The sequence below is a fragment of the Triticum aestivum genome, chromosome 1A (genome assembly GCF_018294505.1).
Source record: "Triticum aestivum cultivar Chinese Spring chromosome 1A, IWGSC CS RefSeq v2.1, whole genome shotgun sequence".
Taxonomy (NCBI): Eukaryota; Viridiplantae; Streptophyta; class Magnoliopsida; order Poales; family Poaceae; genus Triticum; species Triticum aestivum.
The window spans coordinates 195126937-195199025 of record NC_057794.1 but is presented as its reverse complement, the minus strand read 5'-3'; the positions used below and the strand labels follow the sequence as shown (position 1 = coordinate 195199025).

Sequence of the window (72089 nt, the reverse complement as noted above, 5' to 3'; positions counted from 1 at the left end):
TTAGCTTCCTCACTTACTGGTGTAGGAACTGTAACTGATTTCAGTGATGAACTACTTTCCAATAAGGGAGCAGGTACAATTACCTCATCAAGTTCTACTTTCCTCCCACTCACTTCTTTCGAGAGAAACTCCTTCTCTAGAAAGGATCCGTTCTTAGCAACGAATATCTTGCCTTCGGATCTATGATAGAAGGTGTACCCAACAGTCTCCTTTGGGTATCCTATGAAGACACATTTCTCCGATTTGGGTTCGAGCTTATCAGGTTGAAGCTTTTTCACATAAGCGTCATAGCCCCAAACTTTAAGAAACAACAACTTGGGTTTCTTGACAAACCACAGTTCATATGGTGTCATCTCAACGGATTTTGATGGTGCCCTATTTAACGTGAATGCAGCTGTCTCTAAAGCATAACCCCAAAACGATAGCGGTAAATCAGTGAGAGACATCATAGATCGCACCATATCTAGTAAAGTACGATTACAACATTCGTACACACCATTACGATATGGTGTTCCAGATGTCGTGAGTTGCGAAACTATTCCGCATTGTTTCAAATGAAGACCAAACTCGTAACTCAAATATTCTCCTCGACGATCAGATCGTAGAAATTTTATTTTATTGTTACGATGATTTTTCACTTCACTCTGAAATTCTTTGAACTTTTCAAATGTTTCAGACTTATGTTTCATCAAGTAGATATACCCATATCTGCTCAAATCATCTATAAAGGTAAGAAAATAACGATACCGTTCGCGAGCATAAACACTCATCGGACCACATACATCAGTATGTATTATTTCCAACAAGTCTGTTGCCCTCTCCATTGTTCCGGAGAATGGAGTCTTAGTCATCTTGCCCATGAGGCATGGTTCGCAAGCATCAAGTTATTCAGAATCAAGTGATTCCAATAGCCCATCAGCATGGAGTTTCTTCATGCGCTTTACACCAATATGACCTAAACGGCAGTGCCACAAATAAGTCACACTATCATTATTAAATGTATATCTTTTGGCTTCAATACTATGAACATGTGTATCACTACTATGAAGATTTAGTAAAAATAGACCACCCGTCAAGGGTGCATGACCATAAAAGATATTACTCATATAAATAGAACAACCATTATTCTCTGATTTAAATGAATAATTGCCTCGCATCAAACAAGATCCAGACATAATGTTCATTCTCAACGCTGGCACCAAATAACAATTATTTAAATCTAAAACTAATCCCAAAGGTAGATGTAGAGGTAGTGTGACGACGGTGATCACATCGACTTTGGAACCATTTCCCACATGCATCGTCACCTCGTCCTTAGCCAATCTTCTCTAAATCCATAGCCCCTGTTTCAAGTTGCAAATATTAGCAACAAAACCAGTATCAAATACCTAGGTGCTACTGCGAGCATTACTAAGGTACACATAAATAACATGTATATCAAATATACCTTTCACTTTGCCATCCTTCTTCTCTGCCAAATACTTGGGGCAATTCCGCTTCCAGTGACCAGTCCCTTTGTAGTAGAAGCACTCAGTCTCAGGCTTTGGTTCAGACTTGGGCTTCTTCACTTGAGCAGCAACTTGTTTCCTGTTCTTCTTGAAGTTCCCCTTCTTCCCTTTGCCCTTTTTAATGAAACTGGTGATTTGTTGACCATCAACACTTGATGCTCCTTCTTGATTTCTACCTCCACAGCCTTTAGCATTGTGAAGAGCTCGAGAATCGTCTTATCCATCCCTTGCATATTATAGTTCACCATGAAGCTCTTGTAGCTTGGTGGCAGTGATTGAAGAACTCTGTCAATGACACTATCATCAGGAAAATTAACTCCCAGCTGAGTCAAGTGGTTGTGGTACCTAGACATTACAACTATATGTTCACTGACAGAACTATTCTCCTCCATTTTGCAGCTGTAGAACTTATTGGAGACTCCATATCTCTCAATCCGGCATTTTCTTGAAATATTAACTTCAACTCCTCGAACATCTCATATGCTCCATGACGTTCATGTTGGGGAACGTAGTAATTTCAAAATTTTCCTACGCACACGCAAGATCATGGTGATGCATAGCAATGAGAGGGGAGAGTGTTGTCCATGTACCCTCGTAGACCGAAAGCGGAAGCGTTAGCACAACACGGTTGACGTAGTCGTACGTCTTCATGATGCGACCGATCAAGTACCGAGCGTATGGCACCTCTGAGTTTAGCACACGTTCAACCCGATGACGTCCCTCGAACTCCGATCCAGCCGAGTGTTGAGGGAGAGTTTCATCAGCACGACGGCGTGGTGATGATGTTGATGTTCTACCGACGCAAGGCTTCGCCTAAGCACCGCTACAGTAATATTGAGGTGGACTATGGTGGAGGGGGGCACCGCACACGGCTAAAAGATCAAATGATCGATTGTTGTCTCTATGGGGTGCCCCTACCCCCACATATAAAGGATCAAGGGGGGGTGCGGCCGCCAGGGAGGAGGCGCTCCAGGAGGAGTCCTACTCCCACCGGGAGTAGGACTCCCCCCTTTCCTAGTTGGATTAGGACTTGGGAGGGGGAAAGAGTGGAGGAGAAGAAGGAAGGGGGGGGGGGGGGCGTCGCCCCCTTCTCCTTGTCCTATTCGGACTGGGGGGAGGGGCACACGACCAAGCCCTAGCCGCCTCTCCTCTCTTCCACCTAGGTCCACTAAGGCCCATTAAGTCCCCGGGGGGTTCCGGTAACCTCCCGGTACTCCGGTAAAATCCTGATTTCACCCGGAACACTTCCGATATCCAAACATAGGCTTCCAATATATCAATATTCATGTCTCGACCATTTTGAGACTCCTCGTCATGTCCGTGATCACATCCGAGACTCCGAAAAACCTTCGGTACATCAAAACATATAAATTGATAATATAACTGTCATAGAAATGTTAAGCGTGCGGACCCTACGGGTTTGAGAACTATGTAGACATGACCGAGACACGTCTCCGATCAATAACCAATAGCGGAACCTGGATGCTCATATTGGCTCCCACATATTCTACGAAGATCTTTTATCGGTCAGACCACATAACAACATACATTGTTCCCTTTGTCATCGGTATGTTACTTGCCCGAGATTCGATCGTCGGTATCTCAATACCTAGTTCAATCTCATTACATGAAAGTCTCTTTACATGTTCTGTAATACATCATCCCGCAACTAACTCAGTAGCAATGCTTGCAAGGCTTAAGTGATGTGCATTACCGAGAGGGCCTAGAGATACCTCTCCGATATTCGAAGTGACAAATCCTAATCTCGAAATATGCCAACACAACAAGTACCTTCGGAGACACCTGTATAGCACCTTTATAATCACCTAGTTATGTTGTGACGTTTGGTAGCACACAAAGTGTTCCTCTGGTAAACGGAAGTTGCATAATCTCATAGTCATAGGAACATGTATAAGTCATGAAGAAAGCAATAGCAGAATACTAAACGATCGTGCGCTAAGCTAACGGAATGGCTCAAGTCAATCCCATCATTCTCCTAATGATGTGACCCCGTTAATTGTAACATCCCAAATTTTCAATTTGGAATGTTATACATTAGGTCATCATGCATATCATATTTTATTTTGCTTTTGGTTTTGATCCTAGAAAATCCTAAGCAACTCAAGGACCCACGGAGAGAGTTGGGGATTTCGTTATTTACATATTTGAGTTTCCTCAAATTTTGTAAACAAGATCATTTGATTTTATTTATTTTATCATCAATTATTTCTATTACAAAAATATGAGAGAGGGAATAAAATGACTTTCCCAAAATATTGAAATATTTAGGATTTAATAAAAAAATCAAATAAGATTTATTTCGGAGTTTTTCGGTATTTTATTTGAATTTAGGAAAAATGCGCGTTTTTCAAAATTGCATTTAGGGCCCAAATAAATGTTCACTTTTTCGGGCTTGATTCTAGAAGCCCGGGAAAATTTATTTCGGGATTTTTGGAGTCCGTTTAGTATTTCTTTTTATTTTTCTTCCGAGCGGAATTATTAAAAAAAACGCGAAACCGACTATGGGCCGTACTCGGCCAGGACACCGCTGGCCGAGGCCTTTATAAGGCGCGCCCGAGGCCCGAGCCGAGCCAGCCCGCCACCACCGCCCTAACCCTAGCGCGCCCCAGCCCCAGCCCCAGCCGCCGCCGCCGCTGGAGCTGCTCGTCGCCCGAGGTTCGCCGCCGCCTCGACTTCCGTGCCGTTTAAAAAAAATTATGTTCGTCATTTTTCTTTTTTCGTCGGATTTTCCGCGGTTATTTTCTGATCGCGATTTCTGATCCGATTTTCGTTTTAGTATAACTTTTCGCTCGTTTATCGGAATCAGGCGATTCAAGCGCCTGGAGTTTCGTCTCGAAACCCTCTTTCCGAATAATCAACTTAAACATGTTTTTGCTACTGTAAAATTTGACTTAGATCCAGATTACTAGAACGAAGTTGTTTTCTTTCGCCGTTTGACTTCTTTTGCTTCGTTCGATTTGATTCTTTTTGCAAACCAGGGTTCTTAAATTGAACTTTCTGGTTAGATCTTCTATTTGAGTTTTACCCGTGCATTAGATGAGTACTTATTGTATGCTTGTTTGTTTTTCTGCGATAGAATACCCGGAGTGCGCCGCATGTTACTTCGAATCTCTAGGTTTCGCAGATCATCAGCGAGGCAAGTAACACTTTGATCATACCTTTTCTACAACCCAGTTTTATTGCATTAGATCAACCCTCACACATTGCATGATTAGGATCTAAATAAATTGTGGGATGGGAAGTAGATGAGGTAGTACCTATTACCTGTTTATTTTCAAACCTTTGGGAGTTACTTCTACGTTTGCTTATTATGCCATGCTATGCTAGTAGACGTGGATTGGGTGAGTGATATCCATGATAGATGTGAGATTGTTAATTAATGGTTTATCTAAGGTGGCAACCTAAACACACATCTGGGTGGATTGAGGCACCTGGGGATTTCAGGACTTGCCTGTTTTTCTTTTGGACCGCCACCCAGGCTCAAAGGGATCATGAGATTATTCATACTAGAAACTTCCGTGTGCAGCCACATGCCATTATGGGCTCTGGCATAGTTGACTAGGTTGTGCGAACTCTTACAGTGGTAGACTAGCAGATGTAGGGGATGTAGGTGGTACGGTCTACCCGATCATAAGGTGCTAGCACTTCTGAAAGACTATGTCTCGGTCATCCGTTTCTCAAACACCATGTAGTGCGAGAAATCCAACGGAGGCGATCGAGTCTTGTGGGGAAAAGTGCACAAACCTCTGCAGAGTGTAACAAACTAATCATGGTTAGCCGTGTCCCTGGTTATGGACATCTTGAGTATCTAGTACTTGGATTATCTTGTGAATCTCAACATGTTACTCTAAAATTAATTTTGTTGGGTTAATGATGTTACTTAATTGGGATTGAGGATGCTGTCAACCATTCTCAATGTTTAACAACCACCATGATAGTAATTAAATTTATTCCTTTGAAGTAGGGAAAAATTGGCTTTACGCAAAAACAGTAACCATAGAGCTTTCCACCAGCCAAATATGCATATAGTATAGCTGTTGCATTCCATTACTCTCTATGTGTTACCTTGCCAGCATATTTCATGTGCTGACCCGTTTCCGGGCTGCAACGTTAATGTTGCAGACTTTTCAGATGACAATTAAGGAGTTTTAGGTCGTGGTTCTATACTCAGTGATGCCGTTGGAGTTGATGGACTCACTTATCTTCCAAGCCTTCCGTTGTTATCGTTATTAGATGGCCTTAAGCCATATTTATTGTAATAAGTTCTCTTTTGAGACACTCGATGTAATAAGTGTGTGATTGCTACTCTGCTATAAATCCTCCGAGTACTGTGTGGTGTCAGCATTACTGATCCAGGGATGACACCGGAGCATAGAGATCAGACTATTTGAGGTCTGGTCGCTACATTAATCAAATGACAACTCATGTCTACGGTTAGGAAACATAACCATCTTTGATCACCGAGCTAGTCAAGTAGAGGCATACTAGTGACAATATGTTTGTCTATGTACTCACACATGTATTATGTTTCCAGTTAATACAATTCTAGCATGAATAATAAACATTTATCATGATATAAGTAAATAAATAATAACTTTATTATTGCCTCTAGGGCATATTCCACTTGCACTAGAGTCAATAATCTAGATTACACAGTAATGATTCTAACACCCATGGAGCCTTGGTGCTGATCATGTTTTGCTCGTGGAAGAGGCTTAGTCAACGGGTCTGCAACATTCAGATCCGTATGTATCTTGCAAATTGCTATGTCTCCCACCTGGACTAAATCCCGGATGGAATTGAAGCATCTCTTGATGTGCTTGGTTCCCTTGTGAATCTGGATTCCTTCGCCAAGGCAATTGCACCAGTATTGTCACAAAAGATTTTCATTGCACCCGATGCACTAGGTATGACACCTATATCGGATATGAACTTCATCCAGACTCCTTCATTTGCTGCTTCTGAAGCAGCTATGTAATCCGCTTCACACATTGATCCCGCCACGATGCTTTGTTTGGAACTGCACCAACTGACAGCTCCACCGTTCAATGTAAATACTTATCCGGTTTGCGATTTAGAATCGTCCAGATCAGTGTCAAAGCTTGCATCAATGTAACCATTTACGATGAGCTCTTTGTCACCTCCATAAACGAGAACATATCCTTAGTCCTTTTCAGGTACTTCAGGATGTTCTTGACTGCTGTCCAGTGATCCACTCCTGGATTACTTTGGTACCTCCCTGCTAGACTTATAGCAAGGCACACATCAGGTCTGGTACACAGCATTGCATACATGATAGAGCCTATGGCTGAAGCATAGGGAACATCTTTCATTTTCTCTGTATCTTCTACAGTGGTCGGGCATTGAGTCTTACTCAACTTCACACCTTGTAACATAGGAAAGAACCCTTTCTTTGCTTGATCCATTTTGAACTTCTTCAAAACTTTGTCAAGGTATGTGCTTTGTGAAAGTCCAATTAAGCATCTTGATCTATCTCTATAGATCTTGATGCCCAATATATAAGCAGCTTCACCGAGGTCTTTCATTGAAAAACTCTTATTCAAGTATCCCTTTATGCTATCCAGAAATTCTATATCATTTCCAATCAACAATATGTCATCCAGATATAATATTCGAAATGCTACAGAGCTCCCACTCACCTTTTTGTAAATACAGGCTTCTCCAAAAGTCTGTACAAAACCAAATGCTTTGATCACACTATCAAAGAATTTATTCCAACTCCGAAAGGCTTGCACCAGTCCACAAATGGATCGTTGGAGCTTGCACACTTTGTTAGCTCCCTTTGGATCGACAAAACCTTCCGATTGCATCATATACAACTCTTCTTCCAGAAATCCATTCAGGAATGCAGTTTTGACATCCATTTGCCAAATTTCATAATCAGAAAATGCGGCAATTGCTAACATGATTCGGACAGACTTAAGCATCGCTACGGGTGAGAAAGTCTCATCGTAGTCAATCCCTTGAACTTGTCGAATACCTTTTGCAACAAGTCGAGCTTTGTAGAGAGTAACATTACTGTCAGCATCAGTCTTCTTCTTGAAGATCCATTTATTCTCAATTGCATGCCGATCATCGGGCAAGTCAACCAAAGTCCACACTTTGTTCTCATACATGGATTCCATCTCAGATTTCATGGCCTCAAGCCATTTTGCGGAATCTGGGCTCACCATCGCTTCTTCATAGTTCGTAGGTTCATCATGATCTAGTAGCATGACTTCCAGAACAGGATTACCGTACCACTCTGGTGTGGATCTTACTCTGGTTGATCTATGAGGTTCAGTAGCAACTTGATCCGAAGTTCCATGATCATCATCATTAACTTCCTCACTAATTGGTGTAGGCGTCATAGAAACCGGTTTCTATGATGAACTACTTTCCAATAGAGGAGCAGGTAGAGTTACCTCATCAAGTTCTACTTTCCTCCCACTCACTTCTTTCGAGAGAAACTCCTTCTATAGAAAGGATCCATTCTTAGCAACGAATGTCTTGCCTTCGGATCTGTGATAGAAGGTGTACCCAACAGTCTCCTTTGGGTATCCTATGAAGCCACATTTCTCCGATTTGGGTTCGAGCTTATTAGGTTGAAGCTTTTTCACATAAGCATCGCAGCCCCAAACTTTCAGAAACTACAACTTTGGTTTCTTGCCAAACCACAGTTCGTAAGGCGTCGTCTCAACGGATTTCGATGGTGCCCTATTTAATGTGAATGCGACTGTCTCTAAAGCATAACCCCAAAAAGGATAGAGGTAAATCTATAAGAGACATCATAGATCGCACCATATCTAGTAAAGTACAATTACGACGTTCGTACACACCATTACGCTGTGGTGTTTCGGGTGGCATGAGCTGCGAAACTATTCCGCATTGTTTCAAATGTATACCAAACTCGTAACTCAAATATTCTCCTCCACGATCAGATCGTAGAAACTTTATTTTCTTGTTACGATGATTTTCAACTTTACTTTGGAATTCTTTGAACTATTCAAATGTTTCAGACTTATGCTTCATCAAGTAGATATACCCATATCTGCTTAAATCATCTGTGAAAGTGAGAAAATAACGATATCCGCCACGAGCCTCAACATTCATCGGACCACATACATCTGTATGTATGATTTCCAACAAATCTGTTGCTCTCTCCATAGTTCCGGATAACGGCGTTTTACTCATCTTGCCCATGAGGCACGGTTCGCAAGTACCATGTGATTCATAATCAAGTGGTTCCAAAAGTCCATCAGTATGGAGTTTTTTCATGCGCTTTACACCGATATGACCTAAACGGCAGTGCCACAAATAACTTGCACTATCATTATCAACTTTGCATCTTTTGGCTTCAACATTATGAATATGTGTATCACTACTATCGAGATTCATCAAAAATATACCACTATTCAAGGGTGCATGACCATAAAAGATATTACTCATATAAATAGAACAACCATCATTCTCTGATTTAAATGAATAACCATCTCGCATCAAACAAGATCTAGATATAATGTTCATGTTCAACGCTGGCACCAAATAACAATTATTTAGGTCTAATACTAATCCCGAAGGTAGATGTAGAGGTAGCGTGCCGACCACGATCACATCAACTTTGGAGCCATTTACCACGCGCATCGTCACCTCATCCTTTGCCAGTGTTCGCTTAATCCGTAGTCCCTGTTTCGAGTTGCAAATGTTAGAAACAGAACCAGTATCAAATACCCAAGTGCTACTGCGAGCTCTAGTAAGGTACACATCAAAAACATGTATATCACATATACCTTTGTTCACCTTGCCATCCTTTTTATCCGCCAAATACTTGGGGCAGTTCCGCTTCCAGTGACCAATCTGCTTGTAGTAGAAGCACTCAGTCTCAGGCTTAGGTCCAGACTTGGGTTTCTTCTCCTGAGCAGCAACTTGCTTGCTGTTCTTGTTGAAGTTCCCCTTCTTCTTCCCTTTGCCCTTCTTCAAACTAGTGGTCTTACTGACCATCAACACTTGATGCTCCTTCTTGATTTCTACCTCCGCGGCCTTTAGCATTGCGAAGAGCCCGGGAATTGTCTTATCCATCCCTTGCATATTATAGTTCATCACGAAGCTCGTGTAGCTTGGTGGCAGTGATTCAAGATCTCTGTCAATGACATTATCAACCGGAAGATTAACTCCCAGCTGAGTCAAGTGATTATGGTACCCAGACATTCTGAGTATATGTTCACTGACAGAACTATTCTCCTCCATCTTGCAGCTGTAGAACTTATTGGAGACTTCATATCTCTCAATCCGGGCATTTGCTTGAAATATTAACTTCAACTCCTAGAACATCTCATATGCTTCATGACGTTGAAAACGTTGTTGAAAACGTTGTTGAAGTCCTGGTTCTAAGCCGTAAAGCATGGCACATTGAACTATCGAGTAGTCATCAGCTTTGCTCTGCCAGACGTTCTTAACGTCGTCAGTTGCATCAGTAGCAGGCCTGGCACTCAGTGGTGCTTCCAGGACATAATTCTTCTGGGTAGCAATGAGGATAATCCTCAAGTTACGTACCCAGTCCGTGTAATTGCTACCATCATCTTTCAACTTTGCTTTCTCAAGGAACGCATTAAAATTCAACGGAACAACAGCACGGGCCATCTATCTACAATCAACATAGACAAGCAAGATACTATCAGGTACTAAGTTCATGATAAATTTAAGTTCAATTAATCATATTACTTAAGAACTCCCACTTAGAAAGACATCCCTCTAATCTTCTAAGTGATCACGTGATCCAAATCTACTAAACCATAACCGATCATCGCGTGAAATGGAGTAGTTTTCAATGGTGAACATCACTATGTTGATCATATCTACTATATGATTCAAGCTCGAGCTTTCGGTCTCCATGTTCCGAGGCCATATTTGCATATGCTAGGCTCGTCAAGTTTAACCTGAGTATTCTGCGTGTGCAAAACTGGCTTGCACCCGTTGTAGATGGACGTAGATCTTATCACACCCGATCATCACGTGGTGTCTGGGCACGGCGAACTTTGGCAACGGTGCATACTCAGGGAGAACACTTTTTATCTTGAAATTTAGTGAGAGGTCATCTTATAATGCTACCGTCAATCAAAGCAAGATAAGATGCATAAAAGATAAACATCACATGCAATCAATATCAGTGATATGATATGGCCATCATTATCGTGTGCTTGTGATCTCCATCTCCAAAGCACCGTCATGATCACCATCATCACCTACGCGACACCTTGATCTCCATCGTAGCATCGTTGTCGTCTCACCAATCTTATGCTTCCACGACAATCGCAACCGCTTAGTTATAAAGTTAAGCATTACAGGGCGATTGCATTGCATACAATAAAGCGACAACCATATGGCTCCTGCCAGTTGCCGATAACTCGGTTACAAAACATGATCATCTCATACAATGAAATTTAGCATCATGTCTTGACCATATAACATCACAACATGCCCTGCAAAAACAAGTTAGACGTCCTCTACTTTGTTGTTGCAAGTTTTACGTGGCTGCTACGGGCTTAGCAAGAACCGTTCTTACCTACGCATCAAAACCACAACGATAGTTTGTCCAGTTGCTGATGTTTTAACCTTCGCAAGGACCGGGCGTAGCCACACTCGGTTCAACTAAAGTTGGAGAAACTGACACCCGCCAGCCACCTGTGTGCAAAACACGTTGGTAGAACCAGTCTCGCGTAAGCGTACGCGTAATGTGGGTCCGGGCCGCTTCATCCAACAACACCGCCGAACCAAAGTATGACATGCTGGTAAGAAGTATGACTTATATCGCCCACAACTCACTTGTGTTCTACTCGTGCATATGACATCTACGCATAAAACCTTGCTCGGATGCCACTATTGGGGAACGTAGTAATTTCAAAATTTTCCTACGCACACGCAAGATCATGGTGATGCATAGCAACGAGAGGGGAGAGTGTTGTCCAAGTACCCATGTAGACCGAAAGCGGAAGCGTTAGCACAGCACGGTTGATGTAGTCGTACGTCTTCACGGTCGGACCGATCATGTACAGAACGTACGGCACCTCCGAGTTTAGCACACGTTCAGCCTGATTACATCCCTCGAATTCCGATCCAGCCGAGTGTTGAGGGAGAGTTTTGTCAGCACGACGGCGTGGTGACGATGTTGATGTTCTACTGACGCAGGGCTTCGCCTAAGCACCGCTACAGTAATATCGAGGTGGACTATGGTGGAGGGGGGCACCGCACACGGCTAAAAGATCAAACGATCAATTGTTGTCTCTATGGGGTGCCCCTACCCCCTTATATAAAGGACCAAGGGGGGGTGCGGCCGGCCAGGGAGGAGGCGCGCCAGGAGGAGTCCTACTCCCACCGGGAGTAGGACTCCCCCCTTTCCTTGTTGGATTAGGACTTGGGAGGGGGAAAGAGTGGAGGAGAAGAAGGAAGGGGGCGCCGCTGCCTTCTCCTTGTCCTATTCAGACTGGGGGGAAGGGTGCACGGCCCAGCCCTAGCCCCCTCTCCTCTCTTCCACCTAGGCCCACTAAGGCCCATTAAGTCCCCGGGGGGTTCCGGTAACCTCCCGGTACTCCGGTAAAATCCCGATTTCACCCGGAACACTTCCGATATCCAAACATAGGCTTCCGATGTATCAATCTTCATGTCTCGACCATTTTGAGACTCCTCGTCATGTCCGTGATCACATTCGGGACACCGAACAACCTTCGGTACATCAAAACATATAAACTCATAATATAACTGTCATCAAAATGTTAAGCGTGCGGACCCTACGGGTTCGAGAACTATGTAGACATGACCAAGACATGTCTCCGGTCAATAACCAATAGCGGAACCTGGATGCTCATATTAGCTCCCACATGTTCTATGAAAATCTTTTATCGGTCAGACCGCATAACAACATACGTTGTTCCCTTTGTCATCGATATGTTACTTGCCCGAGATTCGATCGTCGGTATCTCAATACCTAGTTCAATCTCGTTACCGGCAAGCCTCTTTACTCGTTCTGTAATACATCATCCCGCGACTAACTCATTAGTAGCAATGCTTGCAAGGCTTAAGTGATGTGCATTACCGAGAGGGCCCACAGATACCTCTCCGATATTCGGAGTGACAAATCCTAATCTCGAAATATGCCAACCCAACAAGTACCTTCGGAGACACCTGTAGAGCACCTTTATAATCACCCAGTTACGTTGTGACGTTTGGTAGCACACAAAGTGTTCCTCGGTAAACGGGAGTTGCATAATCTCATAGTCATAGGACCATGTATAAGTCATGAAGAAAGCAATAGCAGAATACTAAACGGTCGTGCGCTAAGCTAACAGAATGGGTCAAGTCAATCACATCATTCTCCTAATGATGTGACCCCATTAATCAAATGACAACTCATGTCTATGGTTAGGAAACATAACCATCTTTGATCACCGAGCTAGTCAAGTAGAGGCATACTAGTGACAATCTGTTTGTCTATGTATTCACACATGTATTATGTTTCCGGTTAATACAATTCTAGCATGAATAATAAACATTTATCATGATATAAGGAAATAAATAATAACTTTATTATTGCCTCTAGGGCATATTTCCTTCAGTTCAAAATGTCGTTGAAGTGCCGGTTCACAACATCTGGACTATCGAGTAGTCATCAGCTTTTCTCTGTGAGGTGTTCACAACATCTGGCGTTGCTCCTGCAGCGGGTTTGCCACCTAGCGGTGCTTCCAGGATGTTATTCTTCTGTGCAGCAATGAGGATAATCCTCAAGTTACAGACCCAGTCTGTGTAATTGCTACCATCATCTTTCAACTTAGCTTTCTCTAGGAACACATTCAAATTCAACAGAACAACAACACGATCCATCTATCTACAACAACATAGACATGCAAAATACTATCAGGTACTAAGTTCATGATAAATTAATGTTCAATCAATCAAATTACTTAAGAACTCCCACTTAGATAGACATCCCTCTAATCATCTAAGTGATCACGTGATCCATATCAACTAAACCATGTCCGGTCATCACGTGAGATGGAGTAGCTCTCAATGGTGAACATCACTATGTTGATCATATCTACTATATGATTCATGCTCGACCTTTCGGTGTTAGCGTTCCGAGGCCATATCTGCATATGCTAGGCTTGTCAAGTTTAACCCGAGTATTCCTTGTGTGCAAAACTGGCTTGCACCCATTGTATGTGAACATAGAGCTTATCACACCCGATCATCACATGGTGTCTCGGCACGACGAACTGTAGCAATGGTGCATACTCAGGGAGAACACTTATACCTTGAAATTTAGTGAGAGATCATCTTATAATGCTACCGCCAAACTAAGCAAAATAAGATGCATAAAAGATAAACATCACATGCAATCAATAGAAGTGATATGATATGGCCATCATCATCTTGTGCCTTTGATCTCCATCTCCAAAGCACTGTCATGATCACCATCGTCACCAGCTTGACACCTTGATCTCCATCGAAGCATCATTGTCATCTTGCCAACTATGGCTTCTACGATTATCGCTACCGCGTAGTGATAAAGTAAAGCAATTACATGGCGGTTGCATTTCATACAATAAAGGGACAACCATATGGCTCCTGCCAGTTGCTGATAACTCTGTTACAAAACATGATCATCTCATACAATAAAATTTAGCATCATGTCTTGGCCATATCACATCACAACATGCCCTGCAAAAACAAGTTATACATCCTCTACTTTGTTGTTGCAAGTTTTACGTGGCTGCTGCGGGCTGAGCAAGAACCGTTCTTACCTACGCATCAAAAACCACAATGCGGTATAGTGATTGCTTTTTGATGTTCAGAAAGAACTCTGTTCATTGAATCCAATTCACTAGCCACCTGTGTGTGAAGCACGTCAGTAGAACCAGTCTTGCCTAAGCGTACGCGTAATGTCGGTCTGGGCCGCTTAATCCAACAACACCGTTGAATCAAGAATCAACTAGTGATGGCAAGCAATATGTATATACCCACGCCCAAAACTCCTCTGTGTTCTACTCATGGATATAACATCTACGCATAGACCTGGCTCTGATACCACTGTTGGGGAACATAGTAATTTCAAAAAAATTCCTACGCGCACGCAAGATCTATGTAGGTGATGCATAGCACTGAGAGGGGAAGAGTGTTGTCCATGTACCCTCGTAGACCGTAAGCGGAAGCGTTACGACAGCGTGGTTGATGTAGTCGAATGTCTTCATGATCCGACCGATCCTAGCACCGAAGATACGACACCTCTGCGATCAAAACACATTCAGCTTGGTGACGTCCCATGAACTCTAGATCTAGCTAAGTGTCGAGGGAGAGTTTCATCAACACGACGACGTAATGATGGTGATGATGAAGCTACCGGCGCAAAGCTTCACCTAAGCACTGCAACGATATAACCGAGGTGGATTATGGTGGAGGGGGGAACCACACACGACTAAGACAATGATCAACTTGTGTGTCTATGGGGTGCCCCCTCCCCGTATATAAAGGAGTGGAGGAGGGGGGAAGGCCAGCCCTCTATGGCGCGCCCTAGGGGAGTCCAACTCCCATCAGGAGTAGGATTCCCCCCTTCCAAGTAGGAGTAGGAGAGGAAGGAAGGAAAGGGGGGCCGACCCCCCTCCTAATTCGAATTGGTCTTGGGGGGGAGTTCCCTCCTAGGCCGCCTCCTCCTCTCTCCCACTAAGGCCCAATAATGCCCATACACTCCTCGGGGTGTTCCTGTAACCTCCCAGTACTCCGGTAAAAGCCCGAACTCACCCGGAACCATTCTGATGTGCAAACATAGTCATCCAATATATCGATCTTGATGTCTCGACCATTTCAAGACTCCTCGTCATGTCCGTGATCATATCCGGGACTCTGAACTACCTTCGGTACATCAAAACACATAAACTCATAATACTGATCATCACCGAACGTTAAGCGTGCGGACCCTCCAGGTTCGAGAACTATGTAGACATGACCGAGACTCATCTCCGGTCAATAACCAATAGAGGAACATGGATGCTCATATTGGTTCCTACATATTCTAAGAAGATCTTTATCGGTCAAACCGCATAACAACATACGTTGTTCCCTTTTCCATCGGTATGTTACTTGCCCGAGATTCAATCGTCGGTATCATCATACCTAGTTCAATCTCGTTACCGGCAACTCTCTATACTCGTTCCGTAATGCTACATCCCGTAACTAACTCATTAGTAGCATTGCTTGTAAGGCTTACATTGATGTACATTACAGAGAGGGTCCAGAGATACCTCTCAGATACTCGGAGTGACAAATCCTAATCTCGATCTATGCCAACTCAACAAACACCCTCAGAGACACCTGTAGAGCATCTTTATAGTCACCCAGTTACGTTGTGATGTTTGATAGCACACTAAGTGTTCCTCCGGTATTCGGGAGTTTCATGATCTCATAGTTATAGGAACATGTATAAGTTATGGAAAAACAATAGCAGTAAACTAAACGATCATCGTGCTAAGATAACAGATGGGTCAAGTCAATCACATCATTTTCTAATGATGTGATACTGTTTATCAAATGACAACTCTTTGTCCATGGCTAGGAAGCTTAACCATCTTTGATCAACGAGCTAGTTAAGTAGAGGCATACTAGTGACACTCTGTTTGTCTATGTATTCACACATGTACTAAGTTTCCAGTTAATACAATTCTAGCAAGAATAATAAACATTTATCATGATATAAGGAAATATAAATAACAACTTTATTAATGACCTCTAGGGCATATTTCCTTCACAACGAACGTGTCGGTCATCAACGTATGAACCCAAGTCGTAGCAAGCTACAAGGACTTAACGGAACAACACATGACATTTCCCCGAAGGGACAGACACAGGAACGAATAAGGACACATGCCGGCCCGCCTAAGTGTTCTAGAGTAGTAGCAAGCTACCATGGCTCAGTGGAAGCACTACGAGACATTTCCCCATAAGAGAGGCTACCTAGAATAAACAACTTGCTTCCCGGATCCCACACATACCAAGCATTTCAAAGTCATACACACAATATGCTCGATATGTGCAAATACAACATGGCATCACAACAAAACTCTATGACTCAAAGTATTTATTCAAGAGGCTCCGAGGAGTCAGATATTACAAACATGGCTCACATGACCCAGCATTCAAGTCATACAAACCACCAACACAAATGGAAGCATAAACATGTCTGAGTACAGACAACTACTAACGAAAAAGCCTGAGAAGCCTGACTATCTACAAGACCCTCCCAAGGGTACAAGATCGTAGCTGAGGTAACAAGCTAAACATCGAAGTCCATGCGAAAATACTAGTGAGACTGAAATCTCTCTGCAAAAACATAAATTAAGCAAACGTGAGTACAAATGTACCCAGCAAGACTTACATCAGAACTAGCTACATATGCATCAGTATCAACACGGGGGTTGTGGAGTTTAACTGCAGCAAGCCAGCTTTGATATCAGTGGCTATCCTGTACTACGACTGCTAGTAACTCTTTTGAGGTGGCGCACACGAGTCCACATATTCACCATATCAATACACCACTATGGATCCGCTCCTGTCTCCCTACGAGAAGGCCATCCATAGCACTCACGCTTATCTTGCGCATATTAGAGTATCCACTTTAACTTGTCTATGAACTGTATAAGCAACCCAGTAGTCCTTTACCGCGGACGCGGCTATTCGAATAGATCATGTTAACCCTGCAGGGGTGTACTTCTTCACACACGCTCTTGCCACTTACCGCCATGTACACGTCATGTATCTCGGCAACCTTCAAGCGGAAGCCTGGCGAGGGAGTCGGCCATGACCTGACTAACCACACAAGTCTCTAGTCCAGGTTTATCGCCTACTCGGGTTCCATCCGCAAGGAGATCCGGCCGGGGTGTCACTCACGGCCCCAAACGATGTGTAAAGGGTTCCCAAGCCCACCAAACGGGCGACGCTTGGTACACCCGACCATGGTGCCTAGTCTGTCCCAAGCCCACTTGCACCAGGTTCCACTTGGTAGAGTACTAACACAACCTACAAACACCAGAAACTAGTTGCAACTCCTGGACAGAGATCGAGGCGGTTAATAAGTCGAGAAGGGCACTTAAGCATTCCAATGCGTGGTAGTAATTGTCTTGGATCAGAGACACAGAACTCAGCTCCTGAGGATGGTTTCAATGAGATAACCCACCATGTACTCCTACATGGCCTCTCACCACTACCTTTACCAAATCGTGTTCACACACTTAGCTCTCAGCAGTAGGACATGTTCACCACATTCCAATTCATCCCCGATGAGTCAGACCTGACACAACTCTAAGCAATAGCAGGCATGACTAGCAAGCATGAATGAGTAATCACATCATGGCTCAAACAACTCCTACTCATGCTAGTGGGTTTCAACTATTTACTGTGGCAAAGACATATCATGCAGAGGAAAGGGGTTCAACTACCGCAGCATGTAATAGTTGAATCGTTGTTGTCCTAATGCAGTAAAAGAGAGCAGGAGCGAGAGAGCGGGATTGTATCGAGATGCTCAAAGGGGGTTTTCTTGCCTGGCACTTCTAAAGATAGTATAGCTCTTAATCAGTGTCATCGAACTCATCATCGCAACAACGTCTACTGAGAGGGGACAAACACCGACAAACAAGAGAGAAAACAATCAATGCAATGCAACAGTATGATTCATGATCGTGACACGGAAATATGCTATTATTTGAGCTAATGCAACTAGCAACTAGATTAAATGAAGTTGGTTCGAACGAAAGGTTCAAATTCAAACTCCACATGTGGTTATTTAAATGACATTCATTTGATTTGTCCTAAACAATAGCCAGAAGTTGTTCTAACATGCATGGAAATGGTATAGCTGGATAGATTGCATTTTTCTGATAATTTTTCATATATAAATTATTTCAATCTGAGCGACAGTTGAATTTATGTGAAATTTTGAAGTTTTGAACATTTTCTGGAATTTACTGAATTATTTTAAACCCAGAAAGTCACTTATTGCGTCAGCACCGCGTCATGCCTGCGTCAGCAGGTCCACTGCACTGACTGGAGTTAAACCTGACATGTGGGGTCCACACGTCAATGTCACAGGTTAAACAGGGGGGGTTAGTGCTAATTAGGTTCCTGACCGGCGGGATTCACCTGTCAGGCCAGCGAGGTCATCGCCGGCAACCACGGGACATGGCGGTGTCCGCGTTACGAGCAACAGGGGCGGCGGCTGAGAGCACCTAGGCGTAGCCCGTGCTCTCCTGCATTCAGGGAAACAGGTGGGAGGCGGCAGGTACGGTGGAGCTCGCCTGAGCGGAGCTCGCGGCAGCAGCCGGACTTCGGCTCAAGAGGGTCCAGGGTTGTAGTGCTCGGGCGAGCCAACGGAGTGCCTGGGTAGCCTCCTGGAGGCGCCAGGAGCGTATCTGTACCCCTGGAGTGAGTAGGAGAAGCTCGGTAGCATGGGCTCGCCGGTCATGGCAGACAGCGGCCTCGGTTGATCTCAGGGCTACGGCTAGAGGGCGGGAGAAAGCAGTGGGGCAGGGGGAAATGGTCAGTAGCTCACCGCGGTTCAAATGATACATGCTTCGAGCTCAGAGAGGTAGGGACGACGGCGCATCGATGGCGACCGTGATCGGCTCCTGAGGTGGAAGACGGTGGCGATGACGATGCTACGACATGTCCCAACTCGCTTGGCTCGATGCAGATGAGGAGGACGATGGCGCTGAGCTCTTGGGAAAGGCAGAGGGGCAAGGGGGTGGTTGTGGCCGCGTGGCAGCGAACGATGGCGGCGAGCGTGGTCGGGTGCATGCAAGCGAGAGAGCAAAGGAGGGGGAGGAGCTCAAGGGAGTGAGCGAGGTGAATCCGGACGGCTCCAGGGGGTCGCGTGGCATCTCAGGGGAGGCCCGGGGCAAGCAGGCAGAGAGGAGGTGTCCGGGCGCGTGCTCGCGCGTGTCGGCCGCACGCGCGGTGATACGTCTCCAACGTATCTACAATTTTTGACTGTTCCATGCTATTATATTATCCATCTAGGATGGTTTATATGCATTTATATGCTATTTTATATGATTTTTGGGACTAACCTATTAACCTAGAGCCTAGTGTCAGTTTATATTTTTTCCTTGTTTTTGAGTTTTGCAGAAAAGGAATACCAAACAGATTCCAATTGACGTGCCAATTTCTGATGATTTTTATGCACCAAAAGAAGCCCTCGGAGTAAAATAGTTGGGCCAGAAGAGTCTCGAGCCGTCCACGAGATAGGAGGGTGAGACCAGGGGGGTAGGGCGCGCCCTCCACCCTCATGGACGACTCGGAGACCCCTTGACGTGAGACTGACGCCCAAAATTCCTATAAAAACAGAAACCTCCAGAAAATTACCTAGATCGGGAGTTCTGCTGCCGCAAGCCTTTGTGGACACTGAAAACCAATCTAGACCCGTTCTGGCACCCTGCCGGAGGGGGGGAATCCCTCTCCGGTGGCCATCTTCATAATCCCGACGCTCTCCATGACGAGGATGGAGTAGTTCACCCTCGTGGCTGAGGGTATGTACCAGTAGCTATGTGTTTGATCTCTCTCTCTTGTGTTCTTGATTCGGCACGATCTTGATGTATCGCGAGCTTTGCTATTATAGTTGGATCTTATGCTGTTTCTCCCCCTCTACTCTCTTGTAATGGATTGAGTTTTCCCTTTGAAGTTATCTTTTCGGATTGAGTCTTTAAGGATTTGAGAACACTTGATGTATGTCTTGCATGTGCTTATCTGTGGTGACAATGGGATATCACGTGATCCACTTGATGTATGTTTTGGTGATCAACTTGCGGGTTCCGTGACCTCGTGAACATATGCATAGGGGTTGGCACACGTTTTCGTCTTGACTCTCCGGTAGAAATTTTGGGGCACTCTTTGAAGTTCTTTGTGTTGGTTGAATAGATGAATCTGAGATTGTGTGATGCATATCGTATAATCATACCCACAAATGCTTGAGCTGACATTGGAGTATCTAGGTGACATTAGGGTTTTGGTTGATTTGTGTCTTAAGGTGTTATTTTACTACGAACTCTAGGGCTGTTTGTGACACTTATAGGAATAGCCCAATGGATTGGTCAGAAAGAATAACATTGAGGTGGTTTCATACCCTACAATAATCTCTTCGTTTGTTCTCCGCTATAAGTGTCTTTGGAGTGACTCCTTGTTGCATGTTGAGAGATTGTTATATGATCTACTTATGTTATCCTTGTTGAGAGAACTTGCACTAGTGAAAGTATGAACCCTAGGCCTTGTTTCAACGCATTGCAATACCATTTGTGCTCACTTTTATCCTTAGTTACCTTGCTATTTTTATATTTGTAGATTACAAAAACATATATCTACCATCCATATTGCACTTGTATCACCATCTCTTCGCCGAAGTAGTGCACCTATACAATTTACCATTGTATTGTGTGTGTTGGCGACACAAGAGACTCTTTGTTATTTGGTTGCCGGGTTGTTTGAGAGAGACCATTCATCCTATAGCTCCCCACGGATTGATAAACCTTAGGTCATCCACTTGAGGGAAATTTCCTACTGTCCTACAAACCTCTGCACTTAGAGGTCCAACAACGTCTACAAGAAGATGGATGTGTAGTAGACACCAAGCTCGTTTGTGGCACTATTGCCGGGGAGGTTAGCGCTTGAAGATATATCTTTAGATCTTGCAATGGAATCTTTTAGTTTCTTGTTTTATTACTAGTTTAGTCTATAAAAGAAAACTACAAAAAAATAGAATTAAGGTTGCCTCATATGCTTCATCTTTTTAATGTCTTTCGTGAAAATAAGGATTCCGATAATTGTGCCGAAGTGTTAGAAGAAGAATGTATTAAAATGTTTGGCACTAAATATTTGGATGATGAGAATGATTGCAATGTTGTTAGTATGAATTCTTTGAATATCCATGATGCTAATGATATGCAAAGCCACAAGCTTGGGGATGCTATGTTTGATGAAGATGATATTTTTTGTCCCCCAAGTTTTGATGAGCAAATTTATTGTGATGAAAGCATCCCTCCTATCTATGATGATTATTGTGATGGCACGTATGCTATAAAGAATAATGATATCCATGAAACTTGTCATCATGATTTTAACTTTCAATTGGATTATGCCTCACATGATAGTTATTTTGTTGAATTTGCTCCCACTATTCCAAATGAGAAGAATTTTTCTTATGTGAAGAGTAGTAAACTTTCTATGCTTACGAATCATGAAAAGAATGCTTTATGTTACAGTTATATTGTTAAATTCATTCATGATGCCACTGAAAATTATTATGAGAGAGGAACATATACTTTTACATATTGCAATAATAACAAGTTTCCTCTATATGTGTTGAAAATCTTGAAGTTATCCTTGTTTTACCTTCCTATGCAAGTTGATTCTTATTCCCACAAGTTGTTTGATCAAAAAATCCCTATGCATAGGAAGTGGGTTAGACATAAATGTGCTTGTCATATGCTTCATGATGATCCCGTTATGTTTCAATTCTCACCGTTTATGTGAACATCATTGAAATTATCATGCCTGGCTAATAAGGCATTAAAGAAAAGCGCTTGTTGGGAGATAACCCAATGTTTATACCTACTGTTTTTGCATGTTCACATGATTATGCTACTTTATTAATCATGTTTTATAGGTTTTGTTTGAATTATGTGCCAAGTTAGTCCTTTGGGAGGGCTTACGGTGATAGTTGATTTGATCTTGCTGAAAAACAGAAACTTTTGCGCTCAGGTAAACAATTCTCATTTTTAACAGAAGCGTGATAAAATACTGATTCTTTTTGCAGATGATTAGTAAACAAATTTCCTAGTACTTCCTAATTTCTCAGGATTTTTGGAGTTAAAGAAGTATTCTATAGTTACAGATTACTACAGACTATTCTGTTTTTGACAGATTCTGTTTTTGATGCAAAGTTTGCTTGTTTTCTAGTTTCTATGGCATATATTGCTTAATATAAATTGTAAAAATATTATGGTACAGTAGGAATCATGTGAGAAAAAAATATTAATCTTGGCTTGAAAATACCTAAGTGGTGATTTACTTTCTTATACTAACGGAGCTTACGAGTTTTCTGTTAAGTTTTGTGTTGTGAAGTTTTCAAGTTTTGGGTTCTTGATTCGGCACGGTCTTGATGTATCGCGAGCTTTGCTATTATAGTTGGATCTTATGCTGTTTCTCTCCCTCTACTCTCTTGTAATGGATTGAGTTTTCCCTTTGAAGTTATCTTATCGGATTGAGTCTTTAAGGATTTGAGAACACTTGATGTATGTCTTGCATGTGCTTATCTATGGTGACAATGGGATATCACGTGATCCACTTGATGTATGTTTTGGTGATCAACTTGCGGGTTCCGTGACCTCGTGAACTTATGCATAGGGGTTGGCACATGTTTTCGTCTTGATTCTCCAGTAGAAACTTTGGGGCACTCTTTGAAGTTATTTGTGTTGGTTGAATAGATGAATCTGAGATTGTGAGATGCATATCGTATAATCATACCCACGGATACTTGAGGTGACATTGGAATATCTAGGTGACATTACGGTTTTGGTTGATTTGTGTCTTAAGGTGTTATTCTAGTACGAACTCTAGGATAGATTGAACGGAAATAATAGCTTCGTGTTATTTTCCTACGGACTCTTGACTAGATCGATCAGAAAGAATAACTTTGAGGTGGTTTTGTACCCTACAATAATCTCTTCGTTTGTTCTCCGCTATTAGTGACTTTGGAGTGACTCTTTGTTGCATGTTGAGGGATAGTTATATGATCCAATTATGTTATTATTGTTGAGAGAACTTGCACTAGTGAAAGTATGAACCCTAGGCCTTATTTCCTAGCATTGCAATACCGTTTACGCTCACTTTTACCACTTGTTACCTTGCTATTTTTATATTTTCAGATTACAAAAACCTACATCTACAATCCATAGTGCACTTGTATCACAATCTCCTCGCCGAACTAGTGCACCTATACAATTTACCATTGTATTGTGTGTGTTGGGGACAGAAGAGATCCTTTGTTATTTGGTTGCAGGGTTGTTTGAGAGATACCATCTTCATCCTATGCCTCCCACGGATTGATAAACCTTAGGTCATCCACTTGAGGGAAATTTGTTGTTGTCCTACAAACCTCTGCGCTTGGAGGCCCAACAACGTCTATAAGAAGAAGGTTGTGTAGTAGACATCAAGGTCTTTTCTGGCGCTATTGCCAGGGAGGTTAGCGCTTGAAGGTATATCTTTAGATCTTGCAATCGGATCTTTTTTTCTTGTTTTATCACTAGTTTAGTCTATAAAATAAAACTACAAAAAATGGAATTGTGGATACCTCATATGCTTCACCTTTTTAATGTCTTCCATGAAAAGAAGGATTCCGATAATTGTGCCAAAGTGTTAGAAGAAGAATGCATTAGAATGTTTGGCACTAAATCTTTGTATGATGAGCATGATTGCAATATTGTTAGTATGAATTCCTTGGATATCTGTGATGCTAATGATATGCAAAGCCACAAGTTGGGGATGCTATGTTTGATGAAGATGATATTTTTTGTCCCTCAAGTTTTGATGAGAAAATTTATTTTGATGAGAGCATGCCTCCTATTTATGATGATTATATTGATGAAAGTGGGTTTGGAAGAGTGTCAACTTTAGGAAGTAATGATCCCACTATTCTGGAGGGTTTTGAATCTTATTGTTATAATTGTGAAAGTGGGTTTGGAGAGGTCATGACTTTAGTCAATGTTAATCCCACTATTTCGGAAGAGTGTCAACTTTGCATACATGTGGATCGTGTTAAGAATATGTTTTGTGATAGCTATATTGTTGAATTTGCTTATGATCCTACATGTAATTATTATGAGGGAGGAACATATGCTTGTAGGAATTGCAATAATATCAAGTTTCCTCTCTACATGTTGAAAATCTTGAAGATTTGCTTGTTTTACCTTCCTATGCAAGTTTATTCTTGTTCCCACAAGTTGTTTGCTCACAAAATCCCTATGCATAGGAAGAGGGTTAGACTTAAATGTGCTAGTCATATTCTTCATGATGCTCTCTTTATGTTTCAATTCTTATCTTTTACATGAGCATCATTGAAATCATCATGCCTAGCTAGGGGCGTTAAATGATAGGGCTTGTTGGGAGGCAACCCAATTTTATTTTTGTTCCTTGCTTTTTGTTCCTGTATACTAATAAATAAATCATCTTTCCTTTGTTATGATTGTGTTTTTTATGTTTTAATTAGTGTTTTCATTTTTGTTGTTTGATCTTGCTGAAAAAAAACAGAAAGCATGCGCTCACGAGAATAATTTTCATTTTTAACTAGAGAGCGATAAAATACTGATTGCAATTGCAGTAGATCAATATACAAATTATTTAGATCATCCTAATTTGGTAGGATTTTTGAAGTTACAGAAGTATTCGGAACCTACAGATTACTACAGACTGTTCTGCGAGCGACAAGCGGTGGCGGGTCAAAGGCGCAAGCAGCAGCAGGGCCACGACGGACGAGCAGCGAGCGGGCAAAGATCAGCGTGGGCGACACGGCTGGGCATGCGCGCATTGGGCACGGAACACACGGGGTAGGGGCGGCCAGAGAGATCCATGGATAGCCAAGGGCACGAGGACGCGCGGCGAGCATGTGCTCGCGCGTGACGGGCGCGCCTCCGGGGAGGGGAGATGGGACGGCGACCTACTACGTTTATGGTGAGTGGAAGAAAGGCGGATGAAGGAGGGGAGGGTGAGCTCACCCATGAGCAGGGGAATAGGGGCAGTGAGGCTCAACGAGGCCGGTCAGGGAGGAGATGGAGACGTGAGGCGACGACGGGGAATGGGGAGGACGAGGACAGATCGGGCACCGCGGGGATCTCCAGCTCGAACATCTCCTCCAAGACAATGTAGTCGACGATGGCGCTTCTGCTGGACAGCCTCTCATGGCACGGGGGCGACGGTGGCCACGCGGGCAAGGGTCTCCATGGCAGCGGTGGTTTGGGTCCTTCTAGATTGAGGAGAGGGAGCAGGGAGAAGGACAAATGGGGATATAGGGTTAGAGGGGCGGACGGACGCGGTCTTGTTGGCGAGGGCAGAGCCGGTCGATGGCTGCCACTGCGGCAAGGAGCCGTCGATGGCTGCCAAGGCCCCCTCCCCGTGAACAGGAGGTGGGACGAGGGTGGTTGGGCCTGACCTTGTTGGCTAATGGGGCCAAGTGGCCCAATAGGTTTAGGTCTTCCCTTATGTTTCTTCTCTATTTATTTTATTTCTACTTTGGTTTGCAAATTGGTAGACCATGCATTCACATTTGTAAAATATGAGACTTGGCTCGATAAATTACATGCAATATTTAGCACTTCCAGAAAAAGGTTTGATGGCTAGATGATTTCATTTGGATTTGTATTAATTATAAATGGGATAGATATTGCTATTTTGGCACTGTTTTATTCAGAAAAGAGCATTTAAATACTTTTACAGAAATGTTGGGTCAGCACCATAATTGGTTATGAAATATTTGTCACACTTTGAACATTTTATTTTGCAGGTTTAAGAAATTTGAATTTTGGACTTTCATTTGAACTTGAATCGAATTATGTTTTGGATCAAGCGAGGATTAGCAACAGTAATGTGATGACATGGCACCATTAATGGGGGATTACTATAGCTTAATTATCCGGGCATCACAATTCTCCTCCACTACAAGAAATCTCGTCCCGATATTGAAGGGGTGGAGTAAGGGAGAAAGACTCGCGAAGGATGGGGCTCAACACAAGATAGGTACCTAGGGGCTATCTCGCGAACGTGGCACAGAGGCATCTCTCGAGTTGAAATTCAAGGAAGTCATCGAGAGCAAGGCTGGAAGGTGCAATAAGAAGCTTCAAGCAGATGGACAATCATTCAATGACTGAAACAGAGTGTGAAAGGGGTTCAGAGCATCGAAAGTAAGTATTGCATCTGATAGCAGAATAGATCACAAGAAGGTGGCTCATGAATTACATATGAAGCCAAGTGTGAGGAATAATTTTGGAAGACAGGAGTGTATAGGAGAGTCAGGTTTTGATCCTGTGGAACTATGGGTTATGGGCCCACCATGTTGGTTAAAAGTAGGAAGGACAGTGACGTCTTGCGTGATCATGTAAGCAAGGCATGTCAGAGGATTGCCCATCATTTATGTCGGCAACAACATTGGTACCAAGGGCGAGGGACGAAGAGAACCATTTTCCTGCTCATTGAACGAGGCAGACCAATAGGCAAAGTTCTCGTCCATCGGTGGCTATCGGAATGTCATCAACAATAGTAACAGGGTCTGGCTGACAGAATTGTACACCGAGGTGTTTACATAAGCAGGAGAATATTACTTCTTAGATCATATAGATCACAAGAAATGTTAACCCAACAATTGGAAAGTAAAAAATGATTACCAGATTAAATAGAACAATGGAAAGGAAAATGTGTTTAAACAAATATTTAAGGGGTATATCCTTCAGAAGGACAAGCAGATCATGATATCCATGACATGATATAATGTAGTAAACTCTTTAGGTAGGGGAGAGAATTTTCATTACATTACCCATACAATGGTGTTTGGATAATCGAGAAGGAAACATTTAGCATTTGGCTTCAAATGTTCTTGTTGAAAATCGGAGTACCATGGACATGCTTTGAGATAGCATTGACATGGTCTTCAAGCAAAGGTCGTACTTGGATACACAAAGGATTCATCAGGAACAACTGATAGAATAAGTCTTACAAGTTCCTCAGGGAAGAATGGTTAGCCTTGCTATAAAGGAAACTATAACAATAGGTCCTCCGGTCAGGTGTGCTAGGATGACATCACCTTACCGAGTGATATAAAGACCAATGTTATAACTCTTGGAAAATATGTTCCAACCATCATATCTGACCGAGGTTAAGATCGAATTGGTGTCAGGATACCTCAGACTTAGGATGCTTGAGAAGAAAAGATGCAACACAAATTGACGAGATGAAAATGTAAGATTCTCAGGAAATGAACTATGGGAGCGAGTACTGAAACAAGAGTTCATCATTAAACTAAGGAGAGGATGAGGAGGTGGCTGATGGACTCAGCGACACCTCATCGAGATTTCCAAAAAGATGGATTTCCACAATTATGTGAACAAGGAGATAACATTTGTCAGATCAAATAATATAATAATGTATGCTTGAGGAAACACACACATTTTTAAACATTGGTTGAAAGATGCACCCGAAAAATGGGCTCGGTAGCACGATCAATGTTAGAATGGTGATACAATTACCAATAGTCTAAGAATGAACTGTCAGCCATTAACTTCAAAGTAATAGGGTTAATAGAAGTTTTGAATTCGGACGTCATAGTTCAATTGTTAGTTTTCCGGTTAGATACAATAGGGGATCAAGGAATGAACAGAGATGGCAATAAGTATCACTTGTATCAAGAATTCTTATTAGGTGATGAAATTCTCGCTACATTCTTGACATAAAAGACGACAATACTCCAAGGTAGAACATAACATAAGCTGGATAGCAAGGAGCTCCATAACATGAACAAGTTTGTGCTGGAGGGAAGGCAATAATGTTGTTGATGATAACACAATCATCAAGGGGCAAGGATCGCATTTCTCATCATGAAGTCGATTGATATCCTAGAAGAGCTCAGAATGTTGATGATGATCACGACACATTTGTCAAGAGATTTCATGAAGATGTAATCGATTGGTGATGACAACAAGTCAATGGAATGATGAAGCGCAAGGTTATTGGAACCACGGGTATAACACAAACTCGAAATCAAGCTTGATGTTCAAGGCGAAATGCTATGACGAGGAAGATCAATGTAAGCTTAGCTTATCGTCAAAAATTGTGCTCCATGAATAAGGACCAGATAGCACAGTTAAAATTTAGCACGATAATGATATAGCCGATCAGGCTAGGAATGACTTTAAGGGTTATTAAACTCATAAGCAATGAAAATTACTTAGATTTATCGAACCGGAAGGCGGAATCGGTTCACATATCGGTGTTCTTGAGCGACTAACAACTCAAAACCTATGAAAAATTGGAATCAGTGAGAAATAATAGTTGATGAAGAACTCATAAGATGTTATGCAGTCCCTGATAATCAAGAGATTCCAGGGGGTAATACTCGACGACAAATCAAATTTGAGGTTGGAATGGGGTATCGCTCTACAGAAGACAAGTGCTTAAACTTGCACGAGAAATAGTATTTAAAGGAGAACATGGTCGGAACCATGATTGCAAAAGACTAGATCTGAGATATGAGATGAAGTTATACCAAGGGAATAATTAATTTAAGAGAAGCTTTAATGATAAGATCTACATCGTGTCCATGGGCATGAACACAAAGGTTCAAGGTCGACTCCCAGTTCTCCAATGCATGACCATTCATTCACTGCTCTATTAAAACTAATTTGAGTGTGAAAACCTACCTGGTAAATTACCAGAGGAGTATGACCCGTCAAAACTTTCGGGTTCACCCTGATTAAGGAAGGCATAGGTTCAACTCATTGGGGCATCTTAGAAACATATACCACAAGCTTGAAGAGTAAATATCACCAGCTCAAAAGCAGAGCATGGTGGTCAAATCAGGGAATAGGATTTACCAATGGCATTATATATCAGAGAAAGAATACTCGAGATTTAGTATATGAAGGATTTGACGATCCATAAGGAATCTGATGTGAGCATCGGTACTCAACCAGAAGAAGAAAGAATGCAAGGAGACCAGATGATAGAAACAACTAACTAATTCAAAGCTCAATTGTAAAGGAATTATGTATCCCAAGACAAGGGATCAGAAGTAATGCTCTGATTAGGGATGGATAAGTTGAATAGCCTTAGGGGTACAATCGATGGCAATTTGATTGGTCGAGATCTAGCTCATGTTTTAGATGACGTCTGAGCCAGAAGGATGAATTATAGGATTGGATTGAGGATTGCATGCATTCGCAACACATTGAATCAATAGACTCAAAATGATAATGACAAAGGATGACGATAAGATTACAGACTTATGGGATTAATCCTAATGCAAGCAAGCAAGAATTTCAAGAGCAATAAGCTGCTAAGGATTTTTCGAGGATCGAATAGTATATCGAAGACTTTTGTGAAACACCTGAACAACTCGTGATGAGCGGATACTCGATAAGTGCCAGGAATTAATCATAGGGGTATTCATGTGGCAAAGAACTGCAGGGCAGTAGGCACAAAGTATTCTTGGAACAATAGAGAGAATTTCAGTGTATCTCGTAATAACAAGATCAACTGGGGATGGATGTATGAACGACAAATGTATGTAGTTATCAATAAGGACACATCGGTGGTAGGGAATTGTAAAAGCAATGGCACATAGTCCCGAGAGAACATCGTAGGGTGTCTTCGAAATCTTTTGGTGTAACAAGCGATCGTTCGGACCGAGGGGCTCTCCGGGAGAAAGTATTTAAGAGAACCTAGAGTTAGAGTTAGCGAGATCATTTAACCTGAATAGGAGAGTGACCAGAGTCCAAGAGTATAGATGAGGAGTAAAAGATCCTAATACCACCCAATGGTGACGTGGGCCCATGGGCCGCACAACCATGTTAGTAAAACAGTTTTCATCGACTAGACTCAACTTCGGCCAAGGAGTGTGGATGGGGGATTCCTACAGGCAGTCGACTTTGATACCAACTTGTGACGCCCTCAATTTGACCGTACCGTAATCATACACGCAAATTTGTATGATCAAGATCAAGGACTCACGGGAAGATATCACAACACAACTAAAGACACAAAATAAAATAATACAAGCTATATATTACAAGCCAGGGGCCTCGAGGGCTCGAATACATAAGCTCGAATGCACAAGAGTCAGCGGAAGTAATAATATCTGAGTATAGACATAAGTTAAACAAGTTTGCCTTAAGAAGGCTAGCCCAAACTGGGATACATATCGAAAGACGCGCAGGCCTCCTGCCTGGGATCCTACAAAACTACTCTAGCTCGTCGTCAGCGGCCTGCACGTAGTAGTAGGCACCTTAAAAGTAGTAGGAGTCGTCATCTACGGTGGTGTCTGGCTCCTGGACTCCAACATCTGGTCGCAACAACCGGGTATAGAAGGGGGGAAAGGTGGAGCAAAGAAATCGTGAGTACTCATCCAAAGTACTCGCAAGCAAGGAGCTACAGTACATATGCATTGGTATCAAATGAAAGGGGTAGTATAGGTGGACTAAACTGTAGAATGCCAAAATAAGAGGGGGTAGCTAGTCCTATTGAAGACTACGCTTTTGGCAGCCTCCATCTTGAAGCAGAAGAAGAGACTAGATGGTAAGTTAACCAGGTATAACTGCATAGCATAATCCTACCCAGCGATCCTCTCCTCGTCGCCCTATGAGAGAGCGATCACTGGGTTGTATCTGGCACTTGGAAGGGTGTATTTTATTAAGTATCCAGTTCTAGTTGTCATAAGGTCAAGGTACAACTCCGGGTCGTCCTTTTACCAAGGGACACGGCTATTCGAATAGATAAACTTCCCTGTAGGGGTGCACCACATTTCCCAACACGATCGATCCCTGCTACCTCTTTTAGCACTGCGTTGGTTTTCCCCGAAAAGGAAGGGATGATGCAACAAAGTAGCGTAAGTATTTCCCTTAGTTTTTGAGAACCAAGGTATCAATCCAGTAGGAGGCTACACGCAAGTCCCTCGTACCTACACAAAACAAATAAATCCCCGCAACCAACGCAAATAGGGGTTGTCAATCCCTATAGGGCCACTTACGAGAGTGAGATCTAATAGATATGATAAGATAATATTTTTGGTATTTTTATGATAAAGATGCAAAGTAAAATAAAGGCAAAGTAAAATAGCAAAGTAAATAACTAAGTAGTAGGAGATTGATATGATAAAGATAGACCTAGGGGCCATAGGTTTCACTAGTGGCTTCTCTCGAGAGCATAAGTATTCTACGGTGGGTGAACAAATTACTGTTGAGCAATTGAAAGAATTGAGCATAGTTACAAGAATATCTAGGTATGATCATGTATATAGGCATCACGTCCGAGACAAGTAGACCGACTCATGCCTGCATCTACTACTATTACTCCACTCATCGACGGCTATCCAGCATGCATCTAGAGTATTAAGTTAAAAACAGAGTAACGCCTTAAGCAAGATGACATGATGTAGAGGGATAGACTCATGCAATATGAAGAAAACCCCATATTGTTATCCTCGATGGCAAAAATACACTACGTGCCTTGCTTCCCTTACTGTCACCGGGAAAGGACACCGCAAGATTGAACCCAAAGCTAAGCACTTCTCCCGTTGCAAGAAAGATCAATCTAGTAGGCCAAACCAAACTGATAGCACTATAGGTGGAATAGAGTGGTGGTTGTGGAGAAGACAAAAAGGGGAAGATAGTCTCACATCAACTAGGCGTATCAACGGGCTATGGAGATGCCCATCAATAGATATCAATGTGAGTGAGTAGGGATTGCACTAGAGCTATAAGTGTAAAACTAAGTGGGTGTGCATCTAACTCGCTTGCTCATGAAGACCTAGGGCATTTTGAGGAAGCCCATCATTGGAATATACAAGCCAAGTTCTACAATGAAAATTTCCCACTAGTATATGAAAGTGACGAAATGAGAGACTCTCTACTATGAAGATCATGGTGCTACTTTGAAGAACAAGTGTGGTAAAAGGATAGTAACATTGTCCCTTCTCTCTTTTTCTCTCATTTTTTTATTTGGGCCTTTTCTCTCTCTTTTTTATGGCCTCTTTTCTTTCTTTTCTTTTTTTTTTCGTCCTGAGTCTCATCCCGACTTGTGGAGGAATCATAGTCTTCATCATCCTTTCCTCACTTGGGACAATGCTCTAATAATGATGATCATCACACTTCTATTTTTCTTACAACTCAATAATTACAACTCGATACATAGAACAAGATATGACTCTATATGAATGCCTTCGACGGTGTACCGGGATATGCAATGATGCATGAGTGACAAGTATGAAAGAATTATGAACGGTGGCTTTGCCACAAATACTATGTCAACTACATGATCATGCTAAGCAATATGACAATGATGGAGTGTGTCATAAATGGAACAGTGGAAAGTGGCATGGAAATATATCTCGGAATGGCTATGGAAATGCCATAATAGGTAGGTATGGTGGCTTTTTTGAGGAAGGTATATGGTGGGTGTATGATACCGCCGAAAGTTGCACGGTATTAGAGAGGCTAGCAAAGGTGGAAGGGTGAGAGTGTGTATGATCCATGGACTCAACATTAGTCATAAAGAACTCATATACTTATTGCAAAAATCTACAAGTTATAGAAGCAAAGTATTACACGCAGGCTCCTAGGGGGGATAGATTGGTAGGAAAAGACCATCGCTCGTCCCCGACCGCCACTCATAAGGAAGACAATCAATAAATAAATCATGCTCCGACTTCATCACATAACGGTTCACCATACGTGCATGCTACGGGAATCACTAGCTTCAACACAAGTATTTCACAAATTCAAAACTACTCAACAAGCATGACTTTAATATCACCATCTCCATGTCTCAAAACAATTATCAAGTATCAAACTTATCATAGTATTCAACACACTCATAAGAGAATTTTTATTATTAATCTTGCATACCAAGCATATTAGGATTTTAAGCAAATTACCATGCTATTTAAGACTCTCAAAATAATCTAAGTGAAGCATGAGAGATCAATAGTTTCTATAAAAAATCCACCACCGTGCTCTAAAAGATATAAGTGAAGCACTAGAGCAAAATTATATAACTCAAAAGATATAAGCGAAGCACATAGAGTATTCTAACAAATTCCAAATCATGTATGGCTCTCTCAAAAGGTGTGTACAGAAAGGATGATTGTGGTAAACTAATAAGCAAAGACTCAAATCATACAAGACGCTCCAAGCAAAACACATATCATGTGGTAAATAAAAATATAGCTCCAAGTAAAGTTACCGATAGAAGTAGACGAAAGAGGGGATGCCTTCCGGGGCATCCCCAAGCTTTGGCTTTTAGGTGTCCTTAGATTATCTTGGGGCTGACATGGGTATCCCCAAGCTTAGGCTCTTGCCACTCCTTGTTCCATAATCCATCAAATCTTTACCCAAAACTTGAAAACTTCACAACACAAAACTTAAAGTAGAAAATCTCGTGAGCTCCGTTAGCGAAAGAAAACAAAAGAACACTTCAAGGTACTGTAATGAACTCATTCTTTATTTATATGGGTGTTATAACTACTGTATTCCAACTTCTCTATGGTTCATAAACTAATTTATTAGCCATAGATACATCAAAATAAACAAACAACACACGCAAAACAGAATCTGTCAAAAACAGAACAGTCTGTAGTAATCTGTAGCTAGCGCAAGATCTGTAACCCCAAAAATTCTAAAATAAATTTCTGGACGTGAGAATTTATATATTAATAATTTTCAAAAAGAATTAACTAAATAGAACTTTCCAAATAAAAATTACAGCAGTTCTCGTGAGCGCTAAAGTTTCTGTTTTTTACAGCAAGTTCAGCAAGACTTTCCCCATGTCTTCCCAACGGTTCTACTTGGCACAAACACTAATTAAACACAAAAAACACAACCAAAACAGAGGCTAAATAATTTATTTATTACTAAGAAGGAGAAAAAAGCAAGGAATAAAAATAAAATTGGGTTTCCTCCCAACAAGCGCTATCGTTTAACGCCCCTAGCTAGGCATAACAAGCAAGAATAGATCTAGGTATTGCCATAATAATAAGATAGATTGTTAAAACTCATTTCATATTCTCTACGTTCAACAACAAGTTTTCTTTGAGGCAAGCAAAAGTAATCAAAAGGGCTAAATTTGTTGGCACAAAAGTCTCCAAGATCAACCTTGGGAGGTATAGGTTCCTCCTTTGGTCCTTCATATTGCACAACCAATTCATCATTATAAGCATTCTTTTGATAGAACTTTGTGAGCCTATATTCAAGAGAATATCCCAATTCATTATCTCAAATAGCCAAATCATCATTAAGTTCAGAAATTCTATCAACTAAAACATTGGTAGGAACCCTTTTTCTGAGATGTTCATTGAGAGCAACATAGTCTAAAGATTGAAAATGCATTATTTCTTCTTGATCAAAGAGGATAGTCTCTATGGGATGACGACAAGCATCCACCCTATAATGCGCAAAGATTTCTTTGGCATATTTTATTATGAATCGGAACTCATGAGCCAAAATGATAGTAACGGCACGCTTAACAGAAGAATGCTAAATATTAGAAAATTCTAGGAAAATCATTTGTATAGAAGGATGCATGTGCATGAATTGTCTCTCAGGTTCAACTACAAGCATGGCAATAGCGTCCGCAAGACTACTAGTTCTATGAAGAATAGAACTACCCATAGAAGGTAAAGCACCGGCACAAGTAAAGAATTCTTGAATAACTCCTTCTCCAAAAATATTACCACTACCAACACGGAATCTTTTTACATGTGAGATACTGGGTTCTTTAGTAGGAGTATCAAAATTATTATCGACAATAGTATCCCCAATTTCAGACATAGAGGTAGAGGGTAAAGAACTAGACATAACAACAAGCAAGCAAACTAACACATAAGCAAACAAAAAGCAAACGGACAAAAAGGGCAAATAGAGAAAGAGAGGGAGGATAGAGAGAGATAGGGCGAATAAAACGGCAAGGGTGAATTGGGGGGAGGAAAACGAGAGGCAAATGGCAAATAACGTAATGTGGGAGATAAGGGTATGTGATGGGTACTTGGTATGTTGACTTTTGCTTAGACCTCCCCTGCAACGGCGCCAGAAATCCTTCTTGCTACCTCTTTTAGCACTGCGTTGGTTTTCCCTGAAGAGGAAGGGATGATGCAGCAAAGTAGCGTAAGTATTTCCCTCAGTTTTTGAGAACCAAGGTATCAATCCAGTAGGAGGCTACATGCAAGTCCCTTGTACCTGCACAAAACAAATAAATCCTCACAACCAACGCATATAGGCATTGTCAATCCCTATAGGGCCACTTACGAGAGTGAGATCTGATAGATATGATAAGATAATATTTTTGGTATTTTTATGATAAAGATGCAAAGTAAAATAAAGGAAATGTAAAATAGCAAAGTAAATAACTAAGTAGTAGGAGATTGATATGATAAAGATAGACCCGGGGGCCATAGGTTTCACTAGTGGCTTCTCTCGAGAGCATAAGTATTCTACGGTGGGTGAACAAATTGCTGTTGAGAAATTGACAGAATTGAGCATAGTTATGAGAATATCTAGGTATGGTCATGTATATAGGCATCACGTCCGAGACAAGTAGACCGACTCCTGCCTGCATCTACTACTATTACTCCACTCATCGACCGCTATCCAGCATGCATCTAGAGTATTAAGTTAAAAACAGAGTAACGCCTTAAGCAAGATGACATGATGTAGAGGGATAGACTCATGCAATATGAAGAAAACCCCATCTTGTTATCCTCGATGGCAACAATACAATACATGCCTTGCTGCCCTTACTGTCACCGGGAAAGGACACCACAAGATTGAACCCAAAGCTAAGCACTTCTCCCATTGCAAGAAAGATCAATTTAGTAGGCCAAACCAAACTGATAATTCAAAGAGACTTGCAAACATAACCAATCATACATAAAAGAATTCAGCGAAGATTCAAATATTATTCATAGATAGACTTGATCATAAACTTATAATTCACCGGTCTCAACAAACAAACCGCAAAAAGAAGATTACATCAAATAGATCTCCACAAGAGAGGGGGAGAACATTGTATTGAGATACAAAAAGAGAGAAGAAGCCATCTAGCTAATAACTATAGACCCGTAGGTCTAAAGTAAACTACTCACACTTCATCGGAGAGGCTATGGTGTTGATGTAGAAGCCCTCCATGATCGATGCCCCCTCTGGCGGAGCTCCGGAACATTCCCCAAGATGGGATCTCGTGGATATAGGAAGTTACGGCGGTGGAATTAGGGTTTTTGCTCCGTATCTGATCGTTTGGTGGTAGGTGGGTATATATAGGAGGAAGAAGTACGTCATTGGAGAAACAGGGGGCCCATGAGGATGGAGGGCGCGCCTGGGGGGGGGGGCAGGCGCGCCCCCCTACCTCGTGGCCTCCTGTTGATTGGCTTGACTTATGGTCCAAGTCTCCTGAGTTGTATTCGGTGAGAAAATCACGTTCCCGAAGGTTTTATTTCGTTTGGACTCCATTTGATATTCCTTTTCTTTGAAACCCTAAAACATCAATTTTAGGCTGGGCCTCCGGTTAATAGGTTAGTCTCAAAAATAAAATAAAAGTGGATAATAAAGCCCAATAATGTCCAAAACAGTAGATAATATAGCATGGAGCAATCAAAAATTATAGATACGTTGGAGACGTATCAATCCCAAGGTGTACCCAGCCAGAGTGTGTGTGAGGCTGGTAGTGGGGCCTGAGGGTCCAATTGACCCTGTCAACAACCGAGTTAGAGTTGACCGGTCAAAGTGAATAGTGTCAGCGGACCCAGCTGTCATAGACAGTAGCTAAATTTATTTTGCTTATTTATTTTAATTCGAAAATAAATTAATACTTAATTGCTAAGTGTACACATCAGTGGTTTTAGTGGCTGACAGGTGGTGTCTAGTTGACTGCCTAGTCAGCAGTCAACTGAGACTGTTGACTAGTAAAGGGCCCAGGGGACCCGCATGTCATTGACTAGGTTATCCCAGTCAGCAGTTTGATTGGTCAATGGGACCAGTGGGACTCAGGTGTCATTCACAAATATTTTAGCTTTTTATTTTTAAGTGGATATTTAGAGGAGGGGGGTGGGGGTCCACCTGTCATAGGCTAGTAGCTAATCTAACTAGTAACTAACCTTAAACTAATTGAACATGGAGCCGACCTCACACACACAGAATACACACACGCACACACAGTGCTAGGGGTTAATTCTGTTTTCTGTTTAGAAAGGATAGCATTTTGTGATTTTCGTAGGAATTAATCCATGCATCAAATTGATTTGGTCCAATGGAAACATTTGAGCTTTGACAAGTGTACTACCTACCAATATTATTCTTACTCATCTTAACAGTTGTTTAGCCGCAATTTAGGGGCTTCCCAGAGGGTGGCTCGGTTTAATATTCATAAAGCTAGCCATACTAGAGTAACTAGCAGCAGTATAAGCAGAGCGGTGGGCAGTGGCGTGGCGCGGGCTTGACTGGGGAAGGCGAGGCAGGCACGGGTGAGCGCGGGGCGCTGCCGACGCGGCTAGCGGAAGCCATGTAGCGAGCGTCAGCAGAGAAGCAGTAGCACGCGGCTACGGCGACCTGCAGTGTGGTACGGCGGCGTGCGACAGCGGCGCATGCAGTGCGTGGAGCAAAGCAGGTGCGGCAGCGGCGTCTTCGGGCAACTGTGGCAGGAGAGCATTACGCGCCAAGAGCAGTAGCATCACGCATGCAAGGAGGCGTTAGGCGACGGGCAGCAGGGACAGGCAGTGCGGCGGCGTCTGCGAGCGACAAGCAGTGGCGGGTTAAAGGTGCGAGCAGCAGCAGGGCCACAGTGGGCGAGCATCGAGCGGGCATAAATCAGCGCGGGCGACACAGCTGGGCGCACGCACATTGGGCGCGGAACACACAGGGTAGGGGCGGCCAGAGAGGCCCGTGGACTGCCAAGGGCACGAGGACGCGCGACGAGCATGTGCTCGGGCGTGACGGGCGTGACTCCGGGTAGGGGAGATGGGACGACGACTGAGGGAGTCCTAGATTAGGGGGTATCCGGACAGCCGGATTATATCCTTTCGCCATATTGTTGGATTATGAAGATACAAGATTGAAGACTTCGTCCCGTGTCCGGATGGGACTCTCCTTGGCGTGGAAGGAAAGCTTGGCAATATGGATATATAGATCTCCTTCCTGGTAACCGACTCTGTGTAACCCTAGCCCCCTCTGATGTCTATATAAACCGGAGGGGTTAGTCCGTAGGACCAAGAACAAGCATACCATAGGCTAGCTTTTAGGGTTTAGCCTCTTCGATCTCGTGGTAGATCAACTCTTGTACTATTCATATTATCAAGAACAATCAAGCAGGACGTAGGGTATTACCTCCATCAAGAGGGCCCGAACCTAGGTAAACATCATGTCCCCGGCCTCCTGTTACCATCCGCCTTAGACGCACAGTTCGGGACCCCCTACCAGATTTCCGCCGGTTTTGACACCGACATTGGTGCTTTCATTGAGAGTTCCTCTGTGTCGTCATCATTAGGCTTGATGGTTCCTTCGATAATCGATAGCGATGCAGTCCAGGGTGAGGCATTTCTTCCCAGACAGATCTTTGTATTCGGCGGCTTCACACTGCGGGCCAACTAGCTTGGCCATCTGGAGCAGATCGAGAGTTACACCCTTGGCCACCAGGTCAGGTTTGGAAGCTTAAACTACACGGCCGACATCCGCAGAGACTTGATCTTCGACGGTTTCGAGCCCCTGCCGAGTGCGCCGCACGGTCACGATGAGGATGATTAAGCTCTACCATCGGACAGTGTTCAGGAGACCGCACCGGCAACCGCTCCGACCCTCAATTTGGAACCGATTGCGCCATCCATGGACGGGTGGATAGACCCCGCCATGGAGGCCTCATTCTCAGCGGCGATCTAGCAAAGTATCGACCTTACCCTTCACGAGAGCCGTGACATCAAATTGCCGGATTCTTCCCTGGCCACGGACTCCGAACCGCCTGCGCCCGTGCCTATCGAATCCAACTGGGCGCCGATCATGGAGTTCACCTCCGTGGATATCTTTCAGCACTCGCCCTTCGGTGACATACTAAACTCATTAAGGTCTCTCTCCTTGTCAGGAGAGTCCTGGCCGAACTATGTCCGGCAGGATTGGGATGCGGATGACGAAGAAATTGGCCGCCCACCCACCACCCACTTAGTAGCCACTGTCGATGATTTGACCAACACGCTCGACTTCGACTCCAAAGACATCGACGGTATGGACGATGATGCATGAGACAAACAGGAACCACTTCCCATAGGGCACTGGACAGCCACCTCATCATATGATATATACATGGTGGACACACACAAAGAAGGCAATGGCGACGGGACAGCGGAGGATGACCCCTCCAAGAAGCAACCCAAGCGCCGATGATAGAGGCACCGCTCTAAGTCTCGCCAAAGCAAAAGCGGTGATACCGGCACAGGAGATAATAGCACTCCGGGCAGTGCCGAAGATGACGACAATCCCCTCCAGCAAGATTTAGAGCAGGAGGATGGAGAAGCTAGCCCTCTCGAGAGAGCGGCAGATGGAGAGGTGGAGGATGATAATTACTTGCCTCCCTCCGAAGACGAGGCAAGCCTCGACGATGACGAATTTGTCGTGCCTGAGGATCCCATCGAGCAAGAGCGCTTCAAGCACCGACTTATAGCCATGGCAAATAGCCTTAAGAAAAAGCAACAACAGCTTCAAGCTGATCAAGATTTGCTAGCTGACAGATGGACTAAAGTCCTTGCGGCCGAGGAATATGAACTCAAATGCCCCTCCTAGAGTTACCCAAAGCGCAGGTTGCTACCCCGACTGGAGGAGGAAGCATTAAAACCTACATATCCAGCATATGACGCGGCTGATCGGCCATCCCGTGGCCGCGACAAAGAGGCATTTCAGCCAAAAGCTCAGCCCGCACCCCAACGCCACTCAAATAAAAATGTCAAAGCACGGGGAAACACGCTAGACCTACGAGACGTATTGGAGGACAAAGCAAAACACGCAAGATCGATCTACGGATCACAAGGGCGCGCCACTACGCGAGACGATAACCGTCACGCCGGATACAGTAAAAGTAAATCCGGCCGGGCCGAACACAGCGGACAAGACTTATTTGAGCTGCGTTGCGACATAGCCTAGTACAGAGGCGCCGCACACCCCCTATCTTAACAGACGAAGTAATGGATCACCAAATCCCAGAGGGTTTCAAACCCGTAAATATCGAATAATATGACAGTACAACAGATCTTGCGGTATGGATCGAGGACTTCCTCCTGCACATCCACATGGCCCACGGTGATGATCTACACACCATCAAATACCTCCCACTCAAAGGACCAGCTCGGCATTGGCTCAACATCCTGCCAGCAGAATCCATTGGCTGTTGGGAAGATCTGGAGGCGCTTTCCTCGACAACTTCCAGGGCACTTATATGCGACCACCAGATGACGATGACTTGAGCCACATAATTCAGCAGCCAGAGGAATCGGTCAGACAATTCTGGACACGGTTCCTAACAAAGAAAAATCAAATCATCGACTGTTCGGATGCAGAGGCCCTAGAAGCTTTTAAGCACAACATCCGCGACGAGTGGCTCGCCCGGCACCTTGGCCAGGAAAAGCCGAAATCTATGGCAGCCCTCACGACACTCATGACCCGCTTTTGCGCGGGAGAGGACAGCTGGCTGGCTCGAAGCAATAATATATTAAAGAACCATGGTACTTCGGATACCAAGGATAGCAATGGCAGGTCACGTCACAACAAACACAAGCGCCGCATCAACAATGACAATACCGAGGATACGGCAGTCAATACCGGATTCAGAGGCTCTAAACCCGGTCAGCAGAAAAAGCCAATCAAAAGAAGCACTCCGGGCCCGCCAGTTTGGACCGTATACTCAATCGCTCGTGTCAAATACACGACACCCCCGACAAGCCAGCCAACCACACCAACAGGGAATGTTGGGTGTTCAAGCAGGCCGGCAAGTTAAATGCCGAAAACAAAGATAAGGGGTTACATAGCGATGACGAGGAGGAGCCCCGGCCTCCGAACACCAGAGGACAGAAGAGGTTCCTCCACAAGTGCGGACGGTGAACATGATATACGCAACCCACATCCCCAAGAGGGAGCGGAAGTGTGCGCTAAGGGACGTATATGCGTTGGAGCTAGTCGCTCCAAAGTTCAACCCATGGTCCTCCTGTCCGATCACCTTCGATCGCAGGGACCACCCCACTAGTATCCGTCATGGCGGATTTGCCGCATTGGTCCTAGACCCAATCATCGACGGATTTCACCTCACTCGTGTCCTTATGGACGGTGGCAGCAGCCTGAACCTGCTTTATCAGTACACAGTGTGCAAAATGGGTATAGACCCCTCAAGGATCAAACCCACAAAAATGACCTTCAAAGGTGTCATACCAGGTGTAGAGGCCCATTGCACAGGCTCAGTCACACACGAAGTGGTCTTCAGATCCCCGGATAACTTCCAAAGCGAGGAGTTAATCTTCGATTTAGTCTCGTTCCGCAGTGGCTATCATGCACTGCTCGGGCGAACCGCATTTGCGAGATTCAATGCGGTACCACATTATGCATACCTCAAGCTCAAGATGCCAGGACCTCGGGGGGTCATCACAGTCAATGGAAACACAGAGTGCTCTCTCCACACGGAGGAGCACACTGCGGCCCTCGCAGCAGAAGCACAAAGCAGCCTCTTCAGGCAATCCACCAGTTCGGTGATTAAACACCCGGACACCATCAAGTGCACCCGAAGTAATCAGCAACAAGACGTCCTGGCACGTTCCAAGCGCGCATAGCAATGCGGCCCCCACCCCAGTCCCAGCCATACGGCAAAATCCGTGCCACACATACATAATTACGCATTGAAAATACCATGGGCATAGGTGGGGGGTGGGGGCACGACTACGGCACGCCCCAAAACGCGGCTCAACCGCACTAGGGGCTTCCCGCTGTTATTTTTTCTCTCTTTCAGGACTTTACTCTCTGGAAACCCCGTCCGGCAGTACAATTGCCGGACACACGATACAACAACCAAGGAGGCAGAAAGCTACGTCGCACCATGGAACTCCCAGGTGGTCTCTGATAACGAGTGAATACCTACTTTAAATACCATTCCTCAGCTTGCCCTTGGAGGGGACATGTCAAATAGTCCTACTTTTTTGCTTAGCACACTACTTGTATCATTCTACATCCACGCACCTTTTTGAATAAACAATGCATAGCACTAGACTATTGCCGCATTCTCTATTCTTTTTTATATATATTTTCATTCATCACATTCAGCACCCGTACACTCTGGTACGGCCAATAAGCCAGGGGCTTAAGCATACCCCATAATACGGCGTGAGAAGTCCGACCACTTTCGACAGTGGGTCACCCCGAACTTATAGCATTATATTCATCAACTCCGAATCATGTCTTTGGTCAATAGTTTGGTTTGCCCGGCTCCCATGTTTTGGTACCTTACTTTCCCCTATATAGGCTAAGGTAGCACTGGGAGAACTACTGCGATTGTGCCCCGGTTCATCTGGGCAAGCACCTCAGTAGAGAAAGCTAAAACTGACTGGCATGATAAGGCGAGAGCTGGTCGCTATTCGGGAGGTCTCAAGTCCTTAAAGACTTATGCCGCTTAGGGCGAGGAGTTGGCTTTGTCCGGCTTAGGTGTGTATAGCGCCCCGAATTCGGCCTTCCGAATACTAGGGGCTTCGCCAAAATTTAAAATTGTAGACTTCTATGGCTAAGTTAGAGTGATAAAGCATTACAATCCGATTGCCTTGTTCGTTGTGCGGAGCACCTCCCTCGAAGGACCCAACAATGGGAAAAAGAGTGCTCAGATATATCCTGAACACCCCAACACTCGTGGCATGGTGGCAGAAGCCGACGGTTGGCCATCTCTCAGATTTGATAAACAGCCACACAGAAGGTAATATTTTAAATTCAAACAAGCGTTGCATAGCGCACATGAACAAGTTTTCATAATACAGGATCACACGAGCAAGTTCATTCAAAAGTTACATCCTTCGCACACTCGTCCGCCACAAGACGGGCACCTTCAGGACACCCTCATAATACATTTCAGGGTGGCGATGCTCCTTGCCCTGCAGAGGCCCCTCCTTCACCAGCTTCTCGGCATCCATCTTGGCCCAGTGCAGCTTCACACGGGCAAAAGCCCAGCATGCACCTTCGATGCAAACGGACCGCTTTATGACTTCCAGCCATGGGCAGGCATCCACAAGCCGCCTCACCAGGCCAAAAGTAGCTGTTGGGAAGGGAATTGCCAGGCCACATCCGGACTATAAGGCCCCTCATGGCCTGTTCGGCCTCCTTGTGCAGCTCGACCGGTTGCTTCAGCTGGTCGCTCACAGGCATCGGGTGTTCAGTCCCAGTATACCGAGACCAGAAAAACTTCTCCGTCGAGCTTCCCTCCTCGGCCTGGTAGTACTTTGCGGCATCCGACACGCTGCGGGGCAAATCTGTGAATGCTCCTGGAGAGCTCCGGACTCGGGTAAGTAACAAGTAATTTACTTTCACATGCTTGCTTTGCATAATGAACGCCTTACCCGCTGCTATCTTCCTCATCGCCTCAATTTCCTGGAGGGCCTTTTGGGCTTCAGCCTTGGCATGCTTTGTTCTCTCGAGGGCCGCGGCAAGATCGGACTCTCGCATCTTCGAGTCAAGCTCCAAAGTCTCGTGCTTCTTCACGAGAGCCTGGAGCTCTTGCTGCACCTCGCCCACCCGTGCCTCTTGTTTTTCCTGCTCGGTGTGCTCCTTGGCCGCTTTGTTTTCGGCCTCGGACAGCGCTCGCTTCAGGGTTGCCACTTCGGTCGTGGCCCCTGGCACATCCATGATGATCCTATCATTTTGCAACCACATCTTTCTTATATTTTAACATATAATGAGGCTAGCAACTCGTCTCCACGAAGGTCCCTCGATTTGCGTCGATTTCGTCAGTTGGATGATGGTCAAACTTATCTTTCTTGGCTTGGTTGACGTTGGATCTTTGTTGGAAATTTCATTCTTCGTTTTTACCTTCTGGTGAATTCGTTGGGGCGATGACCTGTGGGATCAGCCTTGTGTGCTATTTGTTGGGTCAGTTGTTTCTTGGTCGCGGGCGACCACCCCTGACGCGCCGCATGCATACGTCGTGGGCGTCGTGCGGTTTTCCTGCCTCGAGTCATTGATGTTGCATTTGCGGTTCGCTTCTCTAGCTCGGTGGATGGAGCCGCTGCAGGTGGGCCTGTCTTTCTTATGGTCCCACCCGTCTGTCTACTGTTGTGTTTTTTTCGTGTGCGTTCCGTCGCGTCCCGCGTTTGGAGAGAGGGGCGTGCATCCTGGTCGGGACCCTCGTTGTACCGCCGCCTTTCTTTTGCTGCAGGTCTTCGGTGACCGTTGCTGCCTCTTTCTCCGTCTGACTGATGGCCCCTATTCCCTTCAGGTCCCGCTCATTAGTGTCGTCTGCCGTGCATCGGCGTAGTGAACTTCGAAAAATGGCTTCCTGATAGCTTGAGCTCATTACTGTGGCTATGGCCTACGCACGCAGGGGGGCAGTGGACGTGCGTGCACTGCATGGTGGGCCCTACGCGAGACGTGCGCGACTCATGCATTCGCCGGTACGTAGCCTGCAGGTTCGCTGCTCTCTTTGACGGCGGGCTATGGGCACACGCAGGCCGCATGTCGAGCTTCGTATCGTGGGTCTCGATGGTGGTGTGTAAGGTTTGCACGTGCCATCATAGTGGACAGAGGATCCTTTTCTCTTCGGTTTCCCCTTTCCTCTTCTGTTGCCTCTTTCTGCCCGCTTGCTTCGTCCGTCTGCTGTCTTCCTCCCTGCCGCACTACTGCGCCCTCTCCTCGCCGGCTCGCTTCGCCCCCTTCGACCATGCTGCACTGCGGGCTATTGCGATGGCCGTGCTTTGCTCCATGGGTGCTGACGGTTGAGGTTCCTCCTGCTCTTCTCGTGTTCTTCCCTTCTATTCTTCCTTCGGTTTGCTGATCTCGCCCTCTTCCGTTTCTTCCCTTCGTGTGCAGTTTCCTTGCCTTCGTCTTGTCTCTGGTGTAGGAGCTTGGGTCGTTCTGTCCTTGCCGTCGAGGTTAGTGCACGGCTCCTCTACTTCTCTATGGGTGCTTGTCTGTGAGGTGTTTGACGAAATGCGCGTGTGCTCCTCGATGAAATGCATGTGTGTTGCCGTATGTTCTACGCCTCACATTAGCCTCGGGTTAGCTATGCGTGGTCTGCAGTGGTTGTTTCCACGTCTTATATAAAGATGAGGTTGTGCTATTTTCTGTTGCATGTTACGGTTGGGTTATTTTGTTAAGAGAATCTTATCTGAAACTAAGTGGCCTTTTGTGTTCCAGATTAAAGTTGGTTTGTTTCTTATATAGATCGTATATATGTATTATTGTATGGTCATTAAATTGAGTGCTCTTTTCTTTTGTATTACGTATTGCAGCTGCTGATGCTTTGTCCTTTTGCTCCTCCAGTGGCATATATGATATCAAGCCTTCAGCAGATGCACCAAACAAACTACATTTTTCTGCAGGGTATGACATATTGTTTCTGCTAAATAAATAACATATGCTTTACTATTATAATAATGTCACTGTAGTAATTTGTTGACTCACATAGCTCACTATATGACTGCGGATAGTGTAGAAGCTTTATGAAGTGCTCAACCTTTTGTCAGAAAAAATGGGGTTAAAAACATACCTCAGAACCGATGGGTTTTATGTAGGCACAATCCTACCTTTTGATTATCAAAGTAGTCTTGCTATTTATAGATGTATCATGTTGGTAGGGTCCTCTTCAAAGCATGTGTTCTAATCATTGTGGACATAATTCTTTTTGCGAGTAGCCACATTGTGTCAATTAATTGAGCAATAGCTACAAAATCAATATTTATGAGCAGAGAATTCAAATCTAGCCATAAGCTTTGCTTACTTTTTAACGCAATAGCAAAACCGGAATAGCAACACTTTAAAATAAATAAAAATAGAATAAAGGTGAATATGCCATGTCCATTCTGCACAAATATACCTGTGTACCCTTTCCTTTCTCATTACCCTATTATAGTTATATTTGATGTATGATGACCAATGTTTACAAAGTTTGACCGCTTGAAAAATCGAGTAGTAACATCTCTATATTTGTTACTCTTTTTGCAGTTTTAGCAATTTCGAATGACACAATGCCCATTCTGCAAGTATAATTACCACACCCTCCTCTTACCCGTGCTACTGATTACTAATATTTTTGCTGCTCTGGTGCTATGCTATTGAATGTTCAAATCAACTAGGACAAAATTGTTGTGCTCTATTCATCCACACAAATGACACTTGGCTCCTCAGGGTATGGTGCATATTGCCTCTGATTTGCTTATCTCAGTGTGCTTTTTACAGAAAGTTTGATTTTCTTATTATTCACTTCTTTAGGGATATGAGGAGAAAGCTCTACTCTTTGCAGTGTTGGCATAATTTCTACAAGTGACATGGTTGATCTTTGCTATGTTGATCGATGGCATGATATGTACCTAAGGTTGGAGATTCTTAATTAGGTACTAAAAAGATGACAGCTACTTCATTTTCAGTACAGTAGTTTACTGAATATTTCTAAGGTTTGAATTGCATCTGCATGATCACAGTGACAATATAACTAAAACTGGAAGAAACATCAGACTAAATTCAATCAGTTTTTTACCTTTTTTAGAAAGATAAGAACAATATCCAGTATGATTCTCTTCACTGAGGAGCTCGAAGGCTGGTACTGCGGCTTGTTGTGCCAATATTTGATAATCTGCTGCTAGCTCCAGAGACGGCGCCATTAGTATGTGCATTGGTGATGCTCAGCACAAAGCTATGTATCCACCTCCTTTGCTCTAGACTACGTCTCTCCAGCCCTGAGCTATCCTTATTATTTTATTAGTTTGATATAATATCATGAAGAAGGTGACGGTCCTGTTCTTGGTCCTGCACTGCACCACAGACCGGGTGACAGACCTGCTGACCCACTAATCAAACCCTTGACACAACTGCTGTTTTGCTTCTCATATTTATCTCATATTGATACCTTTTTGTGATTCACTTTTATCCTCTCTATTCTAACTCATTAGCTTGCTCAATGTTTTAGTTTGTTCATGTATTTGTGTTGCCTCAGAAATTACGAGTTGCAAGTATGAGTGGCATCTTCAACCATGCTATTATATCTATTACTTTTCTAAACTGATGTGTTCCTGGAATTACATATGAGAGTACATGTAATTGAGTTGTGCTGACTTGCTTTTCTAAACTGATAAGCTGGAGCCGGAGTTAAATATGAGAGTAGAGATAATTAAGTTGTGCTCCTGACTTGCTTTTCTGAACCGAAGTGTTCCTAAGATTGCCTTCTTTAAGTGCATCCAACTATTAGTTTCCTGGTAAATTAGAGATAAATGCTTTTCCTTTTACATTTATCTTTATGTCGATGGCATTCTTTTTATTCTGTTGATGTCGTAGGTTATCAAATCGTCTCCCTCTTTATGCTTCGGTGTGCATGTGATTCTATACACTTGACTACTTTGTGACATGTATTTCCATATATAGGTCTATTTAATACCCAGGATGAAGAATAAGTAATTCCTCACCCTGGTCGATCGACCGAGGGATGGTCTAGTATATATATATAGACAAGATATTACTTACCTTTGTTCTCCTCGAGCTTCCTCTTGGCAAGGCCGAGTTTGTTCTCGGACCGCTCGACGTTCTGCTTCAGTGCAGCGACCTCTGCAGTCAGTGCGGCCGAGGTCAGCAGTGAAGCCTGCATACGCATATAGACATACTTGTATTAGACTCCTGTAGATATTATTTGATCCTCTATTTGGCTTTTCTTTGTGAACACCAAACAGAGCATCAGGGGCTACTGTCTATGCGGTAATATTTTCCTATATTTTAAATACTTACCTCAAAGCCTGTTAGAAGGCTGGCACATGCTTCAGTCAGTCCGCTCTTGGTGGCTGAACCTTCTTGATCACTGCACTCATAACAGTGCGGTGCTCTTCGTTGATGGAAGTGCCGTGAAGCGCTCCCAGCAGGTTGTCCGGTGTCTCTGGATAGACAGAGGTCACCGGCACAGGCGGCTTGCTCCTCTTGGCAGGGGGCCACCTGCTGGAGTCCGGAACCACCGGAGGTTCCGGCGCAGTGTTCGGCTGAGGGCCGAACTTGGAGCCCTTGGGAGTCCTGCTCCCTTTGCGCCTGGAGTCCAGAAGGTCGCCTTGAGGCGCCTCCAGGACTACCTCCCCTCGGTTCGATGCCCCTTGAGACAATACCTCGACATTGTCCGTAGGGCGAGGAGAGGAGGCGGTTGGAAGTGACTCACTATTCATATCCGACGAGTCCAAGGAACCATCCGACGAGGATACGTCGACGCAGGCTCGGGGCGGACTGCATGATCATATTCGACGTTAGGAGAAGCAGTGCAATAAAAGTATGCTATGAGTTACTCTGGTATCCGAATACTTACAACTTTGCCAGGGGCTTGGCCCTGAGTAACCACTCTTCTTCGCTGTCGGTGGCGGTGGTGGAACAGTCCGGAAGGAGAGTCCTTCCCTTTTTGGACCCTCCGGCCTCCCCGGTTGGGGCGGCCTTCCTTTTCCTGTCTCCCCCGGCTGAGGGGGAGAACCGTCATCTTCCTCCTCCTCGTTTTCACGGAGGAGTGCGTCTCGGAGTTATCGGACGATGAGTCCGATACCACCTGACGCCGGGAACAATTTCGGGTTCTCGTGGCATTCTTCTTGATCTTCTTCTCCGACACCTCATAAGGAGCCAGAGTCCGCATCTCCGTTAGGAGAGCGTCTGCAGGGTCTTCGGGCAGAGGGGCCAGACAGTCAATCTGCTCCGATGTCTCCACCCAGTCCTGTCAAAGGCGTGTGAGCTCAGACCCCGCACATGGTTAAACTATGGAAAATAAATACCCTACGAGATGTACATAACTTACCGGATGCACAGGGCGCGTCGCGCTTAGCCCGCGGTCCTCGGTAAGGGGAGGGGGGACCTTGGCGCCCTTGAACAGCACCTTCCAGGCGTCCTTATGCATCGTGTTGAAGAGCTTGCGTAGAGTCTGGTGCTGGGCCGGGTCGAACTCCCATAAGTTGAAAGCCCGTTGTTGACACGGGAGGATCCGGCGGAAGAGCATGACCTGGACTATGTTGACAAGCTTGAGTTTCTTGCCTATCATGTTCCGGATACACTTCTGGAGTTCGTCCAGCTCCACCGACGAGCCCCAGGACAGGCCCTTCTCCTTCCAGGAAGTGAGCCGCGTGGGGATTTCGGATTGAAACTCGGGGGCTGCCACCTAGTTGGTGTTGCGTGGCTCGGTGATGTAGAACCCCCCGATTGCCACCCCTTTATGGTCTCCACATAGGAGCCCTCGAGCCATGTAACATTGGGCATTTTGCCCACCATGGCTCTGCTGCATTCCGCTTGTTGGCTGCTTAATACCTTCGGTTTGACAGTGAAGGTCTTCAGCCACAGGTCGAAGTGGGGCGGGACACGAAGGAAAGCCTCGCACACGATGATGAACACCGAGATGTTGAGGATGAAATGCAAAGCTAGATCATGGAAGTCTAGCCCATAATAGAACATAAGGCCGCGGACGAATTTATGGAGGGGAAACCCCAGTCCGCGGATGAAGTGTGTGAGGAAAACCACCCTTTCGTAAGGTTCCGGGGTAGGGACGATCTGCCCCGTGGCTGGCAGCCGGTGCGCAATATCCGCGGCTAAGTATCCGGCCCTGCGTAGCTTTTTGATGTCTCCCTCCGCAATGTTGGAGACCATCCACTTGCCTCCTGCTCCGGACATGTTTAGAGAGGGTTGAGGAGAAGGATGTGGACTTGGGCGCTGGAGCTCGAGTGCGCGAGAATGGATGAGCAAGGAGGAAGAAGGCGTGGGTAGAAAAAGGTGAACCCTTATACCTTTATAAGGGCAGACAAAACTATGTACCCCCACCAGCCTGGTAAAACTCGCTTATCCCCCAAGAACAGTAATTGATGGCGTGGTTCGGTTACCCACGTCCGTATTGATGGGAATCCCGTAATAAGGGGACATGATCTCTGCTTTGACCAGACGTGCCAAGGAAACCGCCTCGCGAAACACACTAAGGTTGGTTGTGAAAAACGATTTGAATGGTGACCTGGCTGGGGTGTGATGTCACACTGCGGAATGCGTCGGCAGATTAAATTTGTGAAAATATTATTCTCTATGGTTGTATGTGGAACTTATTTTGCAGAGTCGGACACAATCCTCGTGTTCAAAATCTTCTATGAAGTATTCGGAGAAGGAACCCGCCTTGCAATGCCGAAGACAATCTGCACGCCGGACTCATCGTCATTGAAGCCTGGTTCAGGGGCTATTGAGGGAGTCCTGGATTAGGGGGTATCCGGACAGCCGGATTATATCCTTTGGCCGGACTGTTGGACTATGAAGATACAAGATTGAAGACTTCGTCCCGTGTCCGGATGGGACTCTCCTTGGCGTGGAAGGCAAGCTTGGCAAGCTTGGCAATATGGATATATAGATCTCCTTCCTTGTAACCGACTCTGTGTAACCCTAGCCCCCTCCGGTGTCTATATAAACCGGAGGGGTTAGTCCGTAGGACCAAGAACAATCATAGCATAGGCTAGCTTCTAGGGTTTAGCCTCTTTGATCTCATGGTAGATCAACTCTCGTACTACTCATATTATCAAGAATAATCAAGCAGGACGTAGGGTATTACCTCCATGAAGAGGGCCCGAACCTGGGTAAACATCGTGTCCTCGGCCTCCTGTTACCATCCGCCTTAGATGCACAGTTCGGGACCCCCTACCCGAGATCCGCCGGTTTTGACACCGACAGCGACCTATGGCGTTTACGATGAGTGGAAGAAAGGCGAATGAAGGAGGGGAGGGTGAGCTTGCCCATGAGCAGGGGAATAGGGGCGGCGAGGCTCGACGAGGCCGGTCGGGGAGGAGACGGAGACGCGACACAGCGGCGGGGAATGGGGAGGACGAGGACGGATCGGGCACCGCGGGGATCTCTAGCTTGAACGACTCCTCCAAGATGATGTAGTCGACAACGGCGCTTCCGCTGGATAGCCTCTAATGGCAAGGGGGCGACGGTGGCCATGCGGGCAAGGGTCTCCATGGCAACGGCGGTTTGGGTCCTTCCAGATTGAGGAGAGGGAGCAGGGAGAAGGAGAAATAGGGATCTAGGGTTAGAGGGGCGGACGAACGTGGTCTTGTAGGCGAGGGCAGAGCCGGCCGATGGCTGCCACCACGGCAAGGAGCCATGGATGGCTGCCAAGTGGCCCAATAGGTTTAGGTGTTCCCTTATGTTTCTTCTCTGTTTCTTTTATTTCTACATTGTTTTGCAAATTGTTAGACCACGCATTCACATTTGTAAAATATGAGACTTGGCTCGATAAATTACATGCAATATTTAGCACTGCCAGAAAAAGGTTTGATGGCAAGATGATTTCATTTGGATTTGTATTAATTATAAATGGGATAGATATTGCTATTTTGGCACTGTTTTATTCAGAAAAGAGCATTTAAATACTTTTACAGAAATGTTCGGACAACACCATAATTGGTTATGAAATATTTGCCACACTTTGAACATTTTATTTTGCAGGTTTGAGAAATTTGAATTTTGGACTTTAATTTGAACTTGAATCGAATTATGTTTTGGATCATGCGAGGATTAGCAACAGTAATGTGATGACATGGCACCATTAATGGGGGATTACTGTAGCTTAATTATCCGGGCGTCACAATTCTCCTGCACTACAAGAAATCTCGTCCTGAGATTTAAGGGGTGGACTAAGGGAGAAAGACTAGGGAAGGACGGGGCTCAACACAAGATAGGTACCTAAGGGCTATCTTGCAAACGTGGCACCGAGGCATCTCTTGAGTTGAAATTCAAGGAAGTCATCGAGAGCAAGGCTAGAATGTGCAATAAGAAGCTTCAAGCGGATGGACAATCGTTCGATGTCTGAAACAGAGTGTGAAAGGGGTTCAGAGCATCAAGAATAAGTATTGCATCTGATAGCAGAACAGATCACAAAAAGGTGGCTTGTGAATTACATACTAAGGCAAGCGTGAGGAAATTTTTTGGAAGACAGGAATGTACAGAAGAGTTAGGTTTTGATCCTGTGGAACTATGGGTTATGGGCCCACCATGTTGGTTAAAAGTAGGAAGGACGGTGACGTCTTGCGTGATCATGTAAGCAAGGCATGTCAGAGGATAGCCTGTCAGTTATGTCGGCAACAACATTGGTACCAAGGACGAGGGACAAAGAGAACCATGTTCCTGCACGTTGAACGAGGCGGACCAATAGGCAAAGTTCTCATCCATCGGTGGCTATCAGAATGTCATCAACAATAGTAACAGGGTCTTGCTGACAGAATTGTACATCGAGGTGTTTACATAAGCAGGAGAATATTACGGCTTAGATCATATAGATCACCAGAAACGTTAACCCAACAATTGGAAAGGAAAATATGATTATCAGATTAAATAGAACAATGGAAAGGAAAATGTGTTTAAACACATATTTCAAGGGTATATCCTTCGGAAGGACAAGCAGAGCATGATATCCATGATAGGATATAATGTAGTAAACTCTTTATGTAGGGGAGAGAATTTTCATGATATTACGCATACAACGGTGTTTGGATAATCGAGCAGGAAACATTTAGCATTGGGCTTCAAATGTTCTTGTTGAAAATCGGAGTACCATGGACATGCTTCGAGATAGCATTGACATGGTCATCAAGCAAAGGTCGGACTTGGATACACAAAGGATTCATCAGGAACAACTGATAGAATAAGTCTTACAAGTTCCTCAGGGAAGAATGGTTAGCCTTGCTAAAAAGGAAACTATAACAATAGGTCCTCCGGTCAGGTGTGCTAGGCATGACATCACCTTACCGAGTGATATAAAGACCAATGTTACAACTCTTGGAAAATATGTTCCAACCATCATATCTGACCGAGGTTCAAATCGAATTGGTGTCATGATACCTTAGACTTAGGATGCCGGAGAAGAAAAGGTGCAACACAAATTGACGATACAACAATGTATGATTCTCAGGAAATGAACTATGGGAGCGAGTACCGAAACAAGAGTTCATCATTAAACTAAGGAGAGGATGAGGAGGTGGCTGATGGACTCAGCGACAACTCATCAAGATTTCCAAAAAGATGGATTTACACAATTATGTGAACAAGGAGATAACAATTGGCAGATCAAATGATATAATGATGTATACTTGAGGAAACACACATATTTAAAAATTGGTTGAAAGATGCACCCGAAATATGGGCTTGGTAGCACGATCAATGTTAGAATGGTGATACAATTACCAATAGTCTAAGAATGAACTGTCGACCATTAACTTCAAAGTAATAGGGTTGCTAGAAGTTTTGAATTTGGATGTCATAGTTCAATTGTCAGTTTTCCGGTTAGATACAACACGGTGATCAAGGAATGAACAGAGATGGCGAGAAGTATAACTTGTATCAAGAATTCTTATTAGGTGATGAAATTCTCGCTACATTCTTGACATAAAAGACGACAATACTACAAGGTAGAACATAACATAAGCTGGATAGCAAGGAGCTCCATAACATGAACAAGTTTGTGTTGGAGGGAAGGCAATAATGTTGTTGATGATAACACAATCATCAAGGGGCAAGGATCATATTTCTCATCATGGAGTCGATTGATATCCTGGAAGAGCTCAGAATGTTGATGATGATCACGACAAATTTGTCGAGAGATTTCATGAAGATGTAATCGACTGGCGATGACAACAAGTCAAAGGAATGATGAAGCACAAGGTTATTGGAACCACGGGTACAACACAAACTCGAAATCAAGCTTGACATTCAAGGCGAAATGCTATGACGAGGAAGATCAACGTAAGCTTAGCTTATCGTCAAAAATTGTGCTCCGGGAAGAAGGACCAGATAGCACAGTTAAAAGTTAGCACGATAATGATATAGCCGATCAGGCTAGGAATGACTTGAAGAATTATTAAACTTATAAGCCATGGAAATTACTTAGAGTTATCGAATCGGAAGGCAGAATCGATTCACATATCGGTGTTCTTGAGCGACTAACAACTCAGAACCTATGAAAAATTGGAATCGGTGAGAAATAATAGTTGATGAAGAACTCATAAGATGTTATGCAGTCCCGTGATAATCTAGAGATTCTAGGGGGTAATACTCGACGATAGATCAAAGTTGAGGTTGGAATGGGGTATCGCTCTGCAGAAGACAACTGTTTAAACTTGCACGAGAAATGGTATTTAAAGGAGAACATGGTCGGAACCACGATTGCAAAAGGCCAGATCCGAGATATAAGATGAACTTATACCAAGGGAATAATTAATTGAAGAGAAGCTTTAATGATAAGATCTACATTGTGTTCATGGGCATGAACACAAGGTTCAAGGTCGACTTACACTTCTCTAATGCATGACCATTCATTCACTGCTCTATTAAAACTAATTTGAGTGTGAAAACCTACCTGGTGAATTACTAGAGGAGTATGACCCGTCAAAACTTTCGGGTTCACCCTGATTAAGGAAGGCATAGGTTCAACTCATCGGGGCATCTTAGAAACATATACCACAAGCTTTAAGAGTAAATATGACCAGCTTGAAAGCAGAGCATGGTTGGTCAAATCAGGGAATATTTTGTTCTAAGTATCAAGTTGTAATTCTTGAGTTGAAAGTAAATAAAAGTGTGATGGTCATCATTATTAGACCATTGTCCCATGTGAGGAAAGGATGATGGAGATTATGATTCCCCCACAAGTCGGGATGAGACTCCCGACGAAAAATAAAAAAAAAAAGAGAAAAGAGGCCATAAAAAAGAGAAGGCCCAAAAAACAAAAAAAAAACAAAAAAAATGAGAGAAAAAGAGAGAAGGGGCAATGCTACTATCCTTTTACCACACTTGTGCTTCAAAGTAGCACCATGATCTTCATGATAGAAAGTCTCTTATGTTGTCACTTTCATATACTAGTGGGAATCTTTCATTATAGAATTTGGCTTGTATATTCCAATGATTGGATCCTCAAAATGCCCTAGGTCTTCGTGAGCAAGCGAGTTGGCTGCACACCCACTTAGTTTCTTTTTGAGCTTTCATACACTTATAGCTCTAGTGTATCCATTGCATGGCAATCCCTACTCACTCACATTGATATCTATTGATGGGCATCTCCATAGCCCGTTGATACACCTAGTTGATGTGAGACTATCTTTTCCTTTTTGTCTTCTCCACAACCACCATTCTATTCCACCTATAGTGCTATGTCCATGGCTCATGCTCATGTATTGCGTGAAGATTGAAAAAAATTGAGAGCATCAAAAGTATGAAACAATTGCTTGGCTTGTCATTGGGTTTGTGCATGATTTAAATATTTTGTGTGATGAAGATAGAGCATAGCCAGACTATATGATTTTGTAGGGATAGCTTTCTTTAGCCATGTTATTTTGAGAAGACATGATTGCTTTGTTAGTATGCTTGAAGTATTATTATTTTTATGTCAATATTAAACTTTTGTCTTGAATCTTTTGGATCTGAATATTCTTGCCACAATAAAGAAAATTACATGGATAAATATGTTAGGTATCATTCCACATCAAAAATTCTGTTTTTATCATTTACCTACTCGAGGACGAGCATGTATTAAGCTTGGGGATGCTTGATACGTCTCCAACGTATCTATAATTTTTGATTGTTCCATGCTATTATATTATCCATCTAGGATGGTATATATGCATTTATATGCTATTTTATATGATTTTGGGACTAACCTATTAACCTAGAGCCTAGTGCTAGTTTCTGTTTTTTCCTTGTTTTTGAGTTTTACAAAAAAAGGAATACCAAACGGAGTCCAATTGACGTGCCAATTTTTGATGATTTTTTATGGACCAAAAGAAGCCCCCGGAGTAAAATAGTTGGGCCAGAAGAGTCCTGAGCCATCCACGAGATAGGAGGGTGAGCCCAGGGGGTAGGGTGCTCCCTCCACCCTCGTGGAGGACTCGGAGACACCCTTGACATGAGACCGACGCAAAAAATTCCTATAAATACAGAAACCTCCAGAAAATAACCTAGATCAGGATTTCCGCCACCGCAAGCCTCTGTAGCCACCGAAAACCAATCTAAACCCGTTCCGGCACCCTGCCGGAGGGGGGGAATCCCTCTCCGGTGGCCATCTTCATCATCTCGACGGTCTCCATGATGAGGAGGGAGCAGTTCACCCTCAGGGCTGAGGGTATGTACCAGTAGCTATGTGTTTGATCTCTCTCTCTCTATCATGTTCTTGATTCGGCACGATCTTGATATGTCGCGAGCATTGCTATTATAGTTGGATCTTACGATGTTTCTCCCCCTCTACTCTCTTGTTATGGATTGAGTTTTCCCTTTGAAGTTATCTTATAGGATTGAGTCTTTAAGGATTTGAGAACACTTGATGTATGTCTTGCATGTGCTTATCTATGGTGACAATGGGATATCACGTGATCCACTTGATGTATGTTTTGGTGATCAACTTGCAGGTTTCGTGACCTCGTGAACTTATGCATAGGGATTGGCACACGTTTTCGTGTTGACTCTCCGGTAGAAACTTTGGGGCACTCTTTGAAGTTCTTTGTGTTGGTTGAATAGATGAATCTGAGATTGTGTGATGCATTTCGTATAATCATACCCACGGATACTTGAGATGACATTGGAGTATCTAGGTGACATTAGGGTTTTGGTTGATTTGTGTCTTAAGGTGTTATTCTATTACAAACTCTAGGATAGATTGAACGGAAAGAATAGCTTCGTGTTATTTTACTATGGACTCTTGACTAGATCGATCAGAAAGAATAACTTTGAGGTGGTTTCATACCCTACAATAATCTCTTCATTTGTTCTCCACTATTAGTGACTTTGTTGTGACTCTTTGTTGCATATTGAGGGATATTTATATGATCCAATTATGTTATTATTGTTGAGAGAACTTCCACTAGTGAAAGTATGCACCCTAGGCCTTGTTTCCTAGCATTGCAATACCATTTACGCTCACTTTTAACACTTGTTACCCTGCTGTTTTTATATTTTCAGATTACAAAAACCTATATCTACCATCCATATTGCACTTGTATCACCATCTCTTCGCTGAACTAGTGCACCTATACAATTTACCATTGTATTGGGTGCATTGGGGACACAAGAGACTCTTTGTTATTTGGTTGCAGGGTTATTTGAGAGAGACCATCTTCATCCTACGCATCCACGGATTGATAAACCTTAGGTCATCCACTTGAGGGAAATTTGCTACTGTCCTACAAACCTCTGTACTTGGAGGCCCAACAATGTCTACAAGAAGAAGGTTGTGTAGTAGACATCAGGCGGCGTCCTTCTGTCCCGAGGAGAGGGATGACTGGCACCGGGCCAGTGGGCCGACCAGGTAAGCGGGCTGCACAGGTAAGTCTCTGCTCTATTTTATTTTTTGTGTTGTTTTCTTTTTATTTATTCATTTTGCCACTGATTCAAATTCAAAATTAAATCAAAGCAGGGCAAAACATTCTGAATATTTGTATGTTGCCATTATGGACTTTTCCAAATGCACATAAATAATTTCAGGGCATTTTGAAATATATTCTATATAAAATGAATATAATCCAAAAGTCAAATAATTATTTATTTAATTTCAAAGGCCCAAAATAAATATCCATGAGACTCCAAAAATATTGGTTTGAATTTTACCTCTTGCCAATATTTTTATAGCTTAACAGGAACATTTTTGTGTCTATTTGAAGCAATTTTTAATGTTGAACATTTTTAGAAATGATCTTTGAGGCTTTCCAATTTCCCCAATTCACATTTAAATGGAATTTAAACATGATGCATGGATGCCACTCACTGATGCACCTATTACAAAGTAGAATTCCAGGGCTATGACAACTCACCCCCACTAAACAAGAATCTTGTCCCAAGATTCAAGACATGAGGTAAGAAGACATAGGGGACACAAAGCTAACACGATATTCTTGATCCAACTGCCTTCTCGAAGATGTTGATTCATTGCTCCAATTGATCTTGACGTCTATGCTTTCGACATCTTCATCCAATACAACGACAACAGAAGGAAACTCTATAGAAAACGATCTCCTCAAAGGTCGAGCATTCAAGATCAACTCATGGAGTGAGAGGTAAGAACATTTCTTGAGTTGAGGCATAAAACACACATCAGGAGCAATGGAAAGAGGTAGATGACAACGTTCAGTTTGGTAGGCAAGAATCCCATGCCTAAGTAAGACGATGCATAGGTTTCAAAGTAGCAAGGAAGCAATTGCCATGATTCCATAACGGGACACATTAGGGAAGATTACTCATAGAATACACCCTTAAGTGGCAAAAAGAGTTACTTTTGGTAAAAAGACCATTGAAACTCTCTATAGCAGCCTAAGGCAAATCACAATCGGTCGTTCGAAGGACTTTGAAAGAATGACATACTCAGACTAAATGGATGATGCGGACTACCTTGTTGAAGCCAATGCAATGGATGATCTTTGCTTATCATCGGAAATGGATGGGACCCATGGTGGGACCACTTTTGAAGATGATCCTGAACAACAATTACTAAGAGGGGCAGCCCATGGGAAATTGGCACAATGGCGGTGCAAGCTGGGAACAAAATGAAAATGTTGGGAATGTTCCAACCATCAGATCTTCTTGAGATTCAGATCTGGTTGGTAACAGGATATTCCAAACAACATGTGTGAAAAAGGAAAGGTTGCAACACAAATCGACGAGATGACATTGCAAGATTCTCGGGAAATGGACTGCGGTAGCAAGCTCCAAAACATGAGCTGGTTCTGCTACACACATGTGAACACAATGTCCCAGACAAGCATGACCACATGGTAGTTTTACAACAAAACACTACCGAGTTCAGGTGGGGAACCATCATTGAAGATAACGAAGTCTTGTGCATGTCCGTCTGGGCCCTTCGGCAATAGCATTTGAACTTCTTATCCTTGAACAAATCAATCAGTCGCTTTGTGTACTAGAAGATACATATGGAATGGAGGTAACGAGCCTGTCAAACCATAGCATACTTTGCACATGCATGACTGACTTGGGATGGTTCGGTAGGAAACAAAAACAAGCTTTCTCAAATTCATGGCGGCAACTTGCACCAAATGTACATGAATTAGAGGAAGTCACTTCTTTCATCAAACATATGCTTCATGAAAGGGACACGAAGTAAATGCTTACACAAGTTTCCAACACTAGCTTAATGTTCAACATGAATCAGGGAGAAGATAACATGCTATTGATGGGATCAACAACAAATCATCGAGTTTTCCATGAAGACGGAGTTCCACAACTATGTGAACAAAGTGATAGCATTGGTCAGACCCAAAATATATAATGGTGTATGCTCGAGGAAAACACCCACGAGTAAGACAACACTACGAACATTGTTGGTTCTGATTTGATTTGATGATAGACCATAGTCAAATCAAAGATTGGATAAGATAATAGGTCCAACAACTGATCACGAGGACCACTCGATGAAGATAGCATCTTACTTCAACACACACACAAATGCAAAGATATCCCTTCGGAACGAACTAGGTTAGGAAATCTTTTATCTTCCAACTCTCCAAGTTGTTGTTTATCTAAACCAACCAGCTAAGGGGTATCCAACACAGATTCTTGGAGAAGGGGTGGTTTACAAGAAACTAACTTGATCACGAGATGAGCATAACAGCCAAGGAACAACCTGGTGACACTTCCGAGAAGATATTCGGAAAATCATGAACCACCAATATGTGACTAAGCTTGAGAACAATCTTGCTTTTCAGGGCAAGACGATATGATCAACAAAGTGAGGGGTTGACAGGACTCTAACTCATTGACCGAGGGGTGCACCGGGAAATATGGACTATGTAGCATGATCAATCCTAGAATGGTGATTCTATAAACAACATGCTAAGAATGATATTATTGTCCAATAACTACCGAGAAACCGAGTTGCTGGGAGTATTTATTTCACACATCATGATTCACTTGTCGGCATTCCGGTTACAAAAAAACAGAGGCCAAGAAATGAATGATGATGGCGAGAAGTATCACTTCATCAAGAATTCATAAGAGTTGGTGCAATTCTCATGACATTCCTGACATAAAGAGGGCAACACTCCAAGGTAGAACATAACAAAAGTTGGATTGGCAATTTGATCAGCGGAATACAACTATGTCGACCCAATCCTAGAAATGGATGAGGTACTAGAGTTTGTTTCTCCTAGTCTTTGTTTATCCTAGTCACTCCAGAATAGAATAGCTTAACGGACCACAAGAATAATAGGCATCGACGAACACTGATGCACAAATACTCCGACTATCAATTGATAGACGATGATCGGAATATAGGTGAAGAGGGACAACTCAAAGGAACATATAACTTTCTGAGTTGTGGATGCATGAGTTAGTAGGTCGAGCAAGCTCAACTTATTTCTTCCGGATAACCCATGGCGAAAGGTAGAACTGGCAGAGTCATAATATAGAATGGAGAACTCATCAAGAGCACTCTCATTGTGATCCTTTGGTTCAGGAGAATTTTTGTCATGATGGTTCATGGTATTGGAAGAATGATATACCATGGACCTTGAGGACTATCACAAAGTTTATCAATATCCTAAAGGTACGAGCAAACACTATCAACACGAAGTAAGTAGAGTGAATCTTGGGTTAAAGAACCCAAAGATGGAATACCTTCTAATTAAATGGCCTCACGGGATGCTTTTGAGAATGACGACCAGAATCATCCCACTGGGAATACAAATCAGAGCTAGATTACTGGGTGGTTCTCTAAGATACCCTGGTGTCATAATAATAGCTTCAACATATATGTCGAGGCAATGGAGTACCTCAACTCAACAATTAGTGTGGTTAATCTGGCCTGAAAGGACATCGGGAACAGAGAGGAAAGATTTGCAAACGCATCAGATTATTTGGAAACCTGGGATGACTCAGACATCATAATGACTGTAAATGCTCAAAAATATTTGAGACATCCTGTTAAATGGTGGCCTAACCACTCATCATCCAACATCAAGGTTCCGAGACCAACTATTAACACACAGAAGTACTAGGAACTGAACTGAGACTCGAATCAATCATGCCTATAAGTCTCTATCATAGTAACTCGTCATCCTGATAGATAGATGAGAAGGCCTAGTTTCTTAACCCCATAGAAAAGATGAGGGTGACTTGGATTAGAAGGACATAAGGTAAAGGAGTAAAAAGAGCCTTACGTCCCCTTCCACAATCAATTCCCTTATATAACTAAAGCATTTCTAGACTCGACTTCGACCAGTTTGACTTGGTAATCCTATAGGCAGTCAAGCTCTGATACCAAAGCTGTCAGGAATGCGATCCTAAGTCACACTGATCTAACATGTAACACATCATATCACTTTGCGGCCTCACGCCCGGTATCCCCATGGGTGCCACCTTACCTGGCCAAGGACCGTTTGCGGCTTTTGGCTCACGTATATGATACTGTCGCTAGCATCCATATGACAAAGAACCCGGGCCAACATGACTAGTCGTAAAACCAAGGTGGCACTAACTTACACGGACAGGCATACATGACCCAGCAACGAACGTGTCAGTCATCAACATATGAACCCAAGTTGTAGCAAGCTACAAGGACTTAAAGGAACAACGCATGACATTTCCCCGAAGGGATAGACACAGGAACGAAGAAGGACACACGCCGGCCAGCCGAAGTGTTCCGGAGCAGTAGCAAGCTACAATGGCTCAGTGGAAGCACTAGGAGACATTTCCCATAAGAGAGGTGATACGTCTGCAATGTATCTATAATTTTTCATTGTTCCATGCCATTATATTATCTATTTTGGATGTTTAATGGGCTTTAGTATACCTTTTTATATTATTTTTGGGACTAACCTACTAACCCAAGGCCTAGTGCAAATTGCTGTTTTTTTCCTATTTCAGTGTTTCGCAGAAAAGGAATATCAAATGGAATCCAAATGGAATGACACCTTCGGGAGGCCACGAACATGATCTAGTATACTTGGAGTGGAGGTCAAGAAAGAAGCGAGGAGGCCACGAGGTAGGAGGGCGTGCCTAGGGGGGCCAGGCACGCCCCCACCCTCGTGGGCCCCTCGCAGCTCCACCGACGTACTTCTTCCGCCTATATATACCCATATACCCCAAAAACATCCACGAGCACCACGAAACCCTATTTCCACTGCCGCAACCTTCTGTACCCGTGAGATCCCATCTTGGGGCCTTTCTCGGCGCTCCGTCGGAGGAGGAATTGATCATGGAGGGCTTCTGCATCAACATCATAGCCTCTCCGATGATGTGTGAGTAGTTTACGACAGACCTTCGGGTCCATAGTTATTAGCTAGATGGCTTCTTCTCTCTCTTTGGATCTCAATACAAAGTTCTCCTCGATTCTCTAGGAAATATATTCGATGTAATTCTTTTTGCGGTGTGCTTGTCGAGATCCGATGAATTGTGGGTTTATGATCAAGATTATCTATGAACAATATTTGATTATTCTCTAAAATCATTTATGCATGATTTAATATCTTTGCAAGTCTCTTTGAATTATCATTTTGGTTTGGCCTAGTAGATTGATCTTTCTTGCAATGGGGGAAGTGCTTAGCTTTGGGTTCAATCTTGCGGTGTCCTTTCCCAGTGACGGCAGGGGCAGCAAGGCACGTACTGTATTGTTGCCGTCGAGGATAAAAATATGGGTTTTATATCATATTGCTTGAGTTTATCCCTCTACATCATATCATCTTGCCTAATGCATTACTCCATTCTTGTGAACTTACGACTCTAGATGCATGCTAGATAGCGGTCGATGTGTGGAGTAATAGTAGTAGATGCAAAATTGTTTCGGTCTACTTGTCGTGGATGTGATGCCTATATACATGATCATGCCTAGATATTCTCATAACTATGCGCTTTTCTCTCAATTTCTCGACAATAATTTATTCACCCACCGTAGAATTTGCTATCTTGAGAGAAGCCACTAGTGAAACCTATGGCCCCTGGGTCTATTCTCCATTATATTATTCTCTAGGGCAACGGGGTCGGCGGCTGAGAGCACCGGGGCGTAGCCCATGCTCTCCCGCATCCAGGGAAACAGGTGGGAGGCGGCGGGGACGTCGGAGCTCGCGGCGGCGGCCGGAGTTCGGCTCAAGTGGGTCCGAGGCTGCAGTGCTCGGGCGACCCTACGAAGTGGCTAGGCAGTCTCCTGGAGGCGCTAGGAGCGTATTAGTACCCCTGGAGCGAGCAGGAGAAGCTTGGGAGAACGGGCTCGTTGGTCAGGGCGGACGACGGCCTCGGTTGATCTCGGGGTTGTGACTAGAGGGTCGGAGAAAGCAGGGGGGGGGGGCGAAACAGTCAGTAGCTCACCATGGTTCAAATGAGACATGCTTCGAGCTAGGAGAGGTAGGGATGACGATGCATCGACAACGATGGTGATCGGCTCCCAAGGTGGAAGATGGTGGCGAAGATGGTGGCTCGGTGCAGATGAGGAGGACAACGGCGCTGAGCTCTTGGGAATGGTAGAGGGGAAAGTGGGTGGTTGTGGCCGCGTGGCAGCGAACGGCAGCGGCGTGCGTTGTCGGGAGCGTGCAAGGGAGAGAGCAGAGGAGGGGGGAGCTCGAGGGAGTGAGAGAGGGGGATCCGGATGGCTCCACGGGGTCACGTGGCATCTCAGGGAAGGCCGGGGCAAGCAGGCAGAGAGGAGGTGCCCGGGCGCGTGCTCACGCACGCCGGCTACACGCGCGGCGTCCTTCTATCTGAGGAGACGGATGACTGGCACCGGGCCAGTGGGCCAACCAGGTAAGTGGGCTGCACAGGTAAGCCTCTGCTCTGTTTTATTTTCTGTGTTGTTTTGTTTTTGTTTATTCATTTTGCCACTGATTGAAATTCAGAAGTAAATCAAAGCAGGGAAAAACCTTCTGAATATTTGTATGTTGCCATGATGGACTTTTCCAAAGGCACATAAATAATGTTAGGGCCTTTTGAAATTCTATATCAAATGAATATAATCCAAAAATCAAATACTTATTGATTTAATTTCAAAGGCCCAAAATAAATATCCCTGAGACTCCAAAAATATTGGTTTGAATTTTACCTCTTGCCAATATTTTTATAGCTTAACAGGAACATTTTCTTGGGTTTATTTGAAGCAATTTTTAATGTTGATCATTTTTAGCAATGATCTATGTGGCATTCCACTTTCCCCAATTCACATTTAAATGCAATTTAAACATGATACATGGATGCCACTCACTGATGCAACTAATTACAAAGAATTCTAGGGCTGTGACTGCCGCCACCTCCTGCCATGCCCCACACTACCTCACCGCGCACCGTTGTGCACCGCCGGCCGGCGCCGCTGGCTGCTGGCAGACACTGCCCACCCTGCCGGTGCACCTAACCCTCCCTACCCCAACTTCCCCCACACTCGCGGACTTCGATCGCCGACGGCAGTGGACGACTCGGGCATTGATGGCTCCCTCAACCCCATCGGCTTCTCGACCAGCCACTCCTTCATAGCGCACTCTGCCCGAGATCAGATCCATTCGCCTGGCTCCCACAGTGAACATGGCCACCACCCTGCTATGACATGAGGTGATGTTCTTCTTAGCGACATCTTGATTCTTCCTAGGTATTTTTTTCTTCCTACTGTACCTCTTCATAACAAAATCTGACCGCCTAAGAATCCCTCAATTTGCTATAGTTTATTGGTGGAAGATTGGAGTGAGCTTTTCTTCAAAAATTATACCTTGATCTTCTCCAATCTTACTGTGATAGTAAGATATTCCCCTTTGATTTATAATATGCTTACTACTGTAGGATGATGATCAATTCAATTTGTTGTTTTGTTTCTTGGCAACATGCTCCGAATGGTGAGACAGCGATCTTGCCGCTCGGCGTTCCTAAGAGGTATGGATGTAAGGATGGCTTTGCTTGCCCTTTATTGTAGTAATATAGCCCATAATGCATGCAGTTTGTCTTATCCCTTTCTCCCATGGACTCTGAATTTGATGCCTAGCTACTTTGTCGGGGAAACTGATCCACGAACACCTATGGGGCCGGCGGACCGGGCCCCTTTCGGTTCGGCGGGGGGCGGAGGTCGCACGAAGAGCAGATCGAGGCGAGGCACACGAGCAGTTTACCCAGCTTCGGAGCTCTCCGGAGAGATAACACTCCTACTGCTGCTTGTCTGGTCGTATTATCTGGTGTTCTTGCTCTCGAGCGAGAGAGTGTGATGTTTTCTGGGCTACGAATGAATCGAAGCAAACTGTCCGAACCTCCGAACCCCCTCTACGTTGTGCATGGGCCTCCTTTTATACGCTAAAGGGGTCACCGACAGGTGGCAACGCAGAGGAGGGTAAAAACGTAAAAAGCGAGGTAGTTGATATAGTTGCTTGTACAGTGCACCCTACCTAACCCTGACGGCAGGGGACAAGGGCATTAAATGCCCGTCTGAGTCGCCCGAACAGTGCAGAAAAGGACCGTTAGGGGCGCCACCGTTCGCCATGGTGGCGATCTTGTCAGCTTCGCATGCCACTGCGCACCGCTGGCTGCACAGCCTCCCGCCACGCGCGCCCGGAGAAGCCCCCAGAGCGACACGTTGGTGGATGCGCTGGAGCATGGGCGCAGAGTGGCCGCCTGCCGCGGCAAGCGCCTTGCCGCTGTTGTTATCTCGCCGGGTCCAGAAGCTCGTCGCTCACCGGGCCTCGGGGTACCTTATTTAGTCTTCCCGGCAAGCTCCTCTTGTCGGGGCCTTGTTGCCTTGCCGGAGCGCGTGGCGCGTCGCGGCAAGTTCCTTGGAGCGCCTTGGTTGGCCTTCCCGGCAAGCTCCTCTTGCCGGGGTCTTGTCTCCTTCGCTTAAATACTTTGTTCTTGGATGGCTCCAAGGGAACCTTGGGGATCTTGGCGTTCGCCCGGCAAGCCTTTGCCGCGGGGTGCTGCAACTGCCCGTGCACAAGTTCGGGGTACTAGGGTACCCCTATTCTAGTACACCGACAGGAGCCCCCGGGCCTGGGCCAGACACGGTGCTGAGCGCTGTTGGGCCGGGCCCAAGACAGGGCACGGGCACACGCGGGCTGGGCCACGCCAAATCTTGCTCCGCATCCACCGCGCTCTCCCATAACGGCACGCGTTGAATGCGGCATCGTGGGAGAGATCGTGGGTGGTTGTTTATTTGGAAGGCCGAAACGTCCGTCCCGTCCCTCTTTATAAGCAGAGGAAACAGAGGCAGTTCGTTCCCCCTCGCTGGTTGCTGCTACTCCTTCTTCACAAACTCCACCGCTCCCCCCTTCTTCTTGAAGCCGAGAGAGCAGCGCTCCACCCCCCCTTTGCCACCAGCATCACCACACCATCGACCTTCCCCACCACCTCCGCCATGGCCCCGAAAGCCGACAAGGGAAAGGGTGTGAAGTCGGCCGAGGCGCAGCGGCTCGCGACGCTGCGAAAGGAGCGGGCGATCTTCACCCCCCAGCTCGGCGTGCAGGAGCTGAGGGAGTACTTCTACCTCTTTTGGGCGATGGAGACGCGTGCGCATCCGCGCACGAGGGTACTCCCGGCCGCTGCCTCGGAGTTGGCTTCAAATGGGTACCCGTTCTTCCCGCTATTCTTCTATTGCGGGCTCTGCCCGCCCTTCTCGGAGTTCTTCTGTGATATTATGAACACATATGGCTTCCGCCTCCTTGACTTCACCCCCAATGCTGTCTTGACCATGGCAGTTTTCGCAACTTTGTTGGAGTCCACCCTAGTGTTGCCCTTTTCCGCCACTTCTTCATACCTCGGGTAGAGAGAGGAGAGCCGCTTGCCGGAGGGATTGCCTGGGTCTCGAGAGTCGGCAAGAAAGAGGCGTACTTGGAGGGTGAGCTCCGCAGCAAGTGGGAGGAGTGGAGAGCGGAGTGGTGCTGGATCATCGATGAGAATCCGCAGCCCTTCACCGTCGTGCGCCAAACTCCAATAGTGCGCGGCAACGACTCGAGCAACGTGGCCCCGGAAGACGAGAGGCTGAAGATCGCCATCACTAGGATTCTTCGCCTCAGGCTTGCCGGGCTCACCGTAGGTGCTGTTAGGGCAGATTTCCTCCGCCGCTGCATTGCCCCCTGCAGGAGAGGGGGAGGCCTGCTTGGGAATTCAAGAATTCGGCGGACATCATGAGGCTGCGGCCGGGCCTCAACTACAACTTCACTGTCTTGGAGCTGGACGCAATGCTCTAGGAGTTATTAAAACGCGACCCCCAGCACCCATTCACACTGCCGAGGGGCGTAGTTCCTTTGTGCAATAACTCTTCGCTTGACCGGATCCGCGCCATGATGCCGTTGTGCGATTCACACGGCATCGTCCCAACTTGGCAAGAGCCTGCGGATGACGTTGTGCGAGCGTTCTTCGACACCTTGGAGGAAGTGCGAGTCCGCGCTGACGAGCAGAAGAGCCTCACCCGTGACACCACCAACGAGGAGCTGCAGCTCATCGCTACTAGGGCGGAAGAGGCTACGGCCGCAGCTGCTGCGGGTGTGTTTGGGTTTAATGTGGAGGAGGCGGAGGCTATAGAGGCGGCAAACCTTGCCGAACGCACAGAGTTCATGGGCGAGGAGGAGCCTGCCGGTTCCGAAGCTGAGTCGAGCGAGGCCGGCGAGGTGGAGGCTGAGCCTTCCGAGAACTTGCCGCAGGCGGAGCCCCCGGCCCCGCCAAGGAGGTGCCTTCGCAGGGCCGGGGACGCAGCGGGGCGGCAGCCGGCTCCACAGCCACTGAGCCGTGCGACGCGCTCTACCGTGGCAAGCAATGTTGCCGCGGGAGCGCCTCACGCAACAGCGGCAACTGGAGCGGGATCTTCCCGGGCCACTGCCACTGCCCCCGCCAAGCGGGCAAGGGATCCTACTCCTCCACCTCGCCGCACCGAAGGAGGGCCGGACTTCGATCTTTCCGCGCTCAGCTCCGACGAGGAGGAAGAAGAGTGAGTTTCTTTGGTGCTCTTATAATCCTTCAATCTTGCTGTTTATATCTTGTATCTGACTTGCTCCAATCTGGACTCCTTTCTTTTCAGAACACTGGCCCAGAGAGCGGCGAAGAGGGCCAAGGCCGCGGTGATCGTCATCGAGGATGACCCCATCGTGTCAGCAGGAGGTGGGCCCGAGACCACCTTGACGGACCCGGCAATCACCCCTCCGAGCAGCCCCCAGCGCAGCCCCCAGCGTAAGTTCATAGTTTAGCCTTCTGCTGCCGGGCGCGCTTGAGTGCTTTTTCCTTTGTTGATATCTTGCTTGTTGACTTGTGCAGGAGCAGAGCAGTCTCATCAGGAGCGCCCGGAGGCCGGTTCTGAAGTGCCACCTGCTTTGACTGCGCCGCCAAGGGAGGAGCCCCCGGCAAGGGAGCGCTCTCCGGCAAGGGGGGACTCTCCGGCAAGGGACGACACTGCTGATCCTGCGGCGACCGAGGCCGCAACTGAAGATCTTGGCGTAGGTAATCCACTTGCCCAGAAACTTTCCCTTGGGTTCTGCTTCTTCTGTTTTTCCTTTCTTGGATTTTTGATTGATTTTCCTTCCTTCTTCGTTCTTCAGACCCATCTTTGGCTGAGCCAATGGAGACAGAGGGCACCGGCAAGGAAGGTGCCGGTGCTGATGAGACCGCCGGCGAGGGGGCCGCCGGGGCTGCTGCTGCGGAAGCCGGCGAGGGGTCGGGCGATCGCACTGATGACCCTGAGGCCGCAGGAGCGCCGGGCGCTGCGCCGACCGCTGAACTCTGTGCCGCTTCCGCGGAGCCGGGCTACGAGGAGCCCCAGCCCGGCGCCTACTTGCAGGCCGGAGACAATATCTTCATCAAGCTACCCTAGGCGTCGAGCTCCAGGGCGCCGGTCGAGGGGGAGACTTTTGACGGGGAGGTGCTCGCCTCTGCTAGACTGTCATTGGTTGATGCGCCCAGCAGCAGCAGTGGCGAGCCTGAAGAGGAGCAGCTGCTGCGGAAGCTGCTGTCACTCTACCGCACCCGGCAAGCCAAGCTGTCTTCCCGGGAAGCGCTTGTCGCGAAGGTGGGAGTTGACATGGAAAAGCGCGCGGAGGAGCTCCGGGGCCAAAATCAAAAAGCTCTCCGGTCCCTGGCGCAGGAGCGGGAGCGAGTCAACAAGGAGCGCACGGCCTTTCTTCTCGAGAAGGCCGAGGCTGAGGAGGAACAAAGGCTGGCTGCCGAGAAGCAGTCCGCGCGGGAAGGTGAACTAGTGCAGCGGAAGGCCCACCTTGACAGCTACGAGGAAGAGCTCGCCGAGAGCGAGCGAGCACTTGGCGGGGCACTCACGGAGGCAAAGGACGCCGCGGCAACTGCAGAGGCCGCCAAGAAAGAGCTAGAGGAGAAGGTGGCGCAGCTGGAGGCCGATATTGGGAAGAGCGGTGAGGAGCTTGCCGCGCTCAAGCGTGAGCGCGAGAAGGATGATGCCGCCCACGGTGAGCTGCAAGGCCTTCTCGCTGAGAGGGGCAAGGAGCTCAGCGCCGCCAAGGATTCCAAAGCAGACCTGGAGCTAAAGCTGGCCACGCTGACGCAGACGCTGGAGGCCGTCAAGGAGCGGGAGAAGACCTTGTCGGAGAAGGTCAAGGCTGACGCGGCACTGCTGGAGAGCATTGCAGTTACCCAGAGCTCGTTCAGAGACACTGTGGAGCACTGGACCGAGGGTCTGGTGAACATTGCCGCAGTCATCAACGAGGAGCTGGCGCAGCTGGGGATGGAGGACTTTGGGTACCCTTCCGACGAGAGTCTTCAACCCAGCGCCAAGCTCAGCCTATTCTTCAAGGGCGTGGCGACGGCACTCCAGCGGCTCCGGGAGAGGATCCCGAAGCAGCTGGCCGACGAGTCGCGCAAAATCTGCGCCGGGGTTCTCCAGAAGGTGCTGATGAAGGTAGCCTTCTGCAATCCAGGCCTCAGCTTCACCAACGTCCTCAGGTCCTTGCCGCCTGACGCCGATCTGGATGCACTCAAGGCCCTTGTCGCACCCATTGTGGCAAGGTGAGCGAGATCAAGAGAGTCAAGGGCGGACGCGTAGATTAGGCCGCCCATTCCTTCTTTTCCCTTGTCGCTACTGATCATGTTATGAAAACAGTCTGTTAGAGCTGCGACAAGTTATCTTTGTAATATAACTTTATTTTTGTTATCAATTGCTATGTTATTTCCGCTACTAGATTCCTTCCTTTGTATGTTTTTACCCTACGCTTCTAGGGAACTTGTCGGCGCAGGCGCCCGAGCCGTGAGCGCTGAGTGCGGAACTTCAGCAGCCTGCTGGCGGCGCTCCTTCCGACAAGAAACCTTGTCGCGACTAGATGCAGCACGCTTAAGCTGTTGAGCGGACTCGAAACAAAGTAAGGGAGCAACTAGCCACGAGTTGGTTCCTCCGCGCACAGGTTTTCCATACAAAGCAGGGTCGTTCGAGGAAGATAACTCAAAAATTTAAAAAGTGATTGCTCAAACTTTGGCAACTTAGCTTTTCTGTTATTTGCTTCCCGGTAAGGCAAGTCTTTGCTTGAACGACGCCTGGCCCATACCACAATCTTCTCCTTCCCCCCCGGCAAACTTGTGTGTGAGAGAACCTTCTTTTCCTTGAAAAGAAAAAGAAAGAAGAGAAAATAATAATATGGAGCTCTTCGGCTCGTTACTGCTTACCGGATGTAGGTGCTGCACAAAGTGTCAGATAATCGCATGCAAGAAAGGAACTAACGCATGAAATGGACAAGCTGTGCGGAGCACATGGGGTTTTACTTATGCACGGGATCTGCGCCCGGCTTTGTACAAAGGATTACATGCAACAACGGCAAGACTTGTACAAAAGGTGGTTGCCGGAACGGGTTCTGGCAACCGCGCCTTATGGGAAAAACTTACGAAGATGTTCTATGTTCCAGGAGTTGCTCACCGGAATGCCATCTTCGGTCTCAAGGCGGACAGCGCCAGGCCTTGTGACTCGTCTCACCCAATAAGGGCCTTCCCACTTCGGCGTCAACTTGTTGGAACTCTTGGCGGACTGAACGCGCCGAAGAACAAGGTCGCCTTCCTCAAAGGTTCTGGCTTTAACTTTGCGGCTATGATAGCGGCGCAAAGCTTGCTGGTATCGAGCAGCTCGTACATCAGCCTAAAGACGATCTTCCTCAAGGAGCAGCGCGTCATCTTGCCGCAGCTGTTCTTGCTCAAGCTCATCATAAGCGAGCACTCGAGGTGATCCGTATACGAGTTTCGTGGGGAGAACTGCCTCTGCTCCATAGACTAGAGCGAAAGGTGTCTGGCCAGTGGCTCGATTTGGCGTCGTTCTGATCGACCAAAGAACCACCAGCAGCTCCTCGATCCAGTTCCTTCCGCACCTGTGCAGCCTGTCGAAAGTTCTGGTCTTGAGCCCGCACAGCACTTCAGCATTTGCCCTCTCTGCTTGACCGTTGCTTCTCGGATGAGCAACAGAAGCGAAGCAGACCTTGGCGCCAAGGTCTTGGACGTACTGCATGAAGGTGCGGCTCGTGAATTGCGTGCCGTTGTTGGTGATGATCCTGTTAGGGATCCCGAAACGGCAAACAATCGACCTGAAGAACTTGACTGCTGACTGTGTTGTCACCTTCCTCACTGGCTGCACTTCCAGCCACTTTGTGAACTTGTCGATTGCGACGTACAAGTA

At 45.2% G+C, this 72089-nt stretch overlaps 1 long non-coding RNA gene across 1 annotated transcript; it reads left to right on the top strand.

The window, feature by feature from the left end:
• The first annotated feature begins 45079 nt into the window (after nucleotides 1-45079).
• LOC123111711 (uncharacterized) lies at nucleotides 45080-47619 on the top strand. Its single transcript, XR_006454684.1, has 5 exons — nucleotides 45080-45293; nucleotides 45383-45444; nucleotides 45836-45895; nucleotides 46517-46700; nucleotides 46784-47619. It is a non-coding gene; the product is annotated as an uncharacterized lncRNA (long non-coding RNA).
• Nucleotides 47620-72089: the final 24470 nt, after the last annotated feature.